The 58,618-nt window shown below is 40.9% G+C and overlaps 1 protein-coding gene across 15 annotated transcripts; it reads left to right on the top strand.

The window, feature by feature from the left end:
* The first annotated feature begins 233 nt into the window (after nt 1-233).
* On the top strand, nt 234-56,904 carry LOC132439863 (WASH complex subunit 2-like). 15 transcript variants are annotated; one of them, XM_060034629.1, is made up of 32 exons: nt 234-326; nt 412-534; nt 1,316-1,480; nt 7,792-7,854; nt 9,827-10,000; nt 12,702-12,795; nt 14,183-14,244; nt 15,469-15,516; nt 17,533-17,643; nt 18,199-18,286; nt 18,922-18,993; nt 19,728-19,846; nt 20,317-20,377; nt 22,089-22,148; nt 22,545-22,718; nt 25,359-25,486; nt 26,527-26,613; nt 30,105-30,206; nt 31,758-31,889; nt 35,017-35,183; nt 39,947-40,049; nt 44,709-44,864; nt 46,577-46,759; nt 48,613-48,741; nt 48,870-48,950; nt 49,503-49,622; nt 50,604-50,666; nt 51,020-51,232; nt 52,877-53,494; nt 54,314-54,491; nt 54,759-54,839; nt 56,217-56,356. In XM_060034629.1, exons 1-31 carry the CDS (start codon nt 324-326, stop codon nt 54,797-54,799), a joined length of 3,918 nt encoding a protein of 1,305 aa, XP_059890612.1. In that variant the 5' UTR covers nt 234-323; the 3' UTR covers nt 54,800-54,839; nt 56,217-56,356. The 15 variants fall into 15 exon arrangements, with proteins under 15 accessions (XP_059890612.1, XP_059890608.1, XP_059890609.1 ...); XM_060034625.2 differs by lacking the exon at nt 54,759-54,839 and having other exon boundaries at nt 18,934-18,993; nt 56,217-56,904; XM_060034626.2 differs by lacking the exon at nt 54,759-54,839 and having other exon boundaries at nt 49,554-49,622; nt 56,217-56,904.
* The last annotated feature ends 1,714 nt before the right edge of the window (nt 56,905-58,618 follow it).

Raw genomic sequence — 58,618 nt, 5'->3', positions numbered from 1 at the left:
TTCACAGTTCATTTGTGTCATATTTTAGATTCCAAATATGTGATATCATATGATATTTGCCTTCTGACTTACTTCACTTAGTATGATAATCCGTAAGTCCACCCATGGGACTGCAGGGCTCTTCTAACTCGCGTACCTCAGAGAGCTGCCCGGCGTCCTTCCGCAGCGCCCCGCATCCGGTCACATGAGGCGCAGGTCACCTGCTCTCTGGTCACGTGAGGCCGGTCACGTGCCAGGCCCCGCACCGCTAGCTTCCGGAGACTTTCGGGGCTTAGCGGGTGCGGTCCTGCGGCTCCCTGAGCCCACCGAACTGCACAGCCAGGATGGTGAGGGCGGGGGTTCGGGTTCGGGTTTGGCCCTGACCGCCGCCTTCCCGGAGCTCAGCCCCTCTTCTCGTCCTTCCCGCTGCAGATGAACGGGACCACCCCCGACCAGGAGCGGCCTCCGGTGTCCGAGCCCGTGTGGGAGCGGCCCTGGTCGGTGGAGGAGATCCGCAGGAGCAGCCAGAGCTGGTCGCTGGCAGCCGACGCCGGCGTGAGAGGCGGGCCCCAGGGACCGGAGGGGAGGGCGGGCCTTCTGGCGTGATGCGCGGCCTGCGAGCGGGACTCCGGGAGCCCCCAGTCCCCCTCCACCCAGTCGATCCTGTTGCCTCTCATTGACTCAATAACGCCCCTTCTCGTCCTCGAAAACTCCCGGGTGGTAGTCCCCAGGCACTTGGGCGGAGGCGGGCTGGTTGATCTTAGCCCTCTCAGTGCTCCCACTTGGACTGCGGCCCTTCCTTGTTTGGGTTTTCTAGCCAGGCGCCCAACTCCACCCTGAGCGGGGATCGGCTTCCGCCCCCTCGCAGGCTTACATGGTACTAGTTAGGCTATTCCATGTTGGGACCTGGACTGAGTGGAGCGGTAGACAAACCAGTATATGGATATCCTTGAGTGGAACTCTTTAGGCCGGGTGCCCAATAAGCTCAGAACTGTGATTCCAAAGTTCCATTTGAATAGGATTTTTGGGTAAGAGTAGTGGTTTGTTATTTTTCCCTTTGTCTCTGATCCCTGAAGAATGACAACGAAAAAGGACTTTTAAATTCCTCCAGAAACGATATAGCAAATATCCATTGACTCATTGACACTGTTCTGATGAGCTTTCTTAATGTTTTTTGATGCTACTTGGTCTTTGTACTGTCAAAAGCAGCATCCCTTTTACATTCCAGCACACGGGCGCACACACACAGGCGAAAGGAAATGGGTTCTTTTCTGTTTTGACACGCAGAATAGGTGCATATAATATTGATACTACTGTATGTTTGTTTTTTAAATAGTTACTACAGTTTCTGCAGGAATTCTCACAACAGACTATCTCTAGGACCCATGAAATCAAGAAACAAGTGGATGGACTAATTCGGGAAACTAAAGCCACAGATTGTCGACTACATAATGTCTTCAATGACTTCCTTATGCTGTCTAATACCCAGTTCATTGAGAACGTGAGTTACTTAGTTACATCAGACTTATAAAAAAATAATACTGTTAGAAGGAGCAAGGGTCACTGTGATACTAAGTGACCCATTATTAGGTTCTCTAAAATTTTGGTGAAGTAGTAGTTCTTGGTGATTGATGTCCCCCCTTTTTATTAGTAAAGTTTATTTTTTTTCAAGCCTTTGAAAAAAACCTAACGATAAAACTTCTTCATATTCCAGTGTTTTCATTGATTTTTAGTTTTGGTGTAGACTGCTGAATTACATGGCACTCCAACAAGTTTTGTTATGAGCATGCTCTGTAAGGAAAGCCATACACCTGGTCTGATCCTCTGGACACCATCAGGTTATTGATTGTATCCATTATGTCCTGATAAGTTACATTAAAGGCATGTGTGTGTCTACTTGGAATATTCTCAAGTAACGTTTTGTTATGATGGCTGAACCTATGCCATAGATTATTGCTAAAAGATTATTGAGCTTTAACCCAAGTGCTATTTTGTCTATGTATTTATCGAATTTCTAGGTGCTAGGTTCTAGGAATACATAGGTAAATTAGACAGAGCCCCTCCTTAGAGAAAATAACAATCTTCCATAATAGTGTAATTCCAGAATAAAAAGGAAGCAAGTGTGGCTGGAGCCCAGTGACTGTAGGGGAGATTGATAACAGAGGATGGAGAGGAAGCTTAGTTAAGCTGGTCTGTATTTCTCATAGGGCGGCTAACTTTCTCAGTATCAGTGTTAATTAATCTGTGAAAAGAGAATTAGTAAAGTAGGCTATCTCCTGAGATTGTTAGATACAAAGTAATAAAAAAAAGATTTCAAAAATTGCAAGATTATACAAAGCCCACGATTTAGGATTGTTAAGAAGAGACTAAATATTGTCACGCAGGTATCTTATGCAGCATGTTTGTACATTTTTAGTAGTTCAGGTTGAAATGCCACTACTAGGCTTTTTGGGGAAGCTGTGTGTAAAATAAAGATCTTAATAAATATCTTATTTAAGATATATCTTAAATATCTCTTTACCAGTAGGTTTAAAATGTAACAAATATTCTCGTCAACTCTGTAGTCATTTTCTGGTTGTCTATACAGAATGTCCATGCTTGGTCCTGACCATCTTTCCTATTAGAAGAGGCAGTTTACAGGACTCTCATCTGTACTTTACTGGTGTATGCAGCCCCATCACTTTTTCATCATGCTGTATTCCGTGTCCTTTTGAATATACCTGTTGTTCTCATTCTGTACCTTTCTTGCTGGATCAGGTGCTTAGCTCTTCTCTGCAGTCAGTGTTGCAGCCCTAGACTGGGCAAGGAATAGAATTGGGAGGCTTCTTTTGTACCTGATGTGCCTGTACCACATTGGTATTGGATTGGTACCCGACTGATACTTTGGGGGTGAGGAGCATCATAAGCTTCTTTTTCTGAATCATAACCTTCAGTTCTTTTTCTTTTCTCTAGCTCTTCTTTTCTGGCCAAGTTTTCTTAGCTTCTGAGTTTCCTATAATCTAGTTTTTGTGGGTGGTTTTTTTGTTTGTTTTTGTTGATTATTTTTTAGTAATAGTTCTTTATTTCTGTTCACTTCTTGGATTTCCTACTTTCCATCCATCTCTCCATCCCCTTGGTCCTTATGCCTCTTCCCCTGCCATTCTGCAGCCAAATTCCCCTTTAGGTGTGCCTGTTGCCACTGCCAAATCAAACTGCTTCCCAGGCCTCCCTATAATGCCACGTGTTACGTGTTTTTCCATTTGTGGTAGAGCATGATGATGTTGAGTATGGCTAATGCTTAATAAAACTCTGAAATAAACTACCTGCTGATAATACATTTGGCAGTGATTTGACTTTGCATGTGTTTTCTTCAAACCCTGGCCAGTACTCATGTATTACAATTCTGGCTTAAATGACGGTGCCATTTGGTTTCATGGTAGTTTATTGGAAAGATACGCACAGTCATAGGTTTCTGGGTTTTAGTAATTGACCTAGAGGTAGCCAGTAGATTGCAAACTGCATTACAGTTAGTGAAACTGAAGAGCAATCAGGACTTTCCAGGGCAAGAGAAATTAGTGCCTTTAGTAAAGGCTCAAGAGGGGACTCTGAAGGAGGATAAATGCTGATTAACAGTGGCCAGTGCATCAGTGTGTTATTTGGAGGGAGTACAATTCTTGAAGCTTCATTAATCTGTTAATTTAGGAATTTTATCCTGAAACATTAAGTGACCTAGTTAATGACTTCTTTAGTAGCACTTCCCATGATTGTAATTTTACATTTATTGATATGATTCGATGTGTTGAACTCCGCTACTAAATCAACCCCCATATTTTTGCTAAATGTTGTATTCCTTGGGCTCAGCATGAGCCTGATACATAGGGACTCAGTGAATATTTGAATGAATTAATGAGAGATCACAAAAGTGAAAAGAACCAGGGCTGTTTATAACATGTTAAGAAATCTCAGCCCCTCGTCAGCGTTCTCTCTAATTCCCCACCTTCACCTCTTACCTCATCTCCCCAAATGAGGAAAAGATGCTTTGAGGGGAAATATCAAAGATATTTAACAGTTCTGGGAATGGCTACCTGATTTTAAAATGATCAAAAAACCCATGAAGCTGTGAGTTGGGTGAAACTGGTAAGGGTGAAGGAAGTTAGCATTGATTTCCTGCTGTGTACTGAGTACTTGAGATGCATGGTCCTGGCCAGCCTCAAAAGATCCCATGGGTTTTATGTATTTGCTGGTTGGTTTCTTAGATGTCATGTTTGGCTTTCCACAGGCTGCTGATCTCTTGTGAGGTAGTTTTTAATGGCAAGCAGTAGAAAAAGTAGGGTGTTAATGCTGTTGAGACCTCAGCATGAAGCTCAACCTTTTAGGTTAAGTGGTCTCACTATTTAAAGTCTGAAGTGACCTTGGTAGCTGCCTTGTCTTAAAGTCTCCATTTTAAGATTTATTTACTTTATTTCTTCCTGCCTTTGAAAATTGCTCCCCAAATTTCTGGGCTTTATAGAACAATTTTTTTTTTAAGTATGGAAAAAGAAGCATCATCTGAAATTTCAGATGCTAAAGGAGAGCCTCTTAACATTTTGACATGTATATTCCAAGTCCATTTTCCATGCAGACATTGGGCTTTAAGTGTTTTCCTTTCTTGTTATACAAGTAATGAACACTCACTGTAGGAGAGATTGGCATATATAAAAAGTATTAAAGTGTGAAAAAATTAAAACTACAGTAATCAACTATAATTCCACCACCCCAAATTAACCAGCCACTGAACATTTTGGCATATTTCTTTCTAAGAGTATATATGTATGTATATAACTTTAACCTTTTCTATATATTGGCAGCCTGCATTTCTCTTAATGTTAGTGTATGATTTTGTAAGCATTTTAACACATCTGTAAGATTTTGTGAACTTAATTTTTATTGTTTTTATTTCATTATGTGCCTATCATTAAACAATCTCCCGACATCAATTTTTTTAAATAAAATATTTCATGTGTCTAGAAAAGAACAGATAATAACCACAAATGCTAATAATATACACTACCTTGCATTAACAGATTTTAATATTTTGACATATTTGCTTAAAAGGCACCAACTCCCATTTTTTCCCTTAACTCTAAATATTTTGGGTGTGGGCTCCTTTGTATCTCTGCCTTTTTACTCTTCTTCTTACCTGGAGAGTATATCTGTGTGGATGTATATCGGTGCAGGTATATGTAATATGAGGTAGGGATTTCATTTGGTTCATTTCCATATGAGTAACTTTTATTGTGTAGTTCTTTTTAAAAAATAATTAATTTATCTTTTGGCTGTATTGGGTCTTCGTTGCTGCACAAGGGTTTTCTCTAGTTGTGGCGAGCAGGGGCTACTCTTCGTTGCGGTGCACGGGCTTTTCATTGCAGTGGCTTCTCTTGTTGCGGAGTGTGGGCTCTAGGCGCGCGGGCTTCAATAGTTGTGGCTCGCAGGCTCTAGAGTGCAGGCTCAGTAGTTGCTGCGCCCGGGCTTAGTTGTTCCATGGCATGTGGGATCTTCCCGGACCAGGGCTCGAACCCGTGTCCCCTGCACTGGCAGGCGGATTCTTAACCACTGCGCCATCAGGGAAGCCCTATTGTGTAGTTCTTTTCCTCACTGACTTCTGTGTGTGAATGCATATGGATAACTTTTATTGTGTAGTTCTTTTCCTCAGTGACTTATATGTATGAATGTGTGTTTTTGTGAATATAAAATCAAGCTTACATGTAATTGTGGGTCTGTCTCTTGCCTCTGTCTTTTATTATGTTTATCTGCCGTAGTCAGTATCACAATCTTAAATACCAGAGATTTCTAGTAAGTCCTAATAGGGCAAATCCCTGTGACTTCTTTTTATTCAGAATTATCATGGTTATCCTTGGCTTTTTTCTTTCCTCTGTGAATTTGAGGATTATCTTGCTAAATTACCCAGAAAATTCTATTAGCACTTTGATTGGAATTGCATAGAATTACAGATTTGGTGTTTGTGACTTTGCAGTATAAATCTGATGCCATGAGCATCTTATTGTTTATATTTATTTTTCTTGGAACTAAATTTCAAGAAGTAGAATTCTTGGGTTAGAAGATACGAACATTTAAAAATAACATTGTTGGGCTTCCCTGGTGGCGCAGTGGTTGAGAGTCCACCTGCCGATGCAGGGGACACGGGTTCGTGTCCTGGACCGGGAAGATCCCACATGCCGCAGAGCAGCTGGGCCCATGAGCCATGGCCGCTGAGCCTGCGCGTCCACAGCCTGTGCTCCGCAACGGGAGAGGCCACAACAGTGAGAGGCCCGCGTACCGCAAAATAAATAAATAAATAAATAAAATAAAAATAACATTGTCTAATCAGATTGGCAGATATTTTTAAAAGGTAGGTAACATGGTTCCACTGCTGGCAAAGGTCTGGGAAGTGGACACTTGAATATGTTGTGGGGACAGTGTGAGTTGCTCCACATTTGTGGCCAGAAATCTGGAGGTAGCTATTGAGCCTAAAAAACAGTTTTGTCCTGTGACTTGGCAATCCTATTTTTGGGAAGCCTATAGAAATAAAAGATCCAGGGCCTAAGAATTTAGTATATGTGCATATGTTTACAACAGTTTATTTACAACAGCAAAAACTGGAAATCTCCTTAATGTTCCCTAATAGAGAATTATTGAATTAATCATAGTCAAGTTCACACTAGAGAATATTGTGCAGATATAAAAAGGATTGAATCAAATCTATTTGTATTGACCTAGAAAGTGGTTTATGTAAATATCGAGTGAAAAAGTGGGGCAGAGGAATGTGTATAGTATAAGTGCATTTTTATTTAAAAGCAGGAAGAGTGGGAGAACTCTGAATATGTGCATATGTCTGTATATATTTGTGTATGTTTCTATGTGGGAAGCGTAGAGGAGCACACACCAAGCTTAAATTGCTTATTCTGAGGGTTTGGTTGGAGGCAAGGATGGAACAATTTTTAAACACATCTCTTTCACTTATATCTTTATATTGACTTTTTAATTTTTAATTGACTTATAATTCACATACCATAAAGTTCACCCTTTTAAAAAGTGTACAAGTCAATAAGTGTTAGTGTATTCACAAAGTTTTGTAACCATCACCAATATCTAATTCCAGAACATTTTCATCGTTGCACTACTTATAATGAGAATGTTTTCCTTTGGAAGTTTAAACAACAATATATAGTTAAAAAAGGAAATTACAATGAGTTGCCAGAGTGATAGATCTATTTTGGAAAAGAGAGGCTGCCTGTTCCAGCTGTATGGGTCAGTCCCATGCCTGGCCTTCTGGCAAATCATTGGTGGGCTTGGCCTATCTATTTTCTTATAAATGGGATAATAAAAATTTAGCAACCATTTTAAGCAACAGGATTAATATAACTCACCTTTACCGTTTCCACTGTGCAAAATGTTAAAGCTCTTGTTACCTAGTAGGTAGGTTCTACCACTTGGTATTCTCATAGCCTCACATTTAAGTACCTGTATCATTGCTCTGTCAGCATTAAGTATTAGATTAAACAAGAAAGTGTGAACACCAGTTTATTATTGTTTTTGTGACTGTGGTCAACAATGAGATTGAAGGTTTTTTTCTCATGTTTCCTAGTCATTTGTGTCTGTTTTTTTAAACTTAATTTTGGGAGAGTTGACTACTGTTCTTTGCTTTTTGCCCTTGACCAGCGGCCTCAGCCATTTGTTGAATAATCATTTCTTCCCCATTTTTGTCTTTTCTAAATTGTGTATTGAATTCTTACGTTGTGATTGATTCCAAATGCTGTTTTGACCATTCCAAACTGAATTTGCTTCCGTATTCAGCGTGTATATGATGAAGAAGTGGAGGAGCCGGTGCTCAAGCCTGAGGCAGAAAAACCAGAACAGGTACTTGCATTCAATCACTCTTCTGTTGGGCTCCTTTCGAGAAGCAAAGTGGTGGAGATTTGTGATGTGGCTGGTGGAGGGATTGTGAGCAGGGAGGTGGACACGGTGGGAAATGGGAAAAGCTGCTCCTGACAGCCCAACAATTGAACTCTTTAGTTTGTTTGTGAAATTTAGTGTATTAAGAAATGTACAGATTAAGTTCCTGAATTCTGGCTTAAGAATAGAGCAGAGGTATGCAGAGATTTTCTGTAAAGGACCAGATAATAAATATTTTGTTTGCTGGCTGCATTGACCTACGTCTCTTCGCTTCTTTTTCTTCTCTTCCTCCTCCCCTTCCCCCTCCTCCGTTAAAAATGTAAAAACCTTTCTTACCGTGAGGGCTATAAAAAATGTAGGCCATGCTGGGCTGTAGTTTGTGAGTTCTTTGAAGATTGTGCTTCCCTATCCTTTCGTGGCTGCTTTGATTCTTATTCCTACCAGTTTAAAAATGAAAGTAAGATGAAAGCCATATTGCTTGTAACATATGAAGATGTTAGACTAAGAAAGGATATTAGAAACCAGCTACAGTTCTGCCTATTTCTAGCCTTAAAAAATTTTCTTTTAAATCTTTATTTTTAATAGTACTCAGGGATTTGCTAACCATTTAAGTGCAATAGTATCTGGTTATACCAAGTCAGAGGGCAATTTTAAGGTGACAGCTATTTAGTGAATTATTTTTACTTTACGCGGGCCTCTCACTGTTGTGGCCTCTCCCGTTGCGGAGCACAGGCTCCTGACACGCAGGCTCAGCGGCCATGGCTCATGGGCCCAGCCGCTCCGCGGCATGTGGGATCCTCCCGGACCGGGGCACGAACCCGTGTCCCCTGTATTGGCAGGCGGACTCTCAACCACTGCGCCAACAGGGAAGCCCGTGAATTATTTTTAAAACATCCATTATATATTTATTTCACAGGCATGTTTTCACACACTGAGTACAACGTTAGCTATTTAACTCAGAATCAAGCATACCAGAGTGCAGAAAAGATGCAGCCAAAACAAAAAAGCTAAATCAGAAAGACTTCCACGCTTGAGGTAGTATAAACTACTCTTCAGATTTTCCCCTTTGGCTGTCAAAACAACACTATGGTTTGGTTCTTTCTGTAATTATGTATCAACTTCTAGAATATTTGTGAGGAAGGGAAATGACACTAAAGATATTTTGCAATATTTCTTACAACTGATGACACAGTTGAGTGTATGAGAGCTGCTGTTATAGGAAGTGGAGACCTGTGGAATATTTTCAGCAGGTTGGTGATGTGTACAGAGTTTTGTCTGGGTTGGGGGCATTGTTCTAGGGTGATGTACAGGATAGATTAGAGATGAAACTGACCCTCTCTTGGTTTGAAACAAGTTTATAGAATAATCGTAATTGTCCAGTTATTTTTTTTTAGCTGTAATTGAAAAATGACATCTCTGGCTGGGGTATTTTCTTCTAAGTCTTAACTCCTAAAATTGTCCAAAGGATCATTAAGCAAGGTCAGTGGGATACAGCCATGGCAGAGCTGAAAGTCTAGGCCCTTCGTTCCTCCAGTAGCAGGGAGGTGAAGTGCCCCTGGATGTCTTGTGGTGTGCCATTCATTATTAAGATTCTTTTACATAGCCTATAAAAGCTGAACCACCACACCATGGTTGTGCTTTTGTTTTTGTAGATGATGAACCTGGAGCTCCAGGACCTTACGTAGTTCGGTGTGTGTTCAATGCATAGACAAACTTGGGATTTACCACTCCAAAGTCTGTGTTGAGGCATTCAGCAGAATCTGACTTTTAATGTTTTTAATTGTTTAACATTTTAAATTGTTAAGAATTTAACATTTTTAATTAAAATTTGGGGGGTTTTTTGGAGCGTGAGTCTAGGCTTTAGCAAACATTCCCAGTGTTTTATTAGGGTGGTATCAATATACTGGAGATCTTACTGAACAGTATTTTTTCCTAGGAGAAGACCCGGGAACAGAAAGAAGTAGATCTGATTCCTAAAGTCCAGGAGGCTGTGAACTACGGTTTACAAGTGTTGGACAGTGCATTTGAGCAACTAGATATAAAAGCAGGAAACTCAGACTCTGAAGAAGATGATGCTAATGAGCGGGTGGAATTGATCCTTGAGCCAAAGGTAAAGACATTCAGTTGAAATATTTATTGTCGCACCTGTTGGGTTTTGGGTACTTTACTTGGGCACAGAATTGGTAAGACATGGACTTCACTTCCAGGAAGTGAGGATGTCACTTAGCAGTCTCTTACTGACTCCATCGATCAGAAAGATTTGCTGTACACAAGCATCGATTGAGCACTTACTAGGTACTAGCATGCCAAATTGGGGGAGTACAAAGATGCAGAACATGGTTCCTACTCTCAGGATGCTTATTACAGCAGTACCAGATGGTGGGAGAGAGGAGGCTTTACAAGAGTCACCATCATAAGTGCTCTGACTTCTAGCTGGGGAAATTAGGATGAAGATGAGATTTGAACTGGATTTTGAAGAATGAGGAGGCTCGTGAGAGGTAGGGATTGTTGGGAACCTGACATTCTGCAGCTTGCACTAAGAGGAAACCTCCAAAGTGTTGAAAGACATGTGGGTTGTTCCCAGGTTTTGGCCAATATCAATAAAGCTGCTATGAGTGTTCACGAAGAAACTATTAGCAGATGTTTATTGTTTTACTGTTACTTTCTCTCAGGTTCAGTAGTAAACACAGGAGGTTGCCTTACTGATTTTGAGAATCCTTGTGACACATAAGTGCCTTGTGAATTGAAATATGCTGCAAAATCAGTCTCTTCTAGTCCTTCATTTCACTGCACATTTCTCTTCCGATTTGAGCTTATAGTGCCAAATTGGGGCTGATCCTTTAACCATGATATGCTCGCCGGCTTGCTTTTTCACTATAGGGATTTAGAAGTCAGCAGCAGACCCTGGGAAATGTATTGCCTGGGCCACACTTGCTACTTCCAAGTCACACACCACTTTCTCTGTTACAGGAGGACTTTGGAAACAAGCCTCCTAAGTCAGTGAACAGTTAGCTCAATTAGCACTTCCATTTCTTTGCAGTAAATTGGTTGCTGTTGTATCTTTTACACTAACCTTCCCAAGCTTTCTGTCATTGGTGAAGCATCAGAATTGTTCTTCCCTGCACCCAGGTTCTTTTCTATAGGGAGGAGATATTAAGGCCAAAGGGCCATGCCTCATTGTGAAGATGGGAGGTTGCCCCAGGGTGGAGAGCTTTCTTTTCTTTCTTTTTTTTTTTTTCAGGTCTTTTACCTCCTTAGGTATGTTTATTCCTACATATTTTATTCTTTTTGTTGCCATGGTGAATGGGATTGTTTCCTTAATTTTCTGATCTTTCGTTGTTAGTGTATAGGAATGCAAGAGATTTCTGTGCATTAATTTTGTATCCTGCAACTTTACCAAGTTCATTGATTAGCACTAGTAGTTTTCTGGTGGCATCTTTAGGATTATCTATGTATGGTATCATGTCATCTGCAAACAGTGACAGTTTTACTTCTTCTTCCTTTTTTTTTTAAAATTAATTAATTTTATTTATTTATTTTTGGCTGTGTTGGGTCTTTGTTGCTGCGCATGGGCTTTCTCTAATTGTGGCGAGCGGGGGCTACTCTTCGTTGCTGTGCACGGGCTTCCCATTGTGGTGGCTTCTCTTGCTGTGGAGCACGGGCTCTAGGCATGTGGGCTTCAGTAGTTATGGCATACAGACTCAGTAGTTGTGGCTCGCAGGCTCTAGAGCACAGGCTCAGTAGTTGTGGCACATGGGCTTGGTTGCTTCGCGGCATGTGGGATCTTCCCGGACCAGGGCTTAAACCTGTGTCCCCTGCATTGGCAGCCGGTTTCTCAACCACCGTGCCACCAGGAAAGCCCTTTACTTCTTCTTTTGGAGTGCTTTCTTAACTCTAAATTTTTGATGTGTGTGATGGCCTGCAGTGGAAGGATCTCCAACATGTACTATTCTGTAGACAGTATCCTTCATTTTGTTTTGTTGTTTTATCATCTGGTCTTATTTTACCAATTTCATTTCTCTAAATTCTACAGTGTGAACCTCTGGGGCATATTATTATTCTCTTCTTTGGGTTATTTTTTTCTGCTGGGTAGGTTCTCATCAGTCTGTTGGAGACATTCCTTTAGTTAATTATGTTGACTGTGAATATTTGCCTAGTTGCCACTCTGTTTCTTTTCATCTAGCCCATGCTTTATGTTCCGTGTTCCTGCGTCTCTGCCCTGATGAAGTGTGAAGGAGTCCTCCTCCATTCCCTTCCTTTGTGCCTTACTTGTGTCCTGTTTGTACACATGTCCCCCTACCCACCTGCCTTCTCAAGTCATAAAACCATTTGGGTTATTTCCTCAGTGTGCTTCTCCAAATTTAGGACTTGGTTCTTGAGATTGATTGACTGGTTGATTTTTGCTCACCAGAGTTGAATTTTAGGGGAGGAAGATAGGTTACCATCATCAAAGGTTGCCAGAATTTCTGGTTTCTTTCCTTGGTCCTCCTCCTTTTGGGCATATTACTATGAAGTTGTGCCCCTTTCTTTGTTTGGTTACTGCTAGTAAACTTTTTGCAAGCCTTTGCCATTTTTGTTAATAAGGCACTTGAGAAGGGAGATTCTATGTAATTCAGCTTTACTTTGCCATCTTTACCTAGGATTTAACTTTTTTTTTTAATCAGTGATTTAAAAAAAAAATCCTGCTGTGTTTCTTATTCTCCACTTTCATTATGTAACTTTTGGGTGGATGGAACAAGATGTCAAATGGAATACCTAATTTTATTTTCAACCTAAATATTTAATGGCTTATTCCCTTTCATTGTTTACAGGATCTATACATTGACCGTCCTTTACCTTATTTAATTGGGTCAAAGCTGTTCATGGAGCAGGAAGATGTAGGTCTTGGAGAGCTATCTAGTGAAGGTACTCTTTTGCACCAAATAGTTTTGTTGCTTTTAACATTTATATCTTAACTTTTTATTTTAAAATAATTTCAAACTGTACATTAAAGTTGGAAGACTAGTAGAGAGAGCTCCCACATACTGTTTACCCAGGTTTACCACTTGTGAACATTTCACCACATTTGTTTTATCATTCTTTCCCTATATACATAATATTTTTTTCTGAACCTGTTTGGGAGACATCATGCAGACGTCCTGCCCTCTTACTTCTCTGTATGGTTGGCAGTCTGTGTCCATGGGTTTTTGCATCTATGTATTCAACCAACCTGGATTGAAAATATTTGGGAATAAAAAATTCCAGAAAGTTCCAAAAGCAAAATTTAAATTTGCCACGCACAGACAACTATTTACAGAACGTTTATTTACATTGTATTTACAACTATTTATGTATCATTTACATAGTATGAGGTATTATAAGTAATCTGGAGATGATTTAAGGCTGTATACAGGAGAAGGATGTGGGAAGGTGTGCGTGTAGTTTATATGCAGACTATGCCATCTTGGTATCTGTGTGTGTGTGTGTGTGTGTGTAAAGGGGGTCCTGGAACCAATCCCTCGAGGGACAACTGTATTTCTGTGTGTGTTTTCTAAGAATAAGAACTTTCTCTTATAGCTGCATATTCTGCATATTCATTTGCGCATCTGTCATCTTGGTTGGACATGTCTATTGGGCTTTGATGTGAGGCTTTTAATATGTCTATCTTGTTTATTAATAGAAAAATTATCAAAGTGGTTGAATTCTGTGAGACTTGGCAAGTATGTACAAATCAAGTATACTTGACTTTTCAACCTCTTCTTTAGATGTAACTTTTATATGAAATAAAGTCACCAATTGACTGTTCTCCGACAACAGCAGCAAAAACTATAATTATCAAAGTTAGGAAATTTTAACTGGATGTAGTACTAGCTAGTCCTCAGTCATATTCAAATTTTGCCAGTTGTCCCAATAATGTTCTTTATAGTCTCTCTTTTTCTCTGTTTCAGAATCCAATCCACTCACTGCATTTAGTTGTCAAATCTCTCTAGTCTTCTTTCAGTCTGATACCATTTCTCAGCCTTTTTTTGCTTTTTACAACCTCAACATCTTCGAGGAGTGCAAACCAGTTTTTTTCTTTGTAACTAATATATATTTTTTGTAACTAATAAGTATCTTGTGGGGTGATACTTTGAGGCTATGTAAATGTTCCATTCCTCACTATAGTGAAGATACTTTTAATTCCAGTTAATGGGTATAGATGGTTTTATCAAAATCTTTAGATGCTGGTGTATGGTGGTTTGTGATCTTGGAAGGGAACTAAGGATCTTTTCTTATGAATATTGGTGATAACCTTTATCTTTCTTCTCACCAGAAGGTTCAGTAGGCAGCGATCGTGGTAGTATTGCGGACAGTGAAGAAGAGAATGAAGAAGAGGTAAGGGCTTTCTGGTGTGTCCAGGTCATGGTGGGCAGGAAACTTAGGGTGTGTTTAGTGGACTAAATAAATAACATATTTGTGAATTAGCAATTTGTTTACATAAATCTTTTAATAGTGACAGAAGCCATATTCTGAAGCTTTTCCCCTTGGGGTGGGAGTTCCTTTTTGTCGTGTATACAAAAACCAAGGAAAACTGCTTTAACCTCTTTTACCATTACCCTCTCACCTCCCCACCAAATTCTCTTCTTGCCAATATATTTTGAGGGTGGCAGCTTAGACGTTTCGGTGGAATCTCTGCTTGAGATACAGTCTTTGAGTAAGTTCTGTCTTTGAGTAATTCTAGGGAAAAAGTCCACATTTAAAACTTTCTTTTACTATAAAGACTTTCTAGACCAGAAGGATCCTGAAAGCATCCACTTGCATGTTAGCTTTGCTGCTGCCTCTGGCATCTTCATACCCACAGAGCATGATCTGACTCCCTGCTCTACGGTCTCAGGGTGTGTGGGCCTTGGCCACTGTTGTATCTGGGGTTGTTCCTTTAAATGGAATACTCGTTATTGCAAAGGGCAGAAACCCTTTGAAGGTTAGTCCCTGAGTGTTGATTTATAAACGGAGACAGCTTTGTATGTGTGCTCCCCTCTTCTCTGTTTCCACAGTCTCCGTTTCCTGTCCTCCTCCCTCCAGCCCTCCCAACAAAAAAAACCTAATAGTAGGAAATAAACTTTTCTAAAATAACCTTGCTGTATAACTGATTGTCTTTAGCTAAATCCTTTGCTTTTAGCCATTGAAGCAACTCTTTACCTCATTACTCATATTAAGTACTCATGTTCCCTTCTTGGGCCTGATGAATTAATTGTCCTACTTAGAGGGAAAATAGAAAACGTAGTCCAAAATGTAAAATAATGCAAACCAACTTTTGATAATTTAGTTAATTAAATGTGCAACTCTTACTTTAAATCCAAAGGTTAGAGATGATAGGGCAGATCAATATGAACAAATAGAGAGGTTTAAATGAATCACAAAAGTGACATGTTAACTGGAATAGTCCTTGGCGACATTGCCAACTCTCCACCTTATCTGCACCTTGATATGTCAGGTGACTAGTAGTCGGTACAGAGAGACCCAGTGTTGGCTACCCCAGAGACTTAGACCCGAGATCATTTCTGTGCTTCCAAGTAAAGCCTGTGTTAACAAAAAAGCCTCTTTTTTTTTCTCCTATAGGAGTCAGATGAAGATTTTGCCAATCATAGTGACAATGATCAAAACCGGGTAAGATGCATATGTTGAAGTGACTTAAATTTTAACTGAAGCATAGCATTTATACTAAATCTATGCTAAAATTACTTTTGAATGACTTAGGGGAAAGTGAGGATTTATTCATGTTTACAACTATTCATGTTTCCTTCAAATGTTTCATGTTTTTAGGCTAACTACCCTCTTGTATATTTTTTCTCATTTGCTTTATATCTTATCTTCATTTTTCTTAGACAACAAAGAAGTAAAAAACGAAATTGAGAAACGGAGCCTATAAAACAAGGCCTGATTACCCAAACTGAATTTTTCACATGAACACACCTTTCCTGTTTTAAAATTTGAGACAATATAGCAGTAAGGCTAAGGAACACTCCAAAAATGTAAATCTTATTATCCTACTGTCTTAGCACTGTTGTCTTAATTTTTGTATATCCTTCTAAGGACATGTTCTTTTCATAACGTGCATAGTTTATTTTCTGTTATTTTATATTAACATGTCACAGGTGTTTCCTTGACATTTTAAATAGTCTTTGTAATTTGCTTTGTAAATTTCTATATTTTTTTAACATACATATGTAATACTGTTGTAGTCTTTAAACGTGTATGGGAAATAGTTTATTTGTAAATTTTAATTTTTGACATAATGCTGCATTCGGTGTTTTCATACATAAAAATCCTTTCCTTCTGTGAACTCTTCCCTTAGGAATTAGGTGGTGTAGAGTTACTTGATACTACTGTCTAATGGACATTCAGATTAACAGATCATGCATAATGATTTTCCCAGGATCTCATCAGCACTGGGATTATGATTTTTGCTACCATAGTATATGTACGGTGGTATATTGAGATGATCCCAATTTGCATTTCACTTTCCTAATTCGGAAATATTTTTTCACAGAAATTTCCAATTATCAAGTGAAAGATTTAGCACTTTTTGGTTGTTACTTGTATTTTTTTCAGTTGTGTTCACAAATGTGGCTCATCTTTATAATTTTAATAATCCTTCTGTACAGTGTATTTAGTTCTATGAAATTTACTATTAGATCTGTAAATTCGGACAGTTTTTAAAAAATTAATTAATTTTGGTTGCACCGGGTCTTAGTTGCAGCACATAGGATCTTCGTTGCAGCATGTTTAGTTGCGGCATGCGAGCTTCTTAGTTGCAGCATGCATGTGGGATCTAGTTCCCTGATTAGGGATTGAACCTGGGTCCCCTGCATTGGGAGCACGGCATCTTACCCACTGGACCACCAGGGAAGTCCCTGGACAGTTTTTCAAATAATACAGTATGGTGATTAAAAGCATTGGTGGAACCATTTGTTTGTATTGTTAAAGATAGATTTGTTGTGTGTGCCACTGCTAACCTCAGAGTTCTAAGGATTAAATTAGTTTAAAAAGTGCTTTTAGCGTAGTGCCTGGCACAGTTTATTGATTTCCATGTTAAAAAAATTTTTTTTAATTATACAATTTTTATGTACCAGTGGCTGCCTTTGTAAAAAGTTAGAACTTAACACATAAGACTAAGTTTGAGTCATCTAATCCTCATCTCCTCACAGTCTCCAGAAATAACTGGTGTTATCATCTGGGAGTGCATATTCCAAGTGCTGTTCTTTGCATTCACAAATATGTCTGTGTTCATAGAAGTGGTGTTGTATATGTGTCAGGGTGTGGTCAGGATATCATTCGGGGTTTATCATTCACTATTTTGTCACTTGATTGGTCTTGGATGTCTCTCCAATTGTTACAGCTTATTCCTTTTGACTGTTAGTATTTTTATTAAGATAAGGCTACACTTATTTAGTTTATTCATTTCTCTAGTGGTGGACATTTTTATTATTTCAATCTTTTGCTATTGCACTGAAAATAAATCTCGTGTGTTATTTGTTCTAGCACATTTACTGCTTCATAACTTTAGGTGCATTATTTGTTGTTCCCAATTTGAAGGAGAAGTCTGAAGGCTAAGTGGCAGCATCCCTTTTTCAGCTTGATGACCGCATCTAATAGTTTTAATCTGGTGGTTTATACTTTTAGCACAGTGCACAAATGAGTGATGAAGAAGAGGATGATGATGGTTGTGACATTTTCGCTGACTCTGAGAAGGAGGAGGAAGATACTGAGGACATTGAAGAAAATTCCAGACCTGTAAGAAAGACTATAGTTGTTATCGCTTGGCAAGGTTTTAGAAATGGTACCTAGTACTCATTCCTTTTATTGTCATTTATATTTGTAACTGTCTCATTTTGCATCCTATTTGTAATTTCATTTACACTTTTGGAAATAATGGTTGAGCATCCCAAGTTGCCTTACAAGTACCACTTTCTTCTCCAAATGTTAAGATTTTACAAGTTAGATCATTCAAAATATGTTCAGTTTCAGAGTTTTAAGATCCTAATACTCCCCCCCACCAAGCACTTCATGGTAGTTTTCTTATCTAGATCTAGATAAGAAAACCACCATATATTAAAGTGAAGTATAAAAAAAATAAGGAAATAAAGAGATCTCCCTTTGAAGGAACACTGAGTCTTCTTTCTCAGGTGATCTGTATAGGGTGCATGTGTTTACATTTATTTAGTTAACCTTAATTTCTCACCAGTTCAATTTCTTTGCCATTGTTTACATAGTTTTGTTAGGTGTCCAAAAGTAAACTGTACTAGTTTGTTACAAAAAAGTGATTCTTTTGGTCTTCTCTGCCTGTAGAAAAAAAGTAGACCTACGTCATTTGCCGATGAGCTGGCAGCTCGGATCAAAGGGGATGCTGCAAGCCGGGTGGAAGAGGAGCAAACAAGTATGTCACTGCCACCGAGATGAGCTAAAGGGGCAGTGGGGAAGTGTAGGACCCTCTGCTGGGCTTCACTGAGTGTAGACTTCCTTGTTTAATTACTAAGGCGCAGGAGGCTTAAATTGTAGTTCTTATCTTTTTTGGCTTATAGACTCTTTGATAACTGAACACTGTGGACCCCCACCCCCAGCCCATCTCCCAAATAATGCACATATGTGCATCTATATATGCAGTTTCATGGGATTAATGGGTACCACAGAGAACCACGGGCCCCAGATGAAGAATCCTTGGCTTAATATTTACTCCTATATTTTATTTTGACCAGATAAAAATGTACCATACACTATATTCTAGTGATTTAACAGAGTGGAAAGATGTCAGAAGTCTTTCAGCAAGAGCAGTCCTCTCATGCACGTGACCCTGGTATGGTAGCTGAAGCTTTCTGCCTTAAAAAGAGGCACTTTTTGAGTGTCTGCTCTGGGTAAGGCACTGAGAGGGGTGCTCAGGTGGAGCTGAGATACAAAGTTGAATGTCTTGGTCTTAGCTTAGGAGTTGTGAGGATGGCAGATGTGTGTGAAGAGTCAGTAAGTGAATACTAAGGGTGGACTGAGTATTGTTCAAACTGTGAAATATTCTTCAAGGCTTATCCCCAGGGGAAGCAAAACCTCGGAAGACATTGAAAGAGAAGAAGGAAAGGAAAACTCCCTCAGATGGTAAGCCTTTCCCCTCAATTCTCTTGTTTTAGGAGGCTCTTGACTCGGGAATGGGAATATTGCTTATGTGATCTGTAAAAATGCCTGTTTAAGTGCTGACAAATGAGGTCTGTCTCTGTACACTTTTTGAAAGCATTTAAGAGCATGCTTTTGGGGCGTGGGGAGAAGTGAGTGTGGAGTTAAAATGCTTTAAAGATTTGAATTACTAGATTTTATAGGGATCTATTAGCTGTCTTTCTAGACTTCTGTAGACGTTTAGAAACTAAGGAGCTCTAGCATTTGTTTTCAATAAGGAATATTATATCAGACCCTTTAACATTCAGTGGTAATGTCCATTATGTTTCCACCTGGGACTGTTTCAATCTGCAGCTCTCTCTTCAGTCTACCTCTCTGTCCCTCAGATTCTGGTGGAATAGGTCTTGGATGGCAATCGAAGCATAGACTTGCTTCAGAAGAAATTTAGATGAAAGTAATTGCCTGCAGAGTTTACCTTGCCCCAGACATTTACAGACTTGAGAGTGGGAAACCAAAGAGCATTTTAAGGGATTCAGTGAACTGTTTAATGAGTTTTTGTCTGAAGGTCCTGAGACGGCCAACATTCAAGTAGTCCTTGTTACATATGGTTAGATAAACTCTATGCCAGTTTTGGAGGTGTTATAAAGGTTAATCCCCAGAACTGGGGTTCTAAGCCCATCTTTAATTCTCCCTGCAAAACATTTCTTTCTGTTTGCTAGATGAAGAAGATAACTTATTCACACCCCCCAAGCTGACAGATGAAGACTTCTCACCATTTGGCTCTAGAGGTGGCCTGTTCAGTGGAGGGAAGGGACTTTTTGATGATGAGGATGAGGAGGTAAGTCGGCGGGAATAGTGAAGCTCTCCATAGCTGTGTCACGTGTCCCCAAGGAGGAAATACAGTTAGTTCCTTTAGTAAGGCAAGGATGGCTTCTTAGTTGGAAGTTGCTTCTACTTTCATATTTTAGGAGATTTTGAACTAAGAATCACAAAATGAGGAAATACTGTATCCTGATGCCCTTTGTTAAATAGGGAGAGGATGTGAGTGTTAACAGTGGAAAATTTACTTGGTTAAGTGATTGTGTCTTACCTTGTCTTTTGTCTTTTTCCACGTTTGTATTTAATTCCTGGGCAGACCTAAATTATTTCAGGGTCTGATTCTGTCATAGTCTTCACTATGGAACTGATTTTCTGACAGAACAGTAAATATGTAGCTTTAAACTTTACAAGGCACTTTTCTTTAGACATCTTTACTGCAGCTCCATTTTCCTCTGCTATTTTGAACTGTGTTGTCTACTTTATTACAAGCAGAGTGACCTCTTCATGGACGCCCCTCAGGATCGGGGAGCTCGAGCCTCTGTTAATGAAGGTGAGCGTGGATTGATGCTGCCTGTGCTTCTTCATGCACAGATTTCCAGAACTGGTTACTTCCCATCAGGAGATGGAACCCCTAAAGTTGTTCCCAAACCTTGTTTCTCTGTTAGACAGGAAGCTGTTGTGTTCACCTTGGTCTAGTTAAAAGCTGTTCCTTTACACTAATTCATGTCTTGGAAAAAACAAAAAGTACCATCTGTAAACCCACATCACAATTTTGTCTCTTTCTTAGAGAATTCAAAGTGAACCAGCGAAAGCACTCCAGCAGTGTTGAGGATATTTTAATTTAATCAAATTTAGTTCAAAGTTCAAAGAAACATTTCTGAAATTCTGCACATAAGTTGGAAATCAGTAATTCCTCAGCCCAGTGTGCATTAGAATAATTTGTGGAATTTTTAAAAAGCATCCATAAGCTATTTAAAAACTTAAAAATTTTATTCCATTAGGTCTGTGGTAGTTCTTGGGAATTGGGAATGAGTTATTTTAAGCGACTTGGTCTCCCCAGGCCACAAGTTGTCAGATTTTAGACTTATTATGATGCTGGCTGACCTGATTGTCTTGAGGTTCCTGCTCTCCACTTTTTGGCATCTGTGACTTGCCTAGTTTCTTGCTTTCCTGTTTTTGTCTTCATTTCTGTCACTGACGTCTCCGATATTTTGCTGTCCTTTTTTTTTTTTTTTAATAGATTTTATTTATTTATTTATGGCTGCATTGGGTCTTCGTTGCTGTGCACGGGCTTTCTCTAGTTGCGGCTAGCGGGGGCTACTCTTCGTTGTGGTGCACAGGCTTCTCATTTCAATGGCTTCTCTTGTTGCGGAGCACAGGCTGTAGGCACGTGGGCTTCTGTAGTGGTGGCTCGCAGGCTCTAGAGCACAGGCTCAGTAGTTGTGGCACACGGGCTTAGTTGCTCCACGGCATATGGGATCTTCCCGGACCAGGGCTCAAACCCGTGTCCCCTGCGTTGGCAGGCAGAGTCTTAACCACTGCGCCACCAGGGAAGCCCATTGCTGTTCTTTTTTACTTGCTTATTCTCATCCAACTGGACTGGATGGAGTCAGAACTGTTGAGCCCTGCTTGCTCTGTCCCTTGCCTCCCCCATTTGTACTCTACATCTTCCTTGGCCTCCCCAGCCAACCCCAGTGTTATAGCCTGCCCAGAGTCAGTGATCTTCCATGGGAGTCACAGCCTAGATTGATTTAATACCAAGAAAAAAAGTCATGACATTGGTAGAGAAGATGATACTAAGGAATTTTAAAATGGCTCTTTTAGGAAAATTAGTTAAAAAAAATTTTTTTTAATTGGGGTATAGTTGTTTTACAGTGTTGTGTTAGTTTCTACTGTACAGCGAAGTGGATTTCCCTGTGCTATACAGCAGGTTCTAATTAGTTATCTATTTTATGCATATTAGTGTATATACGTCAGTCCCAATCTCCCAATTCATCCCACCCCTGCCTTTCCCCCCTTGGTGTCCATACGTTTGTTCTCTATGTCTGTGTGTCTATTTCTGCCTTGCAAACGGGTTCATCTGTACCATTTTTCTAGATTCCACATATGTGCGTTAATACATGATATTTGTTTTTAGGAAAAATTAGTTTTAAAATTCTCCTATTAGCTGTGTACTGTATTGCACATATTTTAGGAAGGTGCATTTAACAAGGAAAGTTGTTTTCTCTGTTGAAATGTTATCTCTTTGTTTCTCATTTTAGCGTCTTCATCCTCCAAACCTGGAAAGAAAATCCCAGCAGGAGCTGTTTCTGTATTTTTAGGTATCATAACTTAGAGTTTGTTTTTAAAAACTATATACCTGTTGTTTTGTCATTTTTAAGATTGTCATCTTCAAAGGACTGACTGGGGAGGAGAGTATGAAGAACTTCGGAGGGCATCTAAGAGTGAGAGCTGACTTAACCTGTGTTAGCTCATATTACCTTAGAAATCAGTGGCCTTGGACTTTTTTCGGTCTGAGTGATCAGTTGATTCTGCATTGTGGGACATTCTATATCAGTAAAGGTTGGAGGTTGTTGGGTCCTGTTAATGTGTTTTGTGGATGAACTGAAAGTACAAGTTCTTGGTGGTGGTACTGTTGTTTTTTTTCCCCTCCTGTAAAGTCAGGAAGTGCACCCACCCTGGCTCACAGCTGGTTTGTCCTGTCCCTCCACCCACAGGGGACACTGATGTGTTTGGTGCCACCCGTGCTCCGTCACTGAAGGAGGCCCAGAAGCCCGAGCAGCCCACTCCAGGGAAAAGCTCGTACCTCCCAGCGCCTGCTGGCCTCTTTGATGATGACGACGATGATGATGACTTTTTTGCAGCATCCCGTAGCAAACCTCCCAAGACAGGTACTGCTCCATCCTCTGTTTCTGGAAATTTAGCCAAATAAAGAATGTTGACCTAGGGGAGTTCCCTGGTGGTTTAGTGGTTGGGATTCCAGGCTTTCATTGCTGTGGCCCGGGTTCAATCCCTGGTCAGGGAACTGAGATCCTACAAGCCGTGTGGTGCAGACAAAGAAAAAAAAAAAAAGAAAAGAAAAAAAAATGTTGACCTAAAAAGGCATGAAGTTCATCTAGTTCCTTATCTCTTGCAGTGCCAGAATCCCTCCTCGAGCATTCCTGTCAGAGTTGTCTCATCTCTACTTAGATAGTTATGGTGCCTTGGAGGTCTGTATTTTATGGACCAATTTTTCCTGCTTTGGAAACTAATTACTAGAATTATCTTTCTTATTTAGAGAGAAATCTGTTCCCCTCTAATATCTGCCCAAGATGCTAGTTTTGACCTTTTCAGTTAGAGAGAAAGTTTTAATCACACTTTCTTCCAGAGTCCTTAGGAAAATACACGAGCATGAGCAGAACGTTCATGCTAGCTGTTTAGTTCCCAGCTTCTCCGCTCTGTACCAGAAAGCCCAGGTGACCTTGACTTTCCCTTCTGTAACAGGGTTTTTAGCTCCTTGGCCACTTCGGCACTCTCCTTTCTTCTCCCCTCAAATTTCAGCCAGCTTGTTCATGAACTCACTCCTATGAATCAGTGGTTATTTAATGGCAGATGTCTCTCCCTGGACTCTTGTCAAAATGCAGATTCTGATTCACTGGGTTTAGGGTGGGGCCTGCGATTCTGCATTTCTGACAGGCTCCCTGGTGGGTAGAGATTGCTTGTCCATGGGTTGCAAAGGATTGGGTTTATTGGTTGTCTTTCTAGAAAAGAAGGGTAGACCACTGAGGTGCACACAACTTCTAGCAACTTGAGCAACAAAGGGCTTTTTCTCCTAAGGACTAGATGGACCAGGAAGCATCGAGAAGCAGGGTCTCTGGTCTTAGCTCCTTTTCCAGCAGTAGGTGTGAAAGTAAGGACAGCAGCAGAAATGTGAGGGAAGTAATAGCCAGGTTTTAGAAAGAGTGCAAACTGGACACATACTACGCTCACATCTAGGCCGACTGAAATGACAGTGAATAAAGGAGTAAGTGCCTCTCGTGGCTTGGAAGGGCTCTCACTTGGTGGGATTAACTGATTTGGAATCACAAGTAAGTTGGTGCCGCTTTCATTGACAGCTGCTGTTCTCCTGGGACATGCGTGAGTCAGTGCCCTATTTCAGTGACACACACCTCATTCAGAGCAGCAATGCTTGTGGTAGCGAAAGGTTGGAATCCCCCCAAATATTCATCAGTAGGGTAAATTATGGTCCTTCCATTTAGTGGAATTTTGTGAAGCTGTGAGAAAGAATGAGTTTTTTGTGTGTTGACATGGGAAGATACCCTAGGTACATTGAGTGAAAAATGCAAATCATAAGACACATTCTTCAAATTGTGTTATTTATTATTTAGCCGTATTTGCGAATAACTAGAGTTAACATGTTAGTATATCTTTTGTGGAAATTAGAAGCATGTATGTCAAACTGTTCCTGCTGGCCTTGTTTGGGTGGGCAGGTGGGATTATGTGGGAGCTTTCAGTTTTTGTTTTTATATGCCTCTGTATAGTTTGACTTTTTTTTTAATTTTTAAAAAAGATTTATTATTTTTATTATTTATTATTTTTTGGCTGCGTTGGGTCTTAGTTGCAGCATGTGGGATCTTCGTTGAGGCATGCGGGATCTTTTGTTGCGGTGCGCGGGCTTCTCTGTAGTTGTGGCATGCAGGTTTTCTCTTCTCTAGTTGTGGCACGCAGGCTCCAGGGCACGTGGGCTCTGTAGTTGTGGCGCGTGGGCTCCAGGGCGCGTTGGCTCTGTAATTTGCGGCTCTCTTGTTGAGGTGCGTGAGCTCAATAGTTGTGGCGCGCAGGCTTAGTTGCCTCGCAGCATGTAGGATCTTAGTTCCCTGATCAGGGATCGAACCTGCGTCCCCTGCATTGTAAGGCGGATTCTTTACCACTGGACCACCAGGGAAGTCCCAGTTTAACTTTTTAAAAGCAGGAGCCAACTGTCACTTCTCAGATTCCTAGAGCAGTTGACTCTTAAATGATCTTTCTTTCTGTAGGTCTCTTTTTACCCTTTATGCTAGTCCAAACTACTCCAAGCATAAGGTACTGCTTCTTGGACAAGGGTGTAAGCCAGATGGTTAAACTGTCTGTCCTGCGTTTCATTGGAGTATCTGTTGTGTTCTTTGAAAAATTCCAATCTAGTCCACTTAATATTTCTTTGTAACTAATCAAGCAATAACATACTTTTTCTGTTTATTCTTTGAGAAAGAAGAATTTTTTTTTTTTTTTTTTTTTTTGCGGTATGTGGGCCTCTCACTGCTGTGGCCTCTCCCGTTGCGGAGCACAGGCTCCGACGTGCAGGCTCAGCGGCCATGGCTCACGGGCCTAGCCGCTCCACGGCATGTGGGATCTTCCCGGACCGGGGCACGAACCCATGTCCCCTGCATCGGCAGGCAGACTCTCAACCACTGTGCCACCGGGGAAGCCCTGGGAGAGAAGAATTTTTAATCTGTGAATTTCGTGATGGGATTTTTGACCTCCGTGTAATTTTATGCTGTGGTCTCTTTCTAAAGACAAAGTCAAATCCACTGCCAGTATCTTTGACGATGAGGAAGGAGATCTGTTCAAAGAAAAAGCGGCAGCTTTGCCAGAGGCTACTGTAAGTCAGACAGATGAAAATAAAGAAAGAGCAGAAAAAAAGGTAAGCAGGAGGGAAGACTAAACACGGGAGTGTAGATTTGGGGCATCTTGTTAATTCACTGGAACCCAGAGGGAAGTATTGTTCCTTTCAAGTGTATAGCAAACTTCAAATGTACAGAGAGTTGAAAGAATACAACAAACACCCAAATAACTAGCACCTAGATTCAGCAGTTGTTGCATTTTGCCTTCCTCGGTGGTCTTAACATCCACTGGTGATCTTTTCCTGAACCAGTTATCATGTTGGGTGGCGGGGAAAACAGAAGAATGTGGTTCTACTTCTACCATTTCTTCTTTGTTAATTAGCTGGCATCCTTCTGAACAGAAGAGCTTTCTCTCCTCCTTCTTTCCTGCTTTTTTAGTATCACTATAGGATCATAGATTCGCTATTTGACATGTTATGATCCATTAACATCGTAATTCAAATTGACCTGTATTTGGCCAATAGGCTGCATCTCCATCACTCTTTAAGCTCTTCTGGCTGCTGTCCCTTCCCTTGCTATCCTGCACAGCTTGAAACCCTGACCCTCTCTGCCTCTGACCACCTAGGTGCCAGCATTCAGAACCCAGCAGCCTCCTAGGATGCCCACCTTAGGTTCCAGCTTAGGTACATGTCCCACTTGTGCACTGTATGAGGCAGGCAGTCTGTCCTACCCCGATCCCCCAGATGTGCCCTCTGCTTTATCTTGTTTTTCTCTTTTCTCACAGTTCCCTCTGCCTGGAGTGTTCTTGCTTGTACCATCTCCCATGTCCAGGTCCTGTCTGTCCTGAGAAATTTACTTTACAAGGACTGTTTCTTCTTTCATTCCTAACATATACCAATTTTAAAATTCTTTCTCATGGTACTTCTCTTTTTGCATTAATTCTTTATATGCACTTGATACATGTCCAAGGTCCATGATGTTTTTATTCCCCTGCTGCATGGCCTGGGACCTTATCCTAGCAGAGATTCAGGACATCTTTTGAATGAATGAGTGAATGAACCCTCATTTTCAGGTGTCTGGCTTGTTAACTCTCAATTTTTTTTTTTTTTCCCCAACAAAGGTTGCCCTCCCTTCCAGCAAAAATCTCAAGCCGTTGTCAGAAACAAAAACTCACAAAGGTTTATTTTCAGATGAGGATGACTCTGAGGTAAGGAATTCATTCTTTTTCTTAGTTCTGGCAAATAGTTCATGGATATGACATTGGAAAGTATTTCTGATTCAGGGTGTTCTCAGTAGAGTTATAAGGCTTATTAAGTACTTTAGTTCTTTCATTGAAAATAATGTTTTGAGAACACATGGTCTATAGAAAGCAACATGTATACAATACTTTCACTGTTGGGTTTGAATCCAGTGAATCTCCTGGGAGGAAAATTCAGGATACTCATATTTTAGGCTATTAATTGATCCATAATGTAATGAGGTGCTTGTACGAGAACAGAAATCAACACACTGCTTCCTCTTTCAGTAGTCTCACTAAACAGTGGGCATAGACTGTTAACAGTTTGTGGGCTGGCACTGCCTTGCAGACAGCCTCAGTCCTCCAGGGCCCTGCCTAGAAGCACCTTTCCAGTGACGCAGGGACAACTCTCAGAAGCGTTACTGCTTTTTCTGACTTCCACAGGCCTTGATCCTTTTAGAGCTAACTTTAGGCCAGGGTTTTAAGGGATCCGAGACCTATCTGAGAATGTGTAATGGGCAGTAATCAATCCCCTTCACAGAGAAAGATGGGAACATGGCAGAAATTTATATGTAATTTCAAGAAATTACGAACTCTGGGTTAAGCGCTTGTGGTTATTTTGCACTTATAGCCAGGATGAGCATACAACTCTTTGGAGGTAGAGGGATCACTGTTGATGGAAATAAAATCTTGAGGCATATATTTCATTGGTGGCCAGTGTGCAGAAGATAGGAATTAAGTGAAGTCCAGTTAAGCCAAACTCCTGACACATAAGTAGAGCATGATGGGGCCTCACACTCTGGTCTTATCCTGCACTCTCCGCTTCTTCATCATCACACACAGAGGCACTTGGAGATCTTTGGGCTGGCTTTTGCCCCTCTGGGAGTGCTCTTTCCAGAATCGGATAGCCCACTTCCTCACTTTTTCCAGGTCCCTGCAAGGTCTCCTGTGACAGCCCTTTGCACAATAGCAAGCCCGCCAGCACACATCACACTGTGCTCCTTAGCCCCTCTTCTGTTTTATTGTCCCCACAGTATGTATTGCCATGTGACACTTCATGTCTGCTTGTTCACTGTCTATGTCCCATCTAGAGCAAGCTCCATGAGGGCAGGACGGTGTGTTTCCTGCCTGTGTCCTTAACGCCTAGACTAGTGCTTGGTATTTGGTAAGCTGTCAGGGAGTTGTTGACTAAGTGAAAAAACCAAACGTGAGCAATTTCAGTGACTCAACAGGTGTTCTCATTATTTATTACTATGAAACAGATCACTCCAAAACTTTGTGGCTTAAAACACCAATAAGTTTTATTACCTCTTATGGTTGTAGAAGTTGACTGGGCTCAGCCAGGCATTTTTCACTTAGGGTCTCTCATGTGGTTCCAGTCTGAAGGTGGCCAGGCTGAGAGTCATCTCACTCATGTGTCTGGTGCCTGGGTGGGAAAGACTCGAACAGCTGGGGCTCTTGGGAGGTCCCTCTCTGTCTCTGTGTGGTCTCCCAGCATGGCAGCTTCAGGGAAGCTGGACTTCTTGGGGTGTTGCCTCAAGGCTTCAAGGTGAGATTCCCAAGAGAGCTGCACAGAGGCTGTACAGGTGTACCTGGGAGATACTGCGGGTTTGGTTCCAGACACCATAATAAAACGAATATCTCAGTAAAGTGAGTCACATGAATGTTTTGGTTTCCCAGTGCATATAAAAGTTACGTTTATACTATACTGTAGTCTATTAAGTGTGCAATAGCATTATGTCTAAAAAAAATGTATATACCTTAATTAAAAAATACTTTATTGCTAAAAAATGCTAACCATCATCTGAGCCTTCAGCAAGTCATAATCTTTGCTGGTGGAGGATTTGAAATAGTGCAAGAATTACCAAAATTTGACAGAGAAACAAAGTGAGCAAATGCTGTAGGAAAAATGTCATTGACAGACTTGCTTGAGACAGGGTTGCCACAAACTCTGAATCTGTGGAAAATGCAATATCTGTGAAGCACAATAAAGTGAAGCACCATAAAATGAGGTATGTCTGTACTGTTTTTTGTAACCTAGCCTCAGAAGTCAGCGTTGTCACTTCTACCACATTCTGTTGGTTGAGGCAGTACAAAGGCCCGCCCAAATTCAAGGGCAGGGGACACCAACTCCACTTCCTGATGGTACGAGTGTAAATGAATTTGCAGACAGGTTTAAATCCACCACCACAGGTTTTGTCCCATGTGTACCATCACAGATTGTTTTTATTGGATATTGTCGAGGTTTATAGGCAAGGAGAAGTAAAACGATGCAGTCTAGGAAGAGCTTTGGACCAAAAGGATTGAATATTTACTCCTCCCTTTATATCTCAAGTGTGGAGCTAAAGTTTACCTTGTGGAATCATTTTGGGGAGGTGTTTAAGGTAATGGAAAGCCTTTTCTTTCCCCTAACACCAAGGAAGATATTAGTTAAGGGTCCAAAAACAGTGATGTTGAAATTTGTTTTTGTTCTTTGTTTTGGTTTACTACTACTTTTTTTTTTTTTTAAACACAGCACTTTCTTTAAGTGAAATGTTGCCAATGCTTAAAATGCAGGAGAGGCATGGGAAGCCTGGGACTGCCCCTGTGTGGCCCCTTCTACCCAAACAGACCCATGGGGACTCCATGGGGCCTAGGCAAAAGCCACTGGGCTGAGTGGAGCTTTTCTCAGTTAATGAAGTAATTAGCTCCATATCTGAGTAGACATTGATTACATGATTAAAAAAAAATTATCCAGAGGTCTTAGAAACTATGTTCTTGTCCTATTTGCCTGTCTCTTATGTATTGAAGTTTCTCATCCTGAGGGAATAGTTATCCTATTTCATGTTTCTGATTCATGCAACTCAGTTTGCAGATCTTTCTTTGCATTATAGGCTGACATTTTATAACATTTTGGAAATTTCTTCAGAATCTACCAGATCTTTCTCTAATTTGCAACATTTCCTAGCTGCCGTTCAAGAACGCCAAATAGTTTAAAGTTAAAATTTAATTTGTATTTATTTAAAAGAAATCATATCATACTCTTATTATAGGAAAGAGGATATAACTAAATAAAACAGAGTCGTAGATCCAATAATTTGTTAATCTAGCTTCTATTTCCATTATTAAATCTGTTTAATCTCTCTGATTCTCTGGACAGAAAAAGGAAGTTATTTTTTTAAGCGTGGTAGGAAGTTGATTGGAAAAATTTCCCCTGCCTTAATCATCCAGGTGAGAGTATAAAAACCTCTGGGTTCCAGTGACGCCACGTGGAGTTACTTGTGGGTCTCTTCCTTCTCACCTGCACGCAGTGAGGATGGACTGATGCGTGTTCCTCGAGGACTGTGTCACCGAGCTTCCCTCTTTGACAAAGAGACCTGGATGCACGGCAGCCATCATGTCGTAAACTTTAGTGTTTTATATCTGATACTTTAAAAGCTGGTATATTTTATAAACCAGGAACTTTAATCTTGATCCAACAGGATTTGTTTTCTTCTCAAAGTGTGAGTAAGTCGAAAGATGCATCTCTCCTGCCTAGCAAACTCCCCACCTCGGTCTCGCTTTTCGATGATGAAGATGAAGAGGTAAACCTTGTTACTGCAACACAAGATAATCAAGTTTTCCATTAGTAGAAAACTGTTGCTGATGTAGCTTTCTAACCAGAGGCTCATACAGTAGAACAAGGTGATAGGGAAGCAGTCAAGCTTTCTGAGGCTTATATAACAAAAACATTTCAGTTTTTATTTCCTTTCTTAAGTTCTCTTAACTGCACAATGGGCAGGGCCTTAGATTTCTTGACCCAGCTCTATGCAAGGCTTTGTAGGTTTCACTTTTAAAATCTTCCTTTAAGAAATACTTTTTAGGGGATGGAACCCAATGGTCTACAAGAACGTCTTGGATAAAGTGGGAGTGGAGGGGAGAAGGCAACCATGTCCTCACCTTGCTTCTCTTTCCCACGCTGGATGAGAGCAAAGTGGGAGAAAGAAATGAGAGGGAAGACAAGCCAAACCTTTGCTCTTATGCAGTATTGTGCGGTGGCTGAGCTCATGGGCTTTGGCATCAGAGCCCTGTGTTCATATCCTAGCTCCACCACATGCAAATCAGGGACCTTGGGCAAGTAACTTAACCTTTCTGAATCTCATCTCGCTTAGTAGTATATAGGGTCATTGTGACAGCTAAAACAGCTAATGCACAGCCATTGGCACAGTGCCTGGCACATAGTAAGTGCGTAGTAAATGTGAGCTCTGTCATTCATATCCCCAGTGAGTGCCAGTTCATTAGTCTCACAGCCTTTCCTACCTTCCCACACTTTCCTTAAAGACTCCCTTTATCCAGTCTTTACACTACAGGACTGTTCACCTGCTGTAGTATGTTGTTAAGAGTGTTTTTCTGTTTAACTTGGGCTCAGACCAAGTTCTATGGTTTTGTTCCCTTTACCTAAATAAAAGTACCCTAATAGGTACTTTGGGAATGCCGTTGAACCTATAAGAATCAGCTCTTACTAGGCCAGTGATTTTATTTAGTAAATTATTTCTTAAGTTTGTATTGTCCCTTTGAAATTAATCAGAAACACAAGTCATTCCTTCCCTCTGTCCCAGGTGTGTGTCTTCCATAAATGTGAAAGAGTAGAGAAACCTCCCTGTATCTTTCTCTTTATGCATTGGTCTGGTTTCTAATTCATAGAAAGAAAGGTGCAGGCTGCTGGCTGCCACAGGGGGCTGTACTGCTCTCAGGCTAATTGCAGGCTCTGGACCCTCCCTAATGAGCATAGCGGGCCCGCCCACAGGAGGACTGGGCGGGGCCAGGTTCCTTCCTATTTCTATGACTTTGTCCTCACTTTATTCCCGTTCCTGCTTCCTCCCAGGTGTTCCGCCTTTGAATTTTACGGTATCTGTTTCCCTTCTATGGATGAATATAGTTAGAGAAGATTGTAGGCTGTTGTTGTAGGATTCATACATAAGTGAGAAGTGGCATTTACTAGTATTGTGTGATTTTTTTCCCCCCAAAAGGTGTGATATATCTTCTTCACTTGACTGGAGACTTATTCTCTACTAATTTGACATGAGAGAATGTCTTCAGTTTTTTTGTTTTATGTGTTCAAAGTTGTCATACTCTTCTGCCATTTGTTTTTCTAGGATAATCTTTTTGGGGCTACAGCTGCTAAGAAGCAGTCATCATCTCTACTAACTCAGAGCCAAGAGAAAACAAAGCCCTCTGAGCTTTCCAAAAAGAAAGCATCTGCCTTATTGTTCAGCAGTGATGAGGAGGTGGGTTGAAAGTTATTTTCTAGAGAAGAGTAGGAGATGGCTTGATGAATTTAAGAGTTACAGCTGTCCTAAACCTTTTCTTTTTCTGCCTATTTAGATCTAGTGAAGTTCGGTCACCAAAAACTATGTTCACAAGACTGTCTTTCTATTCTTGAAGAAAGATATTTATTGTAGTATATTAAAGATTAATCTTTTCAAAATGCTTAGGAATAAAATAAGTATCACCCTCAAATTATAATACATGCTAATTCAAATGAGTTAGGCCTTTACTTTTTTTTAACATCATTATTGGAGTATAATTGCTTTACGATGGTGTGTTAGTTTCTACTGTACAACAAAGTGAATCAGCTGTATGTATACATATATCCCCATATCCCCTCCCTCTTGCATCTCCCTCCCACCCTCCCACCCCTCTAGGTGGACACAAAGCACCGAGCTGATCTCCCTGTGCCATGTGGCTGCTTCCCACTAGCTATCTATTTTACATTTGGTAGTGTATATATATCCATGCCACTCTCTCACTTCATCCCAGCTTACCCTTCCCCCTCCCCATGTCCTCAAGTCCATTCTCTACATCTGCATCTTTATTCCTGTCCTGCCCCTAGGTTCTTCAGAACCAAAATTTTTTTTTAGATTCCATATATATGTGTTAACATACGGTATTTGTTTTTCTCTTTCTGACTTACTTCACTCTGTATGACAGTCTCTAGGTCCATCCACTTCACAGCAAATAACTCAATTTCATTCCTTTTTATGGCTGAGTAGTATTCCATTGTATATATTTGCCACATCTTCTTTATCCATTCATCTGTTGATGGACACTTAGGTTGCTTCCATGTCCTGGCTATTGTAAATAGAGCTGTAATGAACACTGTGGTACATGTATCTTTTTGAATTATAGTTTTCTCAGGGTATATGCCCAGTAGTGGGATTGCTGGGTTGTATGGTAGCTCTGTTTTTAGTTTTTTAAGGAACCTCCATACTGTTCTCCATAGTGGCTATATCAATATACATTCCCACCAACAGTGCAAGAAGGTTCCCTTTTCTCCACACCCTCTCCAGCATTTATTGTTTGTAGATTTTTTTGTTGATGGCCACTCTGCCTGGTGTGAGGTGATACCTCATTTTAGTTTTGATTTGCATTTCTCTAATGATTAGTGATGTTGAGCATCCTTTCATGTTTGCTGGCAATCTGTATATCTCCATTGGAGAAATGTCTGTTTAGGTCTTCTGCCCATTTTTGGATTGAGTTGCTTGTTTTTTTAATATTGAGCTGCATGAGCTGCTTGTAAATTTTGGAGATTAATCCTTTGTCAGTTGCTTCGTTTGCAAATATTTTCTCCCATTCTGAGGGTTGTCTTTTCGTCTTGTTTATGGTTTCCTTTGCTGTGCAAAAGCTTTGAAGTTTCATTAGGTCCCATTTGTTTATTTTTGTTTTTATTTCCATTTCTCTAGGAGGTGGGTCAAAAAGGATCTTGCTGTGATTTATGTCATAGAGTGTCCTGCCTATGTTTTCCTCTAAGAGTTTTATAGTGTCTGGCCTTACATTTAGGTCTTTAATCCATTTTGAGTTTATTTTTGTGTATGGTGTTAGGGAGTGTTCTAATTTCATTCTTTTACATGTAGCTGCCCAGTTTTCCCAGTACTTTATTTTGTTAAATGATTGCTGTGCTTCGTTAACCAAGAACGGTAGCTAGACAAGGTAGGAGTGGTCTATGCTCGTTTAATTCCTTTTTTATAAGAGTCTTAACAGTGTTTCCATTTGCTATTCGGATATATATTAACAGAGCCAATTGAGAATATAGTTTAGCAGCTGTTCAAATTTAGCTGTACAGAAAAAGACTAAATATAATGATATTAAAAGCTGTGAGCATTAAAAATCTTCCTATTTTATAATACTCTGTTTTAACATTATAGGTAAGTTATGAGGGTATGATGTAGGCAGATAAATGATAGATGTGTTCATTCTTTTTAATTGAAAGCAACTTAAAATGACACAACATAATTTGCTTTTTCTACTGAAGTCTGTGAATTTATAATGGATTTTCCTTTTTTTTTCTTTCTAGCATTCTTAGTGGGTTGTTCTCCCTATAGTAATGGCCAACCATCCGTTGAATTTTTTCTTCTGTAGTATTACTGTGGTTCAGGGAAAATAAAAATATTAGCTAAAGCAGGGAGCAAAAGTACTTGCAGAGTAAAGATAACCAGGGTTCTAGAACAGTGACTCGGCTTTGACTGCCCAGCGGGATCGCTTGGAGAACTTTAGAGAGTACTGATACCGGCTTCCACCACTGGAGGTTCTGAATTAATTGATTTGGGGTATGGCCTGTTACTGGAGGTTTCTAAGGCTCTTTTGGGGATTCTAGCATGTGGTCGCCGTTGAGCACCCCTGCTCTAGGGGAGCACTTCTCAAACTATAACGTGTGAAGAAATCACCTGGACATACAGTGTCAAATGCAGGTTCTGATTCAGAAAGAGGGGTAGAAATTCTGTATAATAGAAGCTGCTGCTTGTGGAACCCACTTTGATTTGCAAAGCTCTAGACTCCAGGACCACTTAGCAAGTGCTCAGGAGATCCTTGATTTGAAGAGGTGAGCATAGCCAGGTGGGGTTTCCTTAATTGCTTTCTAAAGTCCAGATTCAGAACTTTGTGGTAAAAGGGTTGCTAGCAGCTTTCATTGTGTCTTGTTTACATCGCATGAGCTTTTTATACATTTTTTCCCCAGCTTGCTTTGGGATTTTTTAATTTAAATATCATATTCCTCCAAAGTTGAGAGTTCTCGACTTTTTTTTTTTTTAAACATTCCTGTATCTTCTCATTCCCCTGTATAACTAATTTTGATCTCTAAAGTAGAGAAGTTTCCTTGTCCTAACACAGAACAGGACCATAGAGAGAGAAACACTGTGGCAGGTAGTGATGGAGGGAAACACCATAAGGTCTGGGGAGGTCAAAGAACCCAGCTGTCTAGATTTGAGTTCAGTGAAAAGCCTTGGACATAAGCTTCCCTCGAAAGTGATACACTTAGTTTAAATACAAGTTAGTTTAACAAATGTGAATTTTATTTTACTCCTCAGGTTTCTTAATCTAAATGGCCAGAGGATTTTAACATATATTTTATCTTTTAAGGACCAGTGGAATATTACTGACTCACAGACCAACTCGGCATCTGACAAGTCTAAAGGAGAACTTAGGGACTCTGGGACCACCCAAGACCAGGAGATTAAGGCCGTGAAAAAGGCCGGCCTCTTTGAGGAGGACAATGAGGATGATCTGTTTGCTATTGCTAAGGACAGGTGAGACAATCATTGTAAGAAATCATTTCATCAGTGTCTATGGTAATAGGTGAAGGTATTTGATGTGCAAGATGTCAGCTGCTGGGGGTGACATGCCGATTGTTCATCACCTGGTAATCATATAAACGAGAATGTCTTTGATTTTCACTTGCAAGTTATTCTCCCCTGGTACTGGGAAATGTTTTTCTTCATGGATCCTTACCTAATTTCTTCTACTTATCTTTTTTTTTTTAACCTTAAAATACTATTTTTCTTAGTTTGTTAGGGGTTTGAGTACAGTTTGTTGTCTTTTTTGTTTTTTCCCTGGGATACCCTAAAGAATGTAAAGTTTTGTCCAAGTTACTTAAGTTTGTCATTTGGATAGAAATCTGCTCAGCACTGAGAAACATCCTGTTTAGTAAGATGGTTCTCTGCAGAGCTGTGCTGTATCACACCAGTTGCTGGTAACCCCTAGCTGGTCTTAGGTTCTCCTGCACGTTAATGCTTGGACTAAAGGGTGGCAGGTTATGTAGAGCAGTGGTCCCCAACCTTTTTGGCACCAGGGACCGGTTTTGTGGAAGACAATTTTTCCACGGACCAGGGATGGTGGGGGATGGTTCAGGCTGTAATGCGAGCGTTGGGGAGCCACAGATGTAGCTTCGCTCGCTCGCCTGCCACTCACCTCCTGCTGTGCGGCCTGGTTCCTAACAGGCCCAGGACTGGTACCGGTCTGCGGCCTGGGGGTGGGGACCCCGATGTAGAGTGAGCGTGGGCTGTGGTTGGTATTGTAATATGCTGCATATTAGCTGTGTATTCAGAATAACTCCCTTGAAAATATATGTATTTTTTTCTTTTTCTCTTGAGATCCTTAAATGATTACTTTGAAATTTAACTGAATGGTAGTAACATAAAGAGGCAATTGATTGGACATGTAAACCCTATGCATTGGTGTGGTTAAGCTTTAATACTGAATTGATAGATTCAAAAATGTCTCATATTTCTGTCTCTGACTATTATCTCTTCAGCTGTCGCCATTTCTACTTTGGGCTCCATGACTTCACCCCTGGGTGTATATTGGGCCTCTGGTTAAGAATGTAAGCTCTGGAATCCCAATACCTGATACTAAATTCTGGCCCTGCCAGTTGCTCTCTGAATAGCCTTGGACAAGTTACCTAACCTCTCTGAGCCTGAGTTTTCTCATCTGTTAAACAAAAATGATAATAGTGCTTCTCTCACAGGATCATTGAGAGGATTAAATGAAATCCCAATATGAAACGCTTAGCGCAATAGCTGGTACATTGTAAGCACGGAAATGTAATTTACTGTCATGAGTGTAGGGGAAATAGCATTTCATTCCTTTATTTTTGTTGCTCTCTCTCTCTGCTGGGACTCTCTCCTTCCTTTCTTCCCTGGCCAGCTTCTTCTTCTTTTTTTTTTAAATGTTGTGCATTTTGTTTATTTACTTATTTATTATTATTATTATTTTTGGCTGCGTTGGGTCTTCATTGCTGCGCCCGGGCTTTCTCTAGCTGCGGCAAGCGGGGGCTACTCTTTGTTGCAGTGCACGGGCTTCTCATTGCAGTGGCTTCTCTTGTGGCGGAGCACAGGCTCTAGGCGTGTGGGCTTCAGTAGTTGTGGCTCGTGGGCTCAGTAGTTGTGGCTCGCGGGCTCTAGAGCGCAGGCTCAGTAGTTGTGGCACATGGGGCTTAGTTGCTCCGCAGCATGTGGGATCTTCCCGGACCAGGGCTCAAACCCGTGTTCCCTGCATTGGCAGGTGGATTCCTAACCACTGCACCACCAGGGAAGCCCCTGGCCAGCTTCTTTTAAGACTCAGTTTAAGCCCTCTCTTTTGAGAAGCCTTCCTTAACCCAAACAGCTGAGAAAGATAAGAAATAGGGTTAGAGTCTAAAGCAAAAATGGCTCCATCTTTAACCCCCCCGCCCCCAGCTCTGTTTCACTTGAGCATTTTCTACACTGTATAGAAATTACCTATTTACGTGTGCAGCCCCTCCCTTTGCCCCCACCACACACATATCGTCACAGGTCTAGAGATCAGGAAACATGTTTCATGTGTATGTCCCAGTACCAATTACACACAATATCCAGCTTTCAGCAATGCTAGCTTTCATCAGATTCTTGAAAAAATCTTTTACAGACAACAAGTTCAGGAGAGGTTGTGGAGGAATTGGAGCCCTCACACATTGCTGGTGGGAACGTAAAATGGTGCAGCCACTTGGGAACACAGCCTAGCAGTTCCATGAAAAGTTAAACATGGAGTTGCCACATGACTCAATTTCAGTTTTTAGGAACATGCGTGAGAGAAATGTCCATCCAAAAACTTGCACGTGAATGTTTATCATAGCGTTATTCATAATAGCCAAAAAGCGGAAACAACTCAAAAGTTCATCCACTGTAGAACGGATAAATAAAATGTGTTATATCCACACAATGGACTCTTACTCAGCAATTAGAAGGAATAAAGTACAGATACATGCTTCAATATAGATGAACCCTGAAAATATTGTGATAATTGAGAGAAGCCAGTCACAGAAAACAACATGTATGATTCTATTTGTGTGTAATGTGCGGAAGAGATAAATCCATAGAGACAGAAAGTAGATGAGTGTTTGTCTGGGGCTGAGGGGAAAGGAGAATTGGCAGTGACTGTGAACAGGTATGGGCTTTCACTTTAGGTTGATGGAAATATTGTGAATTCAGATTATGGTGATAGTTGCACAACTCTGTGAATATACTAACAGTCACTGAATTGTACACTACTAAAGGATAAATCTTATAGTATGTAAATTGTAACTCAAACCCATTCTAAAAAAAGGAACAGAAGCTTTGTGACCCTAACAAAGTTGCGAAATACTGCCTTGTAAGTAGGGCACTCAGACATCCTTGCTTGTCTGGAGAGGCCTCCTTTGTGCCTGTCATTTCAGCCTGGTGGTTAATAATTTTCCCTTTCAGTCTCAAAAGTGTCCTGGTGTAGGCCATAAACTCTATAGTCATCTTAATGTGTTTTGACATCTGTCCCTTTTAATGAATCAAAATACTTACTACCCCATTATTTATAATGAGAAATACTCCAGTTCACTGAGCTGCATATTTTTCTTCTGAGGACAGATCGCCACGGGATGTCCACATTTAACCAGCAGGTACCGGAGGGTGTGGAATGAGATCCAAGGTTAAGGACTCACTGTCGTTATCTATTGTAACTATGTCCAGAAAGCTAACTAGCTTTCCTCTAGCTTAGAACTTCAGAATCTGGCATCAGATTCTTTTCTGTGGGTAGCTTGGTTTTGGTTTTGATTTTTAGAAATTGTTCAGAAAATCACGCATAAGATTTTTCTTCTGCTGTAGCAGCTTAATAAGGTTTTTGCTTTTTAGGTATCTGTTGTAGTTATTTTTGTAATATTTTGTGATCATCACTTAGTAGTCATATATTTTGGTTATAATTTGTGTACATTTTTATCAGTGTATATCCTTAAAGGCATATTAGATTTTACCTGACTGTGTATGGCTCTTTGTTTTTATAATTTCTTCAGGGTGTAGACCTAATTTTTTACTGTCCTTTAGTGTAAGTGTCCAGTGTAAGTATGCTCAACTGTTTGGTTAGTTGTGTTCCCTAGTCAGTGTGATCCTTAGGCAATTTTAAGATGTAGGCAGACATCCAATGTTAAACTAATGAATAACCTTATATTATGCTTTGTTAATAATTAAACTTAGAGAAAAGATTATGATACATATTCTTATGGGTATATATGCTAATTATTTTTAGTGTAAGTAGATGGATACTGAAAGGACTAGTATTATTTTTATCTAGCTAACATTGAATTTGGAATTTTCATTCCTTTGATAATTCTCTAGTATGCTGCTAGTTGGGTGGTTCCTTATCACATAGTATAGAGACTAGAACATGACCCTTCTGTAATTAGAACACATTCTATTTGGGACTGCCCATGTCCAGTACTAGGCCTCCCTGTGTTTCTTTACTTTTATGATTCTGTTCCTTAAAAGGTCCTGATCAATATTTATTCTGGCAGACATTTATCGACTGCCCCTAGGGGCTGGTGTGGAAGCCTAGGTGGGAGGTAGGTGAAGACAGATGAGAGGAAGGTGGTGAGGAGAGCTGTGGCTGGATTTCAGCTATGGTTGCCAAACATGGGGTAGAGATGGGTGAATATTGCTGTGGTGAACAGTGAAGATGAGCTTTCCCAGCTTCTTAGAGACTTTGTGTGGAGGGGATAGAATGGGATGGGTTTAGGGTTTGAAGGGAAGGCACAGAAGCCCACAGAGGCGCTTGGAAAGACATGGTTAAGTGGCTGAGGTGGCACCAGGCCACAGGTCACAGCCTGAACCAGGTTCTGGCCCTGAGATCTCTTGACAGCCGCCTTCCTGACCACGCTGGAAATAGGCATTGGTGCTCCCTGGTTCTTCCTCTGCCATAGGAAATGGTGAGAGAGAATGCTATGTTTGTGAATGCTAAGTGTGCTGTGTGCGTTGGCAAAGCCAACAGCTAGTGCACCTACCTTGAGCCAAAAGTAACTGACAAAGGGACAAGATGAGGAGGGCCCTGGGCTTTTACACAAGAATGCCAGACAGCGGGTGATGACTTGCTAGACACAAATTGCACCTACTTCAAAGGTTTTTCCTGCTGCAACTGTATAAGGTCAATGGATGACTCGGGCATTTTGGTGGTAGGTGGGTTCCTGTAGGTGTGGCCTAGAAAGAATATTGTATTTTGTAAATCACATTTGCCTTTAATTTGACTCTTTGTGTAGCCAAAAGAAGACCCAGAGAGCATCTCTCCTGTTTGAAGATGATTGTGACAGTGGAAGCTCTCTGTTTGGCTCTCCTCCCGCATCTGCTCCTCCTGCAACAACGGTATTCTTAACCTCTTAGACCCAGGAAGTAACCCTGTGGTGATGTTCCGTGAATACTGATGCTTCCCTCAATCAGGTCCTAAAACCTGACCTTGGAGACTGAGTCTTATGGAAAAACTCGTTTACCTGGTTTTAGATAGACATCTTCTGGTTAGTGGTATTTTACAGACGAAGCACACGTGCAAAGGCTGGAGAAAAGGATTCCACATCACGCAGCCCCTTCAGTGTCAGTTGTAGGCGTCTGAGTCTCAGGGGAGAGCAGGGGACAGCGCTGTTGCACTCCTTCTGGAGGAACTGCGGGGCTCAGCCAGCCCCGGTGGCATGGAACTCTGCTAACATTAGACCAGGCCAGTTAATGTACAGGTTATTCCTTACAGGAGCAAGTTTCCAGTACTAACGCTTTGGTCCTGGTTTATATTAATAGTGAATCAGTAAAAAGAAAGGAAGTTCTGACACAGGCTACGACATGGATGAAGCCTGAGGACATAATGCTGAGTGAAATAAGCCAGCAACAAAAAGACAAATACTGTATGACTCTACTTGCACGAGGTACCTAGGGTAGTCAAATTCATAGAAACAGTAGAACTGTGATCACCAGGGGCTGAGGGGGGTGCTGGGGGATGGAGAGTTGTTTAATGGGTACAGAGTTTCAGTTTTGCAAGATGAAAAAATTCTGGAGATTGGTTGTACAGTAACGTGGATATACTTACTACTACTGAACTCTATACTTAGAAATGGTTAAGATAGTAAATGTTGTGTTTTTTATGACAAAGTTTTTTTTAAAAATTAAAAGTATGTGATGAGAAAAAAAAAGTCCATCAGTGCCTATCTAGTCTAAATAGTCTTCCAGCAATTACATCTAAATGGCATCACTAACCATGATCGCCTAAGCTAAAAGATTTAGCAAGTCTTCATGTATTTTATATCAAAAGGAGTATTAAGAAATGAGAGGAAGGTGGCATTATGATAATATTTGTCCTGGGAACCTAAGGATACTGGAATCCTGTCTTTGGCCTGTCATTCATCCCTCCCCAACACATTCCCTATGTGGGTATATGTAAGTGTGTGCACACAGAACAAAGTGAGGCCAAGCAGCATTTTATTGCCAACTGGCAATTGCCAACAGCCCCAAAGGAAACTTGAGAGCTTCTCAGGCTAGACCCCATGGAGACCTCCTTTACCTGAGCTGGGTTAGCCTCAAAGGCCAAGAATCAAGCAAAGTCATAGCCCGCTGTTGAGGGCCTTCGACCCCAACTTCAGACCACTCTAATTGGCATGTGTTAGAGACAGAAAGACATGTAAGACAGGGAAGGAGGGATGTACCCCCCGAGATTCCCCCCATGTGGGAGCAGCCACAGAATCTAAGAAGGCAGCTCCTCCACCCTTGCTTGATGAGGAAGACTCTCTCCTTCCCACTGTGGTCATGGGTGACCATGTGCAGTCCCGGATGCCTGCACATCCCAAGGGACATTGTACCCTACGGGGTACAGTGAAGGAGGGAAATGGCAGTTAAGGAGCCTAGAACTTCCTCTTTTCTAGAGACCCATACCTGGCTCTTCTTCCATATCTCCTAAATATTTTTTGTTTAAAGTTTATTTTAAATTATACAGTAATACATGGATGCCTTCTTAAAAAAGGGTTAAAACATGCATAGAGGGAGTTCCTTGGCAGTCCAGTGGTTAGGACTTGGCGATTTCATTGTCATGACCCCGGGTTCAATCCCAGGTCAGGGAACTAAGATCCTGCAAACTGCATGGTGCGGCCCCCTCATGCCCCCAAAAAGGAAGAAAGCAAAAAAAGCTAGTCAAGGTGAAAAACAAATACAAACAAATGAAAAAACATGCGTAGAGAATTCAAAGTCCCCATTCCATACTCCTCCCTAGTGTAATCATTGGTAACAATGTGTTGTCAGTGCTTTTTTCATGCCTGTTTCTAGGCATTCTTGTCTTTTTTTCATTTAAATGAGATCATGTTTTACAGTTTTATGCATCTTTTTTTAAAAAAATCCTGCAGCATGTTTTTCATTTCCATAATCTCTATCTTGTTTTTTGTTATTTTTTGATCACTATATAGTATTCCACTGAATAACTACACCAGGACATGTGTGAATATTTCTCCTTTGATGGGGTGGTCATCACTGTTTCCTGCCAGTTTGTTAGGAATGTTTCTTCCCGTCCCTACAGTCTTGTCATCTTTAGCCTTGACTATTGAGATAATTTCTTAACTGGCCTGTGAATGCTCCTTCTCTTCATCTCTCCTTGCCGCTGCCCAAGTTATCTTCTCAAAGACCACCCGGTCCTGTCATCCCTTTGTCAAGCTGAGCCTGTAGCTGAACCTACCACGCCACCTGTAATTTCATTCAAAGTAGACTCAGCTTTTCCACCTTAACTCGCCTTGCACTCTTGGTGACTCATGCTGTCCCAAAATATTCCAGAGGAAGTTGTTGTCTCTTTTTTCTGGAAATATTCTTCATATTTTCAGACCCAGTAAAGGTGTTAACTTGTCCTATTCCCAGACCAGGCCCATGCCAGTTACTGATTTAGGGACTGTTTCCTCACCACGGTCCCATTAAGTGCACAGCTTGTAGTAGAAGCTTGCAGCATTGCCGCTGCTTCTGAGTGCTCATAAGCTTTTCTTTGAATTACCTGTACTTGCATCTCCCTAAAGTGGCTTCATGGTTAAGAGAGTCAGAAGATCTGAGTGGCTTTTCTTTGTAAATTATAAATAATAACTTCTACCCTGGATAAATGAGCAGTAATCTAATGAATTTTGAAGGTTCTGGAAATGTAAAACTTCTTTGAAACTGTAGTAATTATGATTGTTAAATAAGACAAAAGGTCAAAGGTATGCATCTTAAGTAACAGAACAACCTGCACACCTGAGTTTTACCATTTGTGAAATTTGATCGCCTTTAGGCAACATATAAAATATATTTTTTGTTTAGAGATCCTAGAATATTTTAAAGTAAGTTAAATATAACTCAACTGTAAACCTATCAAGAAATTAATTTCAGAATGAAGATGAAGAGTCAGCTTATCTTTAGGAAGATTTAAAATCAGTAGTTTGGGTGGCATTTTCCTTGGTTTAAGGACCATAGTTATATGAAGGGAGAATTTGGTCCACTGTACATCAGTCTCGTTTTTTACCTTGATCCACTTGCATCGACATTACATATAGTTTTCAGTGTGTCCAGCACATCCCACAAAAATTTTTTCCTTTGATCACTTTGGCTTCGTTTATTTCTTCTGAAACTCTTTTGTGGGTTTCCAGTCTTTTATTTCAAGTTCTAATGATGATACACGGACCGTTTTCTAACAATAACTAAAAATTTGCTTACCTTATTCTTCTTATTTATTCATAGTTTTTTCTATCATAGTCAGTCATGTTCTTCTTTAGTTTCCCAAACTTGTCTACCTAACTCGATTTAGATATTGCTTCAAAGTTTACTTCCTCATATCATCTAGTCTAGTTAGTAGGATAGAGTTACTGCTTTTCTCTCAAGCATTTTTTTTTTTTGTGGTACGTGGGCCTCTCACTGTTGTGGCCTCTTCTGTTGCGGAGCACAGGCTCCGGACGCGCAGGTTCAGCGGCCATGGCTCATGGGCCCAGCTGCTCCGCGGCATGTGGGATCTTCCCAGACCAGGGCACGAACCCGTGTCCCCTGCATCGGCAGGCGGACTCTCAACCACTGCACCACCAGGGAAACCCCCTCAAGCATTTTTGATAAGTCACTTGCCCCAAGGATGCCAATAACTCTGGGCAAGTCACGTGACCTCAGTTCCCTAATCTCTGAAATCCCTGCCTCCCAGGTAAGGAACAGATGAGAGATGGGGCAAAGTGCTCACAAACTTGTGCTGAGCCCCCGCTTGATATAAAACACCGTGACTGGCTGTGGAAATATACTGCATGATCCTTTCAAATGAGTGGGCAAAGAGATGTACGATAGCTATTAATGTAAATTAGGAGGAAAGTATAGTTAAGGGCTAGGTATAGACATAAATATTCTTATCAACGAAGCACCTGATACTTACTGAAGAGAACAGGAAAACCTTCGTGGGTGACATCTGAGCTGGGCCTTGCTTGAAAGATGAGGAAGATTTGTTTCCTCAGTGCAGATCAAGCGTGGAAGTGTGGACGTTTACAATAGGTTTAAGGAATAGTGAGGATTGATGAGGTGCAGGTGGATGAGGGTCATAAAGAGGGGCCAGTTGATTGTCACGTTTAGCATTTGCTTAATGCACACAGCGCAGGTTTGGGGTGGGAGATGAAGTAATCTGGTGGGTGTTTTATTTTAGCAAGACATCTCTGGATGATGTCATACAGCTGAAAGGTAAGGGGCGGGAGGCAGAGAGGAGAGACTAATGATTGGGTGGCAGAGGTTAGGACCTAAGCCATGGTGCACACAAGGAGTTAACAGATGCAAGGAGACAGGTTCAGACCTTGTGATGGCAGAAACTGTCTGCAAGTCTGAGGTGGTGGTGGTATTGCTTCTCTCTGTTTGTGCGCCCTTCACTGTCCTGTCCTGTCTCTCCCGACCCCAAAGTTTAGCTAATGCCTTAAAGAGGACTGTGCTTCTGGGTGTTCAATACATTGCCATGCTCGTCAGGCACACGTTTTGTTTGTTTGTTTTTGAGGATGTCATTTATTCTTCTTCTGATAGAAAAAAGAGACTGTCCCTGACGTACCACCTCTGCTGTTCAGTGATGAAGAAGAGAAGGAGGCACGGTTGGGAGTGAAACCGGTGGCTAAGAAGGCTGAGAGCGCCAAAGAGTCGTCAGAATTTGGGAGAACTAGTGTGGCTGAGGAGTCAGGAAAGGTGGACTTTTTTTTTTCTTGTATAATCTGATATTTTTGTCTCTCACGTGTTCTTGTAAAACCCACACACGCACACACATACCCTTACATTTTTCTACCACAGAAAACAAACGGCTCATTTGTTGAAAATTTTGAAAACACTGAAAAGTATGAAGAAGAAAATCTGTGATCCTGCCATTCACGGAGACCTTCAACATTGCTCTTGCCTCTCCATCTCTTTTCTAGGCATATGTGCGCACACAATGATGTGCATTTTTCCCGTTTTACATTATTATGGTCATTGTGTCAGTGTCCATTTTGCCTTTCTCTGTCTCATCTCATTTTTCCTTTCGGTTTTCTCTCTGCACGTCTGTTCTTTCTGACTGGCTCTCTTCTCCGTAGTCTGTTTCCCCTTGCTCTCTTCTAGTCCCACCTGTACTTAAATTACAATGACAGCTTTAAGAAGATTTTAGTTTACCAATCTTTTACATTTAGTTGATGTTGGCTGTGAATTACAGAGTGAAGTGAAATTTGGCTTTCTTCTAAAGCATTAACTTTCTTCTCCTGGGCGGGCTGTCCTCTCCTGCAGGAGGCCTATGGATAAGGCGGCTGGCTGCATCTGAGAATCAGCAGTTCTTTCAGTCTCTGTCTCCTTTTTCTTTTTTTCTAACTTTTCTCTTACTCTCGTACTTGTGTGTGTTCAGCTATCTAGGTTTACTGTCTCTTCTAGGGCCTATGTGAAGAATGTTGCATATACTTTTCCTGTTGAGGCTTCTTGGGGCTACAGTGATGCAAATATTTTACCTATACCTGAATCACTGTGTGACATTCTCTTCCTGTTGTTTCAATGTGACCTTTCCTGTGTTGCTGTAGCCCATTTTCCCCTTGAACTCTAGCTGCTTGTTGTACTGCTGTCTCCCTTGCTTGAGGATAAGCTTTTTGAGGATTGGGGCCATGTTCATTTTGCTCTCCATTGCATCTGTGGTGCTTAGCTTATTACCTCGCACATAGTAGGCACTTTCAAAATTACATATTTTTTTAAAGAAGTATATATTTCCTTCATAGTTTAACCACTTTGAAATTAGGATGCACCTCACAATCGATGGCATGTTTAATTGGGAGTTTGTTTTTTTTTTTTTTCTCAGCAGTTCATACAGGAACAGTGATTCTTACAGTCAATGGTATCTTGCCTGAAAGGTGGTGCTTGTTGAATGAATAAACGTTGCATTTTATGATTATTTTAGAGATTCTTCTAATTGCATAATACAGTATAAGCCTTCTACAAGTTGTGTCCAATTCTGTCAATTAGGCCTCTCCCTTGGAGTTATGTCTTAGTTAAATACTAGGAAATATATGATCCGTTTCCAGTGATTGGCATTTGTGTCATACCTGTGACTTCAAAGTTATTTATAGCTCATGAGCAACCTATGTGGCTCAGGGTTATAACTGATATATATGTATCTTGTTTGGAAGGAGTTATAAATATAGGCTTTAAACTGATTGGAAAAAATCATCTTTGATTATGAATTATCTGTACTAGACTCTCCATTGGAGTGGCCGATCAAGAATTGGCCTGAGTGTTTTGTTACCTGGGAGTAGGTGTGATTAGCTGTCATGCCCTGAAACATGCAGGTGTGACAGTTACTGAATTAATGAGGAGCTTGGGAGGCCCCACAATAGAATTTTTGTTTCCAGGTGTTACTCATTTTTCTTCCTTACTATTTCCATTTTCAGGAAGGATCTCTGAATGTATCTACTCAGGAAGCAGCCAAGCATTCTGATTTATTTTCTGCATCATCCCCATTGGATAGAGGAGCTAAAACTAGAACCAAAACTGTTCTTAGCTTATTTGATGAGGAAGAGGATAAAACAGAAGATCAAAACAGCTTCCAGGCTCCAAAGGAAGAAGTAGGAAAGGTGAGCAAAAAGCTGTAAAGGTTCAAATCTTTGGAAGGATAAAAAAGTCTCATTTCGCGGTGTCAGTTGTGTGATGTGAGTTGCTGAAGAATGGAGGGTTCCAGCTTCCTCACATTCTTACCATCACTTGTTGACTTTTTTGATAATGGCCAAGTGTTGGTGAAGATGTTGAGAAACTGGAGCCCTCCTTCATTGCTGTTAGAAATGTAAAATGGTGCTGCCACTTCAGAAATCAATTCGGTGCTTCCTCAGATTCTTAAATATAAGAGTTACCACATGACCTAGCAATTCCACTCCTAGGTATATAACCAAGAGAAATTAAAACATAAGTTCACACAAAAACTTTAATGTAATGTTCCCAACAGGTATTATTCATAATAGCCAAAAGATGGAAACAACTCAAATGTCTATCAGCTGATGAATGGATAAACACAATGTGTTTTAGCCATACAATGGAATATTATTTGGCAATAAAAAGTGAATTACTGATACATGGTACAACATAGATGAACCTTGAAAACATGCTGAATGAAAGAAGCTAGTGACAAACACATTATGTATGAATTCATTTATTTGAAATGTCTTGAACAGGCAAATCCATGGAGAGAGAAAGTAGATCAGTGGTTGCCTGGGTCTGGGGAAAGAGGCGGACAGGAATGGAGAGTGACTGCTAGTAGGTTTGGAGGTTCTTTATGGGATGATGAGAATGTTCTAAATTTAGATTGTGGTGGTATTTACACAGCTTTGTGAATATATTATAAACCATTGAATTACACACTTTAAATAGGTGAATTTTATCTCAATAGAAGTATTAAAAAAAGAGAAAACAGGCGATGGGCCATAGATTGCCAATAATTTTTTGTAAATCAAACTGAGGATATAGTCCATGTTGATATTTGCAACAAATGTTTTATGAATTTCCTTATTATACCAGTAGGATAGCCCCGTTTATAAATGAGAGCTACACACAGTGAATATGAATAATTTGCTGTATTTTCTTCCAGTCTCTTACTGTGTTTGATTTTGTATATGATTTTCATGGTTGTAAAACTTTGAACCTTAGTTGCTATGTTACAGTAATTTTTATATATAATCAATAATAATTATTAGTTAATTTTTAATGTGACACATTTTGTCAGAAGTGAGTTTTTTTGTTTGTTTCTGTCTGTGGTTGTGATACTAAAGAAAGGGAAGAATTTTAGAATGTCAAGTCTGGGGCATTATAGTATCAAACCAAGTAATGTGATAGTAACTTTCAAATGTCAGATACCCTAGGAAACAGAAAGAACTTGTTTGGAATCTGAAGGTAGTGGGGTGGAAGGTGGATGGGCATAGGAGAAGGTTGGCTGATCACACCCGTGCCAGCTCTTTTGCCTAAGATGCTGGTATGTAGAAGTTAGGGATATGTGCTTGACCACTCTGTGTAATTTCTTGTATTAAATCAGCTGCTGTCTCATTCTTCCCTTTGGGCATGAGATGGAGAGAACTTGTTTAACTTTATGTGTTTTCACCCCTAAAATGTTTCTCAGTATGGAACTAAGGATTGTTTTTTAAATAAACAGTTCAGATTCAAATACTACACAAAGGTTGAAAGATGATCTTTCCAGATTATGTATATGTTATCTGTTTTTATAAATATATTCTCCACTGTTTTTAGTATCTCCAAAGTATTCCATTGTGTGACTGTGTCATTCCCCTTCTGATGGGCACTCAGGCTGTGTCCAACCTTTAGCCACTCTAAACAGAGCCACAAGGAATATCTTTGTTGTTTCATCTTTGTAGCTGTGTATTATTTCCTTGAGGTAAAGCCCTAGGAGTCTATAAAATACGTGAACTTCCCTCTTTTTTCCTAGAGTCCTGATCCTAATGCCTGCCCCAAGAGCACAGGTGTCTTTCAGGATGAAGAGCTCCTTTTTAGTCACAAGCTTCAGAAGGACAATGACCCAGACGTTGACCTTTTCTCCGGCACCAAAAAAACCAGGGTCAGTTCCAAATGGTTCTCCATGTCATAGCTTTGTTATTATGTTAAATATTGTCTCTGTAGCTCACCTGACTCTCTTTGTAAATTGTTTTTGTTTTGGATATTGAATTTAAGTTTTTTCTATTCTAGTTGTTAGAGCCAAGTGTTGGGAGCCTGTTTGGGGATGATGAAGATGATGATCTTTTCAGCTCTGCCAAGTCGCATCCTTTGGTATCAGACTTTTGTTCTCAATACTGCGGTGTGTGGGAAGGCTTCTGGGAAAGGAAATGAATGTCCCCTTACGTGACTAAGGAAAATGCTCACTAGTAAATGAACAGCAAATAATGTGCTCATGATGGTGTTCAGGTTGTCTCCATCTTATGTTTCCTAACGTTAAACTATTAACTAACCCAGGCTCTCTTACCGTATTACAAATCTGTTTGATTTTTAAGTTGTTCATTGAAAGACCAGTACATATGATATGGTGACAAAATACTCATGCCTTTCAGGTGCAAAGCTGTAAATCTGAGTGTTAGGCCATGTGTGTCATTTCCCTCCCTTCCCCAGTAGATTTTTAAGTACTCTCTATTTTCTCTTTATCACTGAGAGGACGCCTGGTCTTTAGAACGCTATTTCTGAAATGCTGCCTTTAAATTTGTTTGTTCAACCCTCATTTGTGAAATGACTTTTAAAGTCAGAAGCTATTTTCTCTTTTTGCATTGTGACTTTTCCTTAAAATTTCTAAGATATTTGACAGACTTGGGGTATTCTTTGCTTTTGAAGATCCCAGAAAAGAAGGTAGTGAAAAAAGACCACTCTGTTTCCTCTTTCAAGAACCAGAAACATCCTGAATCCACTCCAGGTATCAAAGAAAAAGGCATATGGAAATCGGAAACACCTCAGGTTAGAACTGATCTCTTTAAGGACTTTCAGCTCTTGTTTGCATTGTAGTATAGTTTAATTGCATCATGCAGACCCCGGGGTCATTCAGAGTTCTCTTAATTAAGGAGAAAATAGCAACTAGGACTACCTCCCTTTGTTTACTTTTTTTTTAAAACCCTGCTCATTTCTCCTCTCTCACTCCACACTGGTTCCATGAATCTATACTTATCATTATTACTTGTGGAGTACCTGCAAATTCGATTCCAAGATAGAGTTATGGCAGGATTAAGATCTTCCCACTAGAACAACATTTCTCCCTTTGGGCTACCTTGGAGTAGGGTTCCATTAGAATTAAATATGAATTATATCCACTTTCTTGATTCCCTCTCTGTGTTATGTCTTATGAGATCATTGCTATTAGGCCTCCATCCTCAGCAGTCTTCTCTGTGGCGCTCCTCCTGAGGGCAGAGCAGGGCTAGACAGTGAGTTATGGTCCTGGCTTACAGCTGTCCCTGGATGTCTCATTGAGGCCTCAGTGTTCTGAGCTGTGAAAATGAGGCACTAGGACTCACACATCTCCAGCGACTCAAGTCTCAGCTTCTTTTGCTTCTAGAACTAGTGCATTAGGCTTGGGTGAATTTCTGTGTGCTCTGTAATATTTGCTGTGTGAGATAACCAGCATGGTCATGCTTCCAGCTGGTCCAGTTTTGGAGCTCTGACACACTATAATTCTTATGAATCTTATTCATGATCTTTGTCTCCCTTTCCTCCATGTGTGGTCTTACAGCCTTCCACTTACACAACGGATAAGGAAGCACAAATGAAGTAATGTTAGTGAAATGTTTTGAGGCCCCAGGAGAGATTTGAATGCCTTTCCCATTATAGAATTATAGAAACCAACATCTTTGTTCCATCACAGATTTATTTTCAGGCATATGTGTAATCCAAGAGACACTTTTCTATTTCCCCAATGGATTTTTAACTGAATGTAATTTCACACAGGACTCACCAGGTCCCGCTCCATTTAAAACCAAAGAGCCATCCCCTTGGATCTGGAAAATTCAAGTAATTATAACGTGTCTGGAACCTTCATTGCCGGCCTTGTGGCATCTGTAAAGTTTCTTGGGTTTTCCTTTTGTCAGCTGCTGCCAGGCGTTTTCTCATCTCTCCCCCACCCTCTGGTTGTTGCTTCCTGTGTGCTGTGTCTGTAACATCTCTTCTTTGGTCCTGTGGTGGGCACAGGGGTATAGCCCTCTGATTTAATTCTAAGACTAGATCAGGAGACTTCCCTGCCTTTCTCTTTCTCCTCTCGTACTATATATTACATACACCAAGTCTTTCGTCATGTGTCACAGTAATAAGAGTAGACTGCTGTGTTTAAGAAAACATACAGAGTAAGTTTCATTTTTCTTCTTTAGGCAAATTTAGCCATTAACCCAGCAGCCTTGCTGCCTACAGCGGCTCCCCAGATCTCTGGAATGAAGTCTGTTTTGCCAGAATTGTGCGTTCCTTCGTCTGAACCTGGGAGAATCCACAGTCTGGAAAGTATGCCCACTCTTCCCGGGAGTGGGGAGGCCGGCGTGAGTTTTGACCTTCCAGCTCAGGCAGACACCTTACACAGTGTGAACAAGGTGATGAAACCACCTTTGCTTGCTTGCCTGCTTTTTTTAAAACCAGAACAGTTTGTATGTTTCTTCCGAGTTCATCAGTTGCACACGATAGGCTGACCCCGATTCCTCATTTGAAGGAGGCATCTCATCTTTCCTTGAGCCTCTCCGCCCTCCTTCCACCTCCCTAGTTCTGTGTCCACTCTTCCACTGCCTGCCTTTGTTACATTTACATTCTGCTCAGTAGCTAGCTCACTAACTCCTGGCTGCCACCTGGAGGCCTTCTGAACACTGAGCAGATCATGTCCTTACTGTTTGCTTCCTCTGCCGTCTCCTTACTGCTCAAAGGAGGACGTTCAAGCTCCTTGGTTTGGTATTAAAGCCATTTACAGTCTGTGCTATCCGAAGCTTCCAGCTTTCCCACCAGTCGCCCCACACTGTCAGCCTAAGTCCAGTCACCAGGAACCATTCCCCAAACACACATGCCCCAACGTGCTGCTGCCATCAGCTCGTGCTGCTTCCTCTGTCAGGAATGCTCTTCCTCATCGACAGCTCTGCACAGACTTCACAGTTTCTGTGACATTTCCCCTCCTGCCCCTGTCCTGGGCTCCCTCTCTGAGATCCCGTGGCAATTACGGTCCTGTCACACTGTTGCATAGGACTGTGGACTTGTGCTGGATGGACCATGACCTCTTTGAGGTTTTACTTTTATTTCAATTGGTTCTCTTTTCTTATATCCGGTCTTCCTTCTCAAATCTTAGCTGTTATCTGAGTAATCAACAGTACCGAGGATGACCCTGCAAATACATTCATTTCAAGTGTTTCCAAACCTGTTTTACTTATGAAAAATAAAACATCCCTCCTTTCTTTTTTTTCTGTTAGCTTATTTTGTTGTTGTTAAGTTTAAATTGTTCCTGAAATAATTCGTGAAATTGCGACATAGGCAAAGTACAGTTAAGTACTTTGCCCAAAGTACAGTTAAGTACTTTGCCCAAAGTAGCTTGTGCCTTCTTAAAACTACTTGATGGTATATGTTGGAAAATGTTACAAATACTGCATTATTGCTAATAAGTGACTCATATTTTGAGGTTATATTGAAAGTTCTGATTCCTAAGCCGCATTTTTTTACATGAAATGTTTAAAATTTGGATTTAGTGTTTGTTGACTTGAAGAAAAGAGCATCTGAGATTACCTTTCTGTCTTTATCATCTTATCTCCCTGTTTCTGGAGCCTGATTTTAGGCTATCCCCCAGTAAAGCTTATTGCCAGAATCCCACTGATTCTTTCTCGTTTTGAAAGATACCCACATATAAACTTAGGGCAGAGAAGGAAGGGTCCAGGGAGTGCTGTGGGACACAGGACAGTGTGGCACAAGCAGTGTGGCTTCCAGTGGCAGATGAAGCCTTTTGTATCAAATTGAACAGAAATTGCCCTCAAAAGACTCAAAAATGGGGGACAGTGAAGGATTAAGAATGAGTCTTAGAGTACTAGGAGCTATTAAACGCCTTTGGAAATCTTTAAGAAATAACCTCTTCTGTCTTAGATAATATCTCGATTGAGGGGAACCTGACAACCTAACAGTATTTTGAGTTGCTGATGATTTGCTATGTTAGTTTTGAGCACCTTTTAAAAAACCATCAGGTCAGCATGTGGTTTTTGCCATTGCAGAGCCGGGTCAAAGTGAGAGGGAAGCGCAGACCACAGACACGCGCAGCTCGGCGGTTGGCTGCCCAGGAGTCCAGTGAGGCTGAGGACATGAGTATCCCCAGGGGATTTGTTGCACAATTGGCAGATGGCGTCATTTCACCAGATGGTCATCAGCCACAGCCCAGGGCAGCTGGTGGAGAAGACAGCTCTGAGGAGGCCGTGGCAGCTGCCATTCCAACTTGGGCAGGTGGTCCTGTGCTTGGGACAGACAGAAACCCCTTTGTGAAATCTCTGGGTCAACCTCTTGAGGATGACCTTTTTGATTCTGGAGATATCTTTTCCAAGGGCATTGCATCTCAGTCCACGGGGAGAAGAAAAGCCAAGGTGAAGGCAGCAGACAGCCTGGCCAACCCGGCAGGGGGAAGTAAAGAAAAAAGCCCCATGTTTCCTGCTCTCAGTGAGGCAGTCAGTGATGATGATCTCTTTCAGTCTGTTAAACCAAAACCAACAAAGAAAACAAATCCTTTCCCTCTCCTGGAAGATGAGGATGATCTCTTTACAGACCAGAAAGGCAAGAAGAATGAGTCAAAATCCAACAGTCAGCAGGATGTTATCACAAAAGCACAAGATATTTTTGAGGTAGGTAATAGGACATAACAATACATTTTTGTGCAGGGTTCTTTGTTAAGGAAAATACCTGATTGGGTCATTTGAGCCACAGATTGTATTAAACCTGTTTGGTTGCTGCCCTGTATCTACTTGCTTAGTAATTATAATTAGGTTCTTTTATTAGTAACTCTGAAACTTATTCAGAAGTGGTTTTCTATTTTGTTTCTGGCCATAACCATTGATGCAAGTCTTGATTTTTATAGTTTTTATCTAGCTATTGCTGCAGTCAGCATAGATAAAGTAGCATCTCTACAGCTTGAGTGTGTAACCTCTAGTTCATGGGGAAACAGGCTCTGGCTGGAGCTGATGATTTAACGCAAGCGGTAAGGCCTTCAGTGACACTCTTCGGGCAGATGTTTATTGAGCATCTGGGAAGTGGAAGCACAAGGTGAACTAGGACCAGTGCTCTGCTCCCCAGAGCTCTCAGGGAGGGGAATTGGATATAGACAGAGCCGCATATAAATAACGTTTTCAGGTAATGTTAAGGGTCTTAAAGAAAACAACCCAGGGCAGTGGGGCAGAGTGATGGGTTGGGGTGGGAGGTGCTCCTTCAGGTAGGACTGATAGAGAAGGGTTCTCTGTACGGCTCGAGGTTTAGCTGGGACTAGAAGAAAGAGAAGGACCATGCCAGGCAGAGATCTGGAGTAGCAATTCCCGATAGAGGGGCAGCTCACATGGCTGTTCCAGAACCCTGTGGCAGTTTGCATTTCTACAATTTGTTGAAATTAGTGTATGTCGTAAAGTAAAAACTTGATTTAAAATTGTTTTGCTTGTTTTTTGGCTTACAAGGATGATATATTTGCTACAGAAGCAATGAAAGCCTCACAAAAAACAAGAGAGAAGGAAAGAACGTTTGACTCCAACTTGTTTGATGATAACATTGATATCTTTGCTGATCTAACTGTAAAACCAAAAGAAAAGTCCAAAAAGAAAGTGGAAGCTAAGTCTATATTTGACGATGATATGGGTAAGTTTAGTTTTCTGCATATGACGGAGAGAGTCATTACTGTTCAGCGACTTTATATTTCTCCTGCTACCTTTGTCTTGACCCTTTCCTGGAAAATGTCCCCCAGTGGGTTTCCTTTGACTTGCTATATACTCCTGAGATAGACTGAGGGTGGATAAGTAAATGGCCTAGTCATTTTGGTGAAACGGTCTTTTGTTATGATGGATATGAAGGAGTTTGAAGGAGCCCAGAGTTTGACTTTCAAGTATAATTTTGCTTTTTTCTTAGTGTGCCCCCTGCCAATCATCTATGACAAATCTGAACACTGATGTCATGAAAGGAGGATCAGAAACTACCCCACATGCTAAAGTAGGCTGAGGTGGCTGCCTTGGGTGTGATGCAGTTCTAGCTGGAGAGTGAGCGTTAGTGGTTCGGAGGATGGAGGGGCAGTGCAGGAGGAGAGGACTGTATAGGAAAGCAGGCTGTAACTCAGACTTTACCTCTCACCAAAGATCTTCTGTGTTTGTAAACATGTTCATTTTCTCTCCATAGTGTAATGTCTACTTTATTACTGGGCAAGCCAAATGCCCCATAACCCAAAACGTAGGACTTCTGATATGTCCTGTGTTAGTGCATAGGACTCAGGCTGAGGCCATATACACTTCCTACTCCCCCACCTCCTCTCTCCCAGTCTGAACCTTGGGGTTAACTGGGAGAAAGCTGGTACTGCAAAGCCACACTTTTTCGACTCCCCAAGCAAGTGTGCTCTGTCTCTACCTGCTTCCCACTACAAGGTACAGAAGAGACTTTATTACAAAAAAAGTAATACATGTTATAATAGATTAATACTATTTGTAAAATGTAAAAAGTAAAAAGCTAGCCCTAGAGGTAACTATTATTGAGAGTTTGGTGTGTCCCCTTTCAGATATGGTGACAGTAATATAGGTTTGTATACATATAAACGTATACTTATTTTTTCAGTGTTTTCCCATGTCAGTACATAGAGATCTACTTCCTTGTTTTTAGTAGTTGTGTACTGTTGCTTTATATTTAGCCATTAGCCTATTGAGAGTGATCTAGATTGTTTCTCCATTTTCTCTGTTACAAATGATACCACAATCTTTAACATTTGTACATACATATCTTTATGTACACATGCTAAAATCTCAGTAGAATAGAATCCTAGCAGTAACATTACTGGGTTACTATCATTACTGAGTAAAATGAGTCATGGAGCATGAGAGTCAGTGAAACATTAAACACAAGTGTAGTCATAAAGACTTACACGCTTAGCATTTAGGTGCTGCAAACAGATGCATTTATTCTGAAAGAGGGTGACCTGTGTTGGATTTCCCTTTGCTTATTTTTAGTGCCTTTTCCTTTTAAAATCCAGTGGGAAAAGAATGTAGAAATAAGTATAATGCATAGATGGTAAAGTCAGGGGCTGGATTGGAGATTCAGTTATCTTTCCACTTTTCCTCTCCTGCATGTGCACACACACAGCTTTGTAGCTGAGAAAATTATGCTCAGAGAGAAAATGTGACTTGTATGTGATCATAAAACTTAGTAGCAGAACCAGGACCAGAATCTAAGAGGCTTGGCTCTATCTTAGTGTTTTTTGGTATCCCATACTGTTGTCAGACTTGAGTCTTTGGTTGTTTGTGTAGATGTGTCTTAAAAGCACCCATTTTCTTGCCTATTCAGCAACTCTTTTTTTTTTTCTTTTTCTTTTTTTCCTTTTTAAAGATGATATCTTCTCCTCTGGTATCCAGGCTAAGACAACCAAACCAAAAAGTCGATCTTCACAGACAGTGCCTGAATCAAGATCTGAACAGAAGGTGTCCAACATATTTGATGATCCCTTGAACGCCTTTGGAGGCCAGTAGAGTGTACCGGGTATCCTTCAGCTACATCCTTGAGTTAATGATGCTGTCTTCTGTGCTCACTGTCTTAACTGAATTATAAAAAGCATATACTGAAACAGCTAGCTCACTTCTTACCCAACGTACTTAGTGTTTTTCTGTACTGGTTTTAATCATGCTTAATACTGCCAAACAGAAATAAATGTTTCACTGTTTCGTTATTGTTTTTGCTTTTTTAACCATATTTTGATTAGCCTTGGGGGGGCCATGGTTTAGGGTCATTAGAAAAGAAACCTATTTGTGCCTTTCATGGGTGGGCAGGGACTCCCAGAGGTAGCAAATGCCAGACAGATGACCAGGAGTCTTCCCTACATGTATGGGAGCCCTAACTTAGAACCAAGGCACTTGGTAGAGGAAGAGGATGAGAGATTATAAACTTCATGAGTCTTTGTAATAGGAGAGGAGGTTTTCTCTCATTCCACTGAATTCTGAAGATGCCTCTATAGGTCCACTAAAGCAAGGTTTGGCAAACTGTAGTCCTCTACTGTCTGTTTTTGTAAATAAAGTTTTATTGGAAAGAACCATACCCATTCATTTATGTATTATCTATGGCGGTTTTCACCCTACCTCCAATGCCAGAGTTGAGTAGTTGTGTCAGAGACTGGATGGCCTACAGAGTTTAAGATATTTTCTTTGTGGCCCTTCACAGAAACAATTTGCTGACCCTTGCTCTAAGGCATCCATTTCCATTCCTTGGAGCTTTGCATTATTTTTTGAAAGGGCAGAATGAACCCAGATAATGGTAGGAAGAAGTGCTGAGGATGGAAATGTCAGCTTCTAGAGCACCACTGTTTCACAGAACTCTGCACTGATGGGAATGTTCTACAACTGTGTTGTCCATTGTGGATGGCTGACCACCCCCCCCCACCTCACCCCCCGCCCTTCTAGTCTGTTTTCCTGTGCTGTGCCATCTTGCTCATGAGTATTCAATCTGTAACCGTGGCACAATCTTGTAAGCAGACCCAGGTTGCTTCACCAATTCTGAAGCCAGTAACTTCTTCCTTGGTTACTTTTAAGGTTGAATTGGGAATTGCTCATAGTCAGAGATTTCGTATAGCTCTCACACATCAACTGTTTGTCCAGCTCTGCTGCGAGAATGACCCAGCAGCAGAAGAGGGTACACACTAGCTGCCTATTCCTTTTCCCTATCCCTTTAGCGCATCTTCCTTCTGTCCCTTAGGTTACTTGTGTACAGTTTCCTGCTCTGAGCCCAATGTGGGATCTGACTCAGTAAGCATTTGTTAAACATGTTTTTCTTTTGGAATGATCAAATCTGCTGACCCATCATTAGCATTGATTCCAGGGAATTCAGGAGACAATAGAGTTAGAAAATAGGCAAATTGCTATTTTGAGAGGGTTGAAAGCGGGAGGGAACTTAACACTCACTGGTCCGATGGTAGGCACTTTTCATGTCAGTCTCCTTAACTCTACCAGATAGGTGTTGTCCTCATTTCACAGATGAGGCTAAAATCTGGAAGCAGAGTGGACCAGCGGAACAAGTTTGGATTTTTTTATTGAGACCTAGATTTAAATCTGCCACTTAGAGCTGTTTGAGTATAGGCAAATTGTTTCACCTTTCTTAGCTTCTGTTTCCTTCTTTGTCAAGTAGGGGTTTCAGTACCCACCTTGCAGGATTGTGATGGGACAGAATATGCAAAGATCCTTGTTAACTATCTGGCACTTGAAACATGGTAGATGATGATGGTGAGAATGAATGAACTGGCCAAGAGCTTCCAGTGTTGGAACCCAAGGCTTTAAGCTCATCCACCTGACTCCAAAGCTCCTTCTCACAGTTCTCCCTGACTGAGAGGGGTGGCAGGTTTTAGAAACTAAGGTTTTGCTTCAGTAAGATTCATTTCATCACAGGCACTCATTTAAGAATTTAGTATACAAAGATAATAATCATATCTCTGTCCTCACGGGGCTCCAGTCAACTCAGTATTAGAGTTTAAGAAGGAACCAGTGGCAAGAGAGCCTGAAGATGAGTGAAAGCACAGTCCCTTATCATACATATACCTCAATGTATACTCAATGGTTTGTTGAATGATGGAGATAATTTGGTGGGTGGGGTCTCAGAGGAGAGTAAGAAGGGACAGGCAATGGAGATTAGGCATTGGGGTTCATTTTAGACTGGTTCCTCCGAGTCACAAGATGATAAGTGAAGCTGCAGTGAGAGGGAGATTACTGTTTATTGTCAGTTGAGTAATCCACCTAGTAAAATAGTAG

The sequence above is a fragment of the Delphinus delphis genome, chromosome 16, assembly GCF_949987515.2.
Source record: "Delphinus delphis chromosome 16, mDelDel1.2, whole genome shotgun sequence".
In the NCBI taxonomy this organism is placed as follows: domain Eukaryota; kingdom Metazoa; phylum Chordata; class Mammalia; order Artiodactyla; family Delphinidae; genus Delphinus; species Delphinus delphis.
Note: the sequence above shows the minus strand (reverse complement) of the source record. Positions and strands in the feature narration are given on the sequence as shown.

Bases quoted from the DNA above. Each gene is read 5' to 3' on its own strand.
- LOC132439863 (XM_060034623.2), top strand. The intron at 1,481-7,791 runs GTGAGTTACTTA...TTCCGTATTCAG, and splicing joins ATACCCAGTTCATTGAGAAC to CGTGTATATGATGAAGAAGT. The intron at 19,847-20,316 runs GTAAGTCGGCGG...CTTTATTACAAG, and splicing joins TTGATGATGAGGATGAGGAG to CAGAGTGACCTCTTCATGGA.